Below are 70304 nucleotides of genomic sequence, written 5' to 3'. Positions count from 1 at the left end.
TCTCCGCGCCTCCACACAGAGACCTTTAGCCCTCCTTTGTATCGTGTCGCTTTTGTGGCTGCCGCCCATCAGTCTCCCGATGGATTCAGCGATTACCTCACCGGCGATCACCTCGTGGGTCTCCATAGCCGATGCGTAGTCCTTGGCGCCGATGCTGACTCCCACATTGAGCACCTCCACGACGAGCTTCTCGTTGTAGAACTGATCCGCGTAGCGTGGCCACGTGACCATCGGAACACCGGCGCTCACGGCCTCTAGAGTCGAGTTCCAACCGCAATGTGTGACAAACCCGCCGAGGGCCGGGTGGTTCAGGATGAGCATCTGCGGCGCCCAGCCTCGGATGATGAAGCCGCGGTCGCCACGCTCCATCAGCTCGGCGAAGCCTTTAGGCATCCACTCTGAAGAGTCTGGGCCTGAGTGGGCAATCACCCACACGAAATTCTTGCCTGAGAGGTCGAGGCCGCGAGCGAGCTGGTGCAGCTCCGATGGTGCGAAACTGGTCATTGTGCCGAACGAGACGTACACCACGGAGCCAGGCTGCTTGGTGTCCAGCCACCGGAGGCAGCTGTCTGCGTCTGGCGAGGGCGCGCTGGTGTTGCCTCTTACAGCCATGTCCTTGCCGGCGAGTGCGACCGGCCCGACGAGCCACGCGCGGCGACCGAGCGTCCTCTGGTAGTGCTCGACGTAGTCTGGCTCCAGATCGCGGAAGCTATTAATCACCTCGCCGAAGCTCCTCTGGTCCGCGGCGTCCAAGCTCTGGAACATTGCCCAGTGCTCCGGCCTCTTGGCCGGGTCCATCATTTGGCACCGCCTCAGCTCGACATGGTGCGGCAGCCCTGGGAGGGAAACGAGGGCGTCGGGGTCGTCGGGGGCAGTCTCCGCCGGGTTGTTGCGCAGCATGCTGTCGCTGCAGGACCGCGCGAAGACGCTGCTGCCGAGGAACGCTAGGCGTGGGACACCGTGCTCCGTGGTGGCGTCCGTGGACCAATCGAAGAAACTGTCCGACACGACCGCGTCGGGGCGGGAGTCGGCCAAGAACCGATCGAAGGGCTCCCGGAGCTGTTTCACCGCTTGATAGAACTTGCCGCGGTCGCTCTGCGATGTAACGGCCATGGCGTTCTCGGCACCTGGCGGCAACCCGACGTCAGGGAAAGGCACGATGAAGATGTCGATGGCCGGGCAGCCGGTGCCACGGAGGAGAGCGTCGTTGGCACGATCGATGGCCGAGCGGATGATGGCAGCGTTGACGGGCGTGGTGAGTATGGTGCTGCTGACGCCGCGGGAGGCGAAGAGCGCGGCCATGTCGGCCATCGGAATGAGGTGGCCGGGGGCTAGGAACGGGAAGAAGAGGATGTGCAGCGGTGACTGCTGCTCATCTTTGGCAGCCATGGCTAGCTGCGGAGGAGGAGCTGGAGCTGGAGAGTACAAACCGGATTCGCAACTTTCGAATTTATATATCAAGATAAAGAGAGCATATAAGTCCGAAAGTTTGGGGCTCACGCTATCCTATCGAACCTTCCAGGAACACAGCAAGTGAAGTTGTTTCTGACTTTCTGATCTACGACTTGCCGTTCAAGATTTTTTTGTTTTTTGAAATGGCCGTTCAAGATTTTGATACCTTCACATATGTGCTAGTGTGCTACCATTGGTAAAGTCCCTGTCGGTTCATGTGCCAACAAATCATCGCAAAGATGACTGAGTGAGAAAATGATACATTTAGACCGTGTGTATCCATACGTCATCTTCACTGGTGTTCACCTCTGATTGCGCGTGGCATAATCACAGCATGTCCTTTAAAGCTTTCTCTTTTGTATCAATTGACCATCATAAGCTTAACCACTGATTTTTTTTTTCAATAGCCAAGCCTTGACTAATAAGTAAAGCTTCAATTACATTCTTCGATGTTAAGTGATAAAGCGGTAGTGCTTATTACATTGCCTCCTCGATTTATCAACATAATGCAATCAAAGGGCTAAATGTGAAATGTTACTAGGCTCATCGGCTAAAATTGCATAGGGCTTATCAAAAGGGTAACGCTGACCGTCGGTCGGCTGAAAAAGGGGGAGAAATCGGTCGTCCTCCGCTCCGTCGGATCTTGATCCGACGTCCAGAATCAACCGTAATGTAACTTTTATGTTTTGCCCCCTAGTTTTTGGAAACTCAACCCGCAGTCCTTCTCTTCCCCAGTTTACAACAAAATCCTCACCCCGCTTACAAAAAATATATACTATTACAACAAAATATTCACAACAAAAATTCAAAATGTAAATGTTATAAAAAATAGATAATTAACAACTATTTTTCTACATGTTGGTTTACAACAAAAATTGACAACAATTACAATAAAAAATAAAAGCTATAACAACAAAAAACATGTGTTCGTGACTATGAAAAATTGGTTAGACAATAACACATTTTCTATATATTTAATTACAATAAAAATCACCAAGTATTTTACCAAAAATTATAGGCGATTACAACAAAAAAAATTATGGCAAACGCCCAGGTAAACATTACAACATCTCTTACATGCTTTCTTTATAAATTTTATACGCAATAGTTACAAAACTAACAAACGTATACAACATCTCTACCGAAAAAAGTGTCCATGACTAAAATAATTACACCAAAAATCACAAATAATTATAACAAAAAAGTCATTTGTTTACAACATATCAAGAAACACGCATTTTCGTAACATATCACTTAGAAAAAACTTACAAATTATGTCGTGTGAGTTTACAACAAATTTTTATCTAATTGTTACAAATCTGGAAACAACACTGCACATTTCTTTAAAAAAAAGCAACACTCCAGTTTTGGGCCGAAAAACCAGGCCTATATGGGCCGCGCGGGAGCGAGCGAGGACGACCGATCGCTGGCCAGCGATCGGTTGCCGGATCGGAAGCGTTTTCCTTATCAAAACTATTATGGGCAGCGTAACCCTAGTCAAGGGCCGCGATCTTCTTTATATAGCAACAGGACATACAACGTATGATACAAGGACTCTGTCTACCGACAGAGACATACACGGTATACACAGGAGATAATTACATCGTTTAACACTCCCCCTCAATCATAACTTATCTAAGTTAAGATTGCGACGAAACGATACTAATCGTCAGATCGAAAGTGACTTAGTGAAACCATCAGCCACTTGATCTCCTGAAGGAACAAACCGTATGTCCAAGAGCCTCCGAGCTACTCTCTCACGTACAAAGTGATAGTCCACTTCAATGTGTTTTGTCCGTGCATGAAACACTGGATTAGCAGAGAGATATGTAGCTCCAATATTATCACACCACAAACATGCCACTCGATCCTGTGACACACCTAACTCGGTGAGTAAACTTTGCACCCAAATCACCTCAGCCGTAGCATTTGCTAATGCCTTATACTCAGCTTCTGTACTGGATCTAGACACAGTGGCTTGCTTCCGTGCACTTCATGAGATCAGATTTGACCCAAAGAACACAGCAAATCCTCCAGTAGACCTTCTATCATCAGGGCAACCAGCCCAATCAGCATCAGAAAAAGCACTAACAGCAGTAGAGGAAGATCTACTCAAACGCAAGCCAAGAGCTACAGTGCCTTGGAGATATCTCAATATCCGTTTAACAGCTGTCCAATGAACTGTAGTTGGTGCATGCAAGAACTGACAAACCTTGTTCACAGAAAAAGCAATATCCGGTCTTGTTAGAGTAATGTACTGAAGCGCACCAACAATGCTTCGATAGCGAGTAGAATCCTCACTACTCAACACTTCCCCATCCATCACAGACAGCTTTTCAGACACTGACAGAGGAGTATCAACCGACTTGCACATCTTCATATTCACACGCCTAAGCAGATCATTAGCATATTTTTCCTGAGATAGAATAATACCATCATGTACCTTCTTCACCTCAATACCAAGAAAATAGTGCAAACCACCCAAATCCTTCAATGCAAAATCAAGTCCAAGATCATGCAGAAGAGCAGCAACAGCCTTCTCTGATGAGCTAGCAACAACAATATCATCAACATAGATGAGCATAAAGATAGACACTCCCCCTTTGTTGTAGAAAAACAGAGAAGTATCAGCCTTAGAAGCAGAAAAACCAAGAGACTGAAGTTTAGAACTGAGGCGATAGTACCAAGCTCGAGGTGCCTGTTTCAAACCATACAAAGCTTTATCAAGCTTGCACACAAGCCCTGGGCGCCCCTCATAGCCAGGAGGCTGCCGCATATAGACCTCCTCTTCCAGAACACCATGTAAAAACGCGTTCTTCACATCTAGCTGACGCAGGTGCCACCCACGAGAAACTGCAATAGAAAGTACCAATCGGATAGTGGCTGCCTTGACAACAGGACTGAAAGTATCCTCATAATCAATGCCATAGCGCTGCTTGAACCCTTTTGCAACCAAACGAGCTTTATACCGATCAACTGAGCCATCAGCACGACGCTTCACTTTGTAAACCCATTTGCAATCAATCACATTCTTGCCAACACCAGCAGGAACTAGATGCCAGGTATTATTGTGCTGCAATGCCTGGTACTCCTCATCCATAGCAGCCTTCCACTTAGGATCGGCAAGTGCTTCACCAATACTGGTAGGTTCACCAGAACTGCTAAAATTTGCAAAACGAACACGATCATACCGAACACGACCATCAGTAATTTGCTTGGGTTGAGATATACCACTTTGAAGCCGTGTATGAGGACGACCAGGCACACCAGAGGCTACAGGCACACTTTCCGCAGTAGATCCAGGAGCAGACACATGAGACGAACTGGCCGCACCAGATCCTGTGTGCTGCTGTGCATCAGAGGAAACAGCCACAGAAGATCCCGTGGCAGAAGAATCTGCGGAGGCAGACTGCCCGGCAGACTGCGACGGGCCACCACGCGGGCCCGGAGATGCCCCGGCGGGCGAACCCGCGTCCTCCACGCGCGCGGAGACAGCGTCGCCTGCCGACGACGCACGGCCCGAGGACGGCGTGCGATCCGAAGTGGATACACGTCCAGATCCCGAGGGAGGCAATGATTGGTTGGTTTGAGCGGGAGAATCGTCTCCGGGATTTGTTGCCTACCAAAACCCACCGGCGGGCAGCGGCCTGGCAACACTAGTAGAGCCGGGAAGAGCCTAGAGCTGCGGCTGGCTGAGACCCCTCCGAGCGACGGCCCGCAATGCTCTTCTGGTCACACGCGGCGATGCGAAGTGCAAGGGCGTGCCACCTGACCTATACCTGGTCAGGAAGGTGATGGGGATGCCTCGCTTAGTTCCTGCATGGCATACACGTAAACATTAAATACGAGCCTCGATCGGCTCTCAGGTTATCCTGTGAATCGGCTCAAAGAGCCGATCCACCCATGATTCGTACAGGGTGCACGAATACTTGGTGATCCTGCTTGATCAAGATATAGCTAATGAGATCTACGACGATTTAGGGTTTTCACCGCATAATCGGATCATCCTACTCCAGGTTGGGCCTCGCGGCCACGCACGGTGCTCGTAAGCCGATCCTAAACAAGGCCAAAAAACCAACAATGAAGTTGATCCTCGGAACATCCTGTTTAGGACTTGCGAACGCCACCCTACGTGCCGCTGGATCCTCCCCCCCTTCGTAAGGCCTAACTATTGCAGATATTAAACTAATCCTTGCATAACAAGGAGCAATCGTAACGGATCAGATCTACTAGATGATGAACAAGCAGGGTGCCGCCCCCACGCCTGAGATAGGCGTGAGGACGGCTAGACATGCAAGGGTTGCACTACGTAAGCATGTTTATACGAAGAGCTATGCTAACCCTAACACATCTATGATAACTACGTTGCGCGCCATCAAAGACGCTTCAGTACGCGCAACGCATGAACAACGTGTTTGTGCTGCCTAGATCGCAAGATGCGATCTAGGCAGCATGTCGCTTACCTGATTGAAACCCTCGAGACGAAGGAGTTGGCGATGCGCCGAGATTGGTTTGTTTTGGGGTGAACGTTGTGTTGTTGTTTATTCCATAAACCCTAGATACATATTTATAGTCCAGGGGACTTTCTAATTCAGACGTGCACCTAACCGTGCACGGGTAAAACTCTAACTTCTAACTTAAGATACGATCTAATAAACTACAGATAAATGGGCAACCTAGCCCAACTTTGCATATAAGGCCGATCTTCGTATTCTCTCCATATATAACCTTCAAGCTCATCTTGATCGTGGCCCACCTCCGACGTGGTCAAATTCTGGTGATAACACATGCCCCCCTGGTTTTGGAAATGACATTTCCAAAATCATTATGCTTTGTCCGTCGGGTCATGTCGTGGCAGAGCAGAACCATTGCAGTATTTTTCGTCATGATGCCCTGTCTTCTCGACTGCTTCGCATGATTTGACCGTTGTATTTGGGCACTGCCTCCTCGAAAACTGCTGTGGCATTGAACTTTTTCACCGTAGCCCCCTTTTATTTAACCGCTCTGAGCAGTTCGCCACTTCACCATCCTGCTCTGTTCTGGCCATCGGCACCAAAAAACCCCAATCTCCCACAGCCATGTCTTCCTCCTCTTCCTCTTCGTCGTCGGTCTTCCACGACTCCTCCTCCGAGCTTTCCTACGGGTCTTCCTCTTCCCGTGAGACGCCGCCGGACATCCGCGCCCCAGAAGCATGGGACCTGGAAGACCACGCCTCCTCGGTTTGGTCCGAAGACGACCAGTCCCTGACCAGTGGGGACGAAGATCTTCAGTTCCTTGCCGCCGGGGAACTGGAGTCGGAGAGCGAGGACGATCAGTTCCCCTGGGACGGCTGCCCCACCTCTGAAGAAGAGGAAGAGGAAGACGACGATGACGACGACGACTCCCTCGAGGGCTACCCGCCAGCGAAGCGCCTCCGCATGTGGTGGGACGACGACAGCAGCGACGATGAAGACGAAGATGAAGCTCCTGTAGAGGGCTATGGGAGCAGCGACGAGGAACCCACCGGCAGCAGTGCTGATGAGAGTTCCGAGGATGACGACGAAGGAAGCGACGGCCCATAGATTAGGATCTACTAGTGTAGGCCTAGCAGTAGTAGATTGGTCAATAGACCCTTCTTTTGTTCTTCCTTCCTAAGAAATCGGCTCTTTCTTTGTAAGAAATCCTCTTATCAATGAAGAAATTCCCTTAATTAACTTCGCTCCCTTGCCGATTGTAGAATGGAGTCGTCGTACAGGGAGCCGATAGCAGAACATCGGCTCATATCGCTGCCTGAGGCCAGGCTGTTGTATAAACTTATTTCGCTAAAGTCGATATCAGCGTATCGGCTTTGTTTTCTGAAGTCGATGCCCGCGCATCGGCTGTACTTGCATACTGTTAATCTCCATATGTCTTCTGAAGTCGATGTCTGTGCATCGGCTGTGATTTTTCTTATTATTATATTTTTTTTACTGGCCGATTCTGAAATCGGCCCCCACATCTTACTGTCCATCATCCCACATGCTTGGGAAATATTTCTTGAGGTGTTGACCATTTACAGCCACTGGGAATTTTTCGCCGCTCAACTCCTCCAGCATGTATGCATTACCCTTCAAGGCCTGGACAACTTTGTACGGACCGTGCCAATTAGGAGACCATTTGCCATATGCCTTATCCCTGGTTCCCAATGGCAACACAGCTTCCCACACAAGATCACCAACTTGGAACTCCTTTGGCCTAACCTTTTTGTTGTAAGCACGAGCCACCCTGGCTTTGTTCTCCTTAATCTTCTCCAACGACCAAAGCCTGAGTTCTGTTGCGTCCTCAATAGTGTCGCTCATCAAAGCTGCATATTCTTCAGCTGTCAGATCATTCTGAAACGTGACACGTCTTGATCCAGCCGTAATTTCCCAAGGCAATACAGCTTCCTGTCCATAGACAAGTTGGTACGGCGAAGTCTTTATGGCTCCATGGCACGACATGCGGTAGGCCCATAATGCTTCTGATAACTTCTCATGCCAATCCCGAGGGTTCTCGTCGATTTTTCTCTTGATCAACTTGATCAGACTCTGATTGGACGCCTCAGCCTGCCCGTTAGCCTGAGCATAGTACGGGGATGATCGGATCAATTTAATCCCTAAGTCATCACAGAACTTCCTGAATTCTTTAGAAGTAAAGACCGAACCTCCATCGGTCGTGATAGTTTGGGGAATCCCAAATCTATGAATGACGTGTTCTTTCACAAACTTGATCACATCTTCTGATTTCACCTTTTTCATAGGGACGGCTTCCACCCACTTAGTGAAGTAATCTGTGATAACCAAAATCCATTCATGTTTTTTCCCTGACGCCGGATGGATTTTGCCGATCATATCCATGCCCCACCCCCGAAACGGCCAAGGTTTGATGATTGGGTTCATCGCTGATGCTGGTACCATCTGAATCTTTCCAAACATCTGACACGCTTGGCACCCCTTGTAATAATTGAAGCAATCTTCAAGCATAGTGGGCCAATAAAACCCTGATCGCCTGATCAACCACTTCATCTTATGAGCCGACTGATGCGTTCCACAGGCGCCTTCATGCACCTCATGTAAAAGCCGATTAGATTCAGTCGGTCCTAGGCACTTGAGTAGCAACCCCTCCAATGTCCTGTAAAACATGTCGTCTCCTATAAGGACATACTTCATGGCTTTGTATCTAACCCGTTTAGGTGCCCCCCGAGCCGAATCTTTTAAATAATCGAAGATCTCGGCTCTCCAATCATTCTGTTCCAGGAATTGTATCTGAACTTCCGGTCCGTCGGCTATATCTATGTAGCCTGACGCCATTTGTGCGAGATTGTTGGCATCGGTATTCTGGGATCTTGGGATCCAATTAAAGTTGATGTACCGAAACTGTGTCATCAACTCACGGCATTCCATCCAATATGGAAAAAGCGATTCACTTTCGCAATTATATTCATCCGTGAGCTGGTTAATCACCAACTTTGAGTCTCCAAAGAGCTCCACAGCTTCCGCTCCAGCTTCCAATAGCAATTCCATTCCCTTGCGTATTGCCTCATATTCTGCTACGTTGTTGGTGCAAGGGGTAGATAATCTGATGGAGAAGGAGTATTCTGCCCCCCGAGGCGACACAAGCAGAATGCCGATGCCACAACCACCGTCACAAACCGATCCATCGAAGAACATAGCCCATGCTCGTATAGATAGTGCTGCTATATTGGTACTGATACGTTCAGCGATGAGATCGGCCAACGCTTGGCCCTTGATCGCCTTCGCCGGCCGGGTACCGGAGATCAAATTCGACAGCGCCAACATCCACTTACCGAGTCGGCCTTTCAAAACAGGAGCCGACAACATGTGCTTGACAACGTCCGACTTGCGATGACGATGATTTCTGCCGTCGAAGGATGTGATGAAGCTTGGTGCAGGTAAAGAACAGCAGAGGCAAAGTTTCTCGACCTCGGGATATCTTGTCTCCGCGTCCAAAGATCCTTCTGCTGAGGTAGAAAACGACTCTCTCAACGCCTCGTAGAGTTGCACCACTACCGAAGCAATGGACGTGTCAGCCATCGACGGGTAGATGTAGAATGGCCTGTCTTGCTGGGGCGGAACTAATACAGCGGTGTTGTCGATATCGCTTAATTTCATCAAACGCCTGTTGCTGTTCTGCCCCCCAGTGAAACTCGTCGTCAGATTTAGTCTTCACCAACGCCATGAACGGCTCGATTCGTCCTGACAAATTAGAGATGAACCGCCGGACGAAATTGATCTTGCCGATGAGGCGTTGGAGCTCCTTTTTCGTGGTGGGCGGCTGCATGGTACGCACCGCCTCCTGACTTTTCAGGCCGATCTCAATTCCCCGCTCATGAACCAGAAAACCTAGGAATTGACCAGCCGTCACGCCAAAGGCGCACTTCTTCGGATTCATTCTCAGCCCGAATTTCCGAGTTCGGTCTAGGACGCGCCGTAGATCGTCCAAATGCCCCTCCATGGAGACCGATTTGACCACCACGTCGTCGATATAGATCTCCACCAACTTGCCGATCAGATCATGAAATATATAATTCATGGCTCGTTGGTATGTCGCACCAGCATTCTTCAGTCCAAAGGTCATGACCACGTACTCAAACAAGCCTACTGCCCCTGGTACTCTGAATGCGGTCTTGTGTATATCTTCCGGAGCCATGAAAATCTGGTTATAACCGGCGTTGCCATCCATGAAACTCAACACCTTGTGGCCAGCAGCAGCGTTTATCAATGTTTCTGCCATGGGCATTGGATATTCGTCCTTTGGGGTGGCTCTGTTAAGATCTCGGAAATCGATGGCCACGCGCCATCGGCCGTCCTTCTTCTCCCCGGAACGATACTGGAGATCCACTCAGCATACCTGCATGGCCTGATGAATCCAGCGGCCAACATCTTCTCGATCTCCTTCTTGACTTCTTCCAGGATCTCGGCCTTCATCTGACGTGCTCGCTGTTGGAACGGCCGAAATCCTTTCTTAAGGGGGAGCCGATGCTCAATGATGCTCCTGTCCAACCCAGGCATCTCCGTGTAATCCCATGCAAAGCAATCTGGGTATTCCTTCAACAGGGCTATCATCTGCCCCCTGAGCTGTGGATCTAACTTCTTGCTGATAAAAGTAGGTCGAGGCTTATCCCCAGGACCGATGTCGACTTCTTCTAGCTCATCAGCTGATGTAAACCCGTACCCTAGCTTTCCGTCACCTGTGAGGTCGACGCCACATACCGGGAGAGCATGTGATACGGATACTACGGGCCGATCGCTAGCATCGGCTTCTACCTTGATCATCACCAAGATGTTTTGGCGGTGTTGGGGCCGATCGCATGGAGCAGCCTCTTCCTTATCTTTGCCACGAGAGCAGTTGCCCTCGCCTTTATCTCCATCAAGGGGGTGTCCCAGTTCTATCATGTTGACGTTGAACGAGTGTCTTGGTTGGCACCTCCCAGGGTAAGTACCGTTGGTCCTGTCAACGGTGCGCGACGGTGAATGAGGCACTCCTGGTGCCGCCGATGTGCACGACAACGGCAAACGGGGCTGGAGTGGCACTTTCCCTCGGTAGGTCCTGAGAGCTGGCTCTAATAGAGAGTGCTGATTCTTCATGACCTCCTTGACCATCCGAACGGCGACGTGCTCCAAAGTATTCACCAGGCTCTCAGAATGGAGACGCAACGAGTGAGCCACCATGCCACCAATCTCCTGGCGCACGGCCCTGGTACGTTCCTCTGACGGGACAGATAGATCCACTTCATCGAGTGCGCCTTCCGGTGAGAACCCCTTCCGCCTGACGCCATGTGAACGAGTTCTGTGATATGAGCCGATGAGGTCGGCTTCGAGGGTGGCCTTGATCTCATTGTATTGCTTCTTGAGGTCGTCAGGCAGCTCCTCGTAGGTGACTGGCGTGCCGTCCGCCATCTCAGATGTAGATGGCGATGTGGTTGATGTAGACGTTCGTCCCACCGGGCGTGCCAGAATGTGTTGCCTACCAAAACCCACCGGCGGGCAGCGGCCTGGCAACACTAGTAGAGCCGGGAAGAGCCTAGAGCTGCGGCTGGCTGAGACCCCTCCGAGCGACGGCCCGCAATGCTCTTCTGGTCACACGCGGCGATGCGAAGTGCAAGGGCGTGCCACCTGACCTATACCTGGTCAGGAAGGTGATGGGGATGCCTCGCTTAGTTCCTGCATGGCATACACGTAAACATTAAATACGAGCCTCGATCGGCTCTCAGGTTATCCTGTGAATCGGCTCAAAGAGCCGATCCACCCATGATTCGTACAGGGTGCACGAATACTTGGTGATCCTGCTTGATCAAGATATAGCTAATGAGATCTACGACGATTTAGGGTTTTCACCGCATAATCGGATCATCCTACTCCAGGTTGGGCCTCGCGGCCACGCACGGTGCTCGTAGTTTCCATCCTAAACAAGGCCAAAAAACCAACAATGAAGTTGATCCTCGGAACATCCTGTTTAGGACTTGCGAACGCCACCCTACGTGCCGCTGGATCCTCCCCCCCTTCGTAAGGCCTAACTATTGCAGATATTAAACTAATCCTTGCATAACAAGGAGCAATCGTAACGGATCAGATCTACTAGATGATGAACAAGCAGGGTGCCGCCCCCACGCCTGAGATAGGCGTGAGGACGGCTAGACATGCAAGGGTTGCACTACGTAAGCATGTTTATACGAAGAGCTATGCTAACCCTAACACATCTATGATAACTACTGTCGTTGCCTAATCGACGGTACCTCGGAGGAGGGATCCTCACGAGGGGGAGAAGAAGTAGGGGCCATAGGGCGGAGTGCACACGGGACGGTGGTACGCGAGTTACCCAGCTTCGGAACACCTGCACGATGACAGGGCCTACTGCTGCTTGTCTGGAATTATCTGGGCGCTTTCGCGTTGTTACAATGAGTTGTGGTTGTGAACGTGCCTCTAGGGCTCCCGGGATCCGGCTTATAAAGGCGCACGGATCTAGGGTTTACATGGAGAGTCCTAGCCGGATTACAGATAGCCTAGCTACGATACAATATCTTGCCGTGCACGTCACGGATCCGCCTTCCATACACGTCGTACTGGATCCGGGTTCCTCATGGGCCTCCCTGGATCCGGGTCACTCCTAGGTCGGTACGGATCCGGCTTACTGATCCTGGGCTGGACTTCTTCCTGCATGATCAACAAGAATCGGGCCGCCCGATGGGCCACATGCCTCATCACCGTCTCAGGCCACCCGGGCTTGCCGGATCTAGGCACTGTCGATGGTACACCCATGAAGTATACCCACAACAGTAGCCCCCAGAGTTCTCCGAGTTTCCCCTGCAGTCTCCGTCTTGCTGGTCCATCATGATCTCCGGCAAACGTTGGTAACGCGGAGAAACTTGAAGAGCTCCAACTTTGCATTTTCTTCTTTTTCCAACTTATAGCCGGAAAATGCTCCCATCCCGAGGGACTTCATCCATCGACGTTCCAAAGAACATTTCCGGGTTACTCCCTGCTTGAACGAAAGCCAATCTTATCTTCACAGAATCACCCGGAATCTTAAAAAACTCTAACGGTTTCGGAAATCCTTCATCTTCAGATCATGCTTAACAACGGAAGTTCCGTATTTCCCGCGCACAACTTCCTCATTTCCCGCGCTAAAGTTTCGCAGATGCAAATCTTCAACCGGAATTTTCGGGAGTGCATGGTTAAGTTACCTCCACGTCGTTTTACCGCATTTGACCTAAACACGTGTCATCCATCCAACGGCGCGACCGTTCAGTTTCCACCGTTGGATCCGGATCCCGAATCTCCGAGCGCGGCCTATAAATACCCCGCGGCCCGGTAAAAATTCATTCTTTCACCCCCTCTCACCACATCGTCTTCCTCCTCGCGCCGCGCCGCCCGCCAGATCTTGATTCCGGCGAACTTCGCCCCGGTGAACTTCGAGTGCCGCCGAACCAAGGCTTCCCTCGCTCCAAGATTCTCACGTTTGAACGGGAAACTTGCTCCGCCGCCGATTCGTGGTCACGCGGGCCGATTTCCTTCAAGTTCGGCGACCTCATCTTCCGCCGGAGCTCCGTCGCACCACCGCGCCATTAGCGGTAAGTACGCCGGACTTGTAGAAGACAACCTAGTGTAGAAGATAGGCTTAGTGATCCGGGTACTCAGACACTTTGTATGGGTGCAGCCGGAAGCATGCCACTCGAATCGTCACTTTGCACTGGTAGCTCTTCGAGTAGCCCGGATCCCAACCAAATAGAACCCATATGCCCGGATCCTATATCATTCCTGCCACCGTATGTTTCCGACATCAGACTAGCTCAACCTTTTTCCGCATCTTCCAGCACCGCTCCAAGCCGGATCCCTACCCTCCAAGAGCTCCAAGAAGAACTCGAGGGACAAGCTCGGATGGCAGCAAAGGTGCAGGAGGCGGAAAACAAGAGGGCGTCCAAGGCCCGGATCCGTGAAGGAGAACGAGGTCAATGGTGGCCTTGCGCAACCACCGACGTGGAGCTTAGAGAGCTCCAGAACGAGGGAATGATCTCCACACACTGGAGTTTCGTTCGTGACTCCGACGCCCCCAAGCCAGAAGCCGGAGAAGTTGTCATGACCAAGGCTTGGGTGGAACGCGGTCTTTCACTCCCTTGTTCGGAATTTTTCCTCTCCATCCTCAACACCTACGGGCTCCAGCCCCACAACATTTGCCCCAATTCATACCTTCTCTTGTCCAACTTCGTGACTCTCTGCGAAGGACATCTTGGGATCCGGCCAGATGTCAAGTTGTGGCAATTCTTTTTCCGAGTGAAGAAAGAAACTAAGGACAAAGCAATGGTGAACTGCGGAAGCATGACGTTTATGCTCCGCCCCTAATCGTATGTATCCTCCCCATGATTCACACGAGTCCGTCCGGTACCGGAACGCCGGATGGTTCTACGAGAAGAATGCTCCTGTTCCGGATGTCCACGAAGGCCTTCCCCTTTCGTCAACGAACCTCCGGAAGAACTTGCAAGCTGGAGCTTCGTCCCTCCACTCGCCCTGACTCCAACCTTGGAGAAAGCTGCGCGGAGAATCTCCTGGCTAGTCCATGACGGACTTACCGGAGCCCAGCTTACACTTAGCTGGTTTACCCGGAGAATCCAGCCCCTTCGCTACAACGCGCGGTTGATGTGCGCTTACACCGGGGCGGATGATCTTCTCCGGGTTACCCGCCATGATCTTCCGGCTGACTCTCTGAAAAGAAGATTCAAGACGCTGGTGAAGATTCCGAGGGGCCAACAGATCCCGGAACTGTTCAAGGATATCTACACGAACGATCAGTGTCCTCCGGTAAGCTTCTGCTTCTTTCCGTTGCTTCAAACTTCACAAGGATAACTCTAACTTCTGTTCATTTTCCTTCCAGCTCAATACTTTGGCGGAGGACAACTTCCGCACCATCATTCGCGTCCCCGTTACCAGCGACACGGCGGAGGAGGCTCCGGAAGACGACGAGGAGGAAGAGGACCAGGCACTTCCCGCAAGGCGGCTCCTCGACCTACAAAGCGTCCCCGCGCCAAGGCTCCCGGCTCTGAAGCCGGAGCTAGCGGCGAGGCCTCCGCCAAGAAGCCAAAGACGACGAAACCACCTCCGCTTGACTCAAGGAAGGCGGAGCGTGCGCGTCTACGGATGCTCTCGACGGCTGGCCAGGGCACACGCCCCATCATTCCCGGTGCCCCGTGAGTTTCCGAGCATGATGCGATTTTTACTTAGCGAAATTATTTCTTGTCTAAACCCTTTCACTTGTTTGCAGGAATCCGAAAACCGCTGCCACGCGGACCACCAGCCAGGAGCCCATCACGAAGTACATGAAGAAATCTCCGGCTGTTGGTCCCTCTACTCCTGTCCACCCAGCCGCTTCCCACCCAACTCCTCAACCGTCGCCTCCTCAGGCTGACCCATCTCCCCCGCCTGCCGCAAACACTCCACCGGAGATAATTCCGGTTAGCAGCGGGCACCTGGAGGAAGAAGATCCCAAGGCCAAAAGCCCTGCCCAAGAAGAGGCGGAAACACAAGGCCAAGGAGATGCGGAAGTCACTTCCGAGAAGGCTGGAGAGGGTGCTGGCGACATAGTCGTTTTTCCGAAGAACTTCGGAGATCCGGCGGACACCACTTCCACCCCCAAGGCGTATGCCACCAAGTTTTTTAACAAGCTGACTGAGGCGGAGAAGTGGGAACTTGAACAAGACCTGCTCAACGCCATGCTGAACAACGCCTGGGGGAAGCCGGATTCCAGGACATCGGAGATCCAGGACTTCAAGAAAAACATTGGCCAGTTCTGCGATCAACTTATCTGCAAGCAAAAGGTACTCCCCAGTAGACCCCAAGCATGTAGGCGGAAACTCAAAAAGTAGTTAGCGCTTAAATGCTTAGAGAAAAATTACTTCCGGGAAAGTTTTTTAGAATGGACCAGTAGCCCCCAAGCATTATGGCGGAAAAGTTCCGGCAATGATGCTTTAAAAGAAACCACTGCTACAGGCGGAATTTTTACTCCTGCACTGTTTAAATTTTACAGGAACAAAGAAAGGCGCCGCACTACGAGCTGCACAAGAACATTGCCCTGCAGCGCCGCTGTTACTCGAGTCAGGCGGAAAATATCCGGACTCCCGAAGGATGAGAATGCGGAACTGCTAAACAACTGCGTACGCCCAAGGTTGGTTTCCACCTTCTTCGTTATTAACCAAATTCCGACTTCAAATTTGTCGTTAACGTATATTATTATAGGCGCATCCTCCTCCCTTGCAACAGCTTCGATCGAACTTGAGAACCTGCGCTCCTCGTACCAAGAATAGGAGACGAAGCTAAAGGAGGCGGAACTTAAGAGGGAGCAGGCCGAAAAGCAGCTGGCGGAGAAAAACTCCGAGCATATCAGGGAGAAGGGCGAGCTGGAGCTGAAAAAGAATGCTGACGGCGAGACCATCAGGAGGCAGCAAAAAGAGCTCAACGGACTCCGGAAATTTATGGAGACAGCGGAGCAGCACTGGGACTTGCTCAATGAAAACATCTTGGGTATGATATCGGAACCTTGTCAAGATATTTGCTCCGATTCTTTTTTTACTTTGCGCTCAAATTGCGTGCTTATATCCTGATTATCTTTTTATGTAGAGCCGCTTGGGTACCCGGAACAGCGCCGGAATTTGTTCCCACGAGACGATCTTCTGCAACTCGCGGGTGATGACTGCAAGGATCTCATCTCCGCCTCCCGCAAAATATGCCATAATTTGAACATCAAAAGGAGCCGCACTTGTGACGTGCGCAAGCTTATTGGTAAGATGGACGTTCGCCGGAGCTGGTGATTGATCTACAAGCATCTTCAGCCCGAGGCGCAGCTGCAATGGCCTTGACCATGTGCCTAGCACATACTCCGGGTCTTGATCTTGATGAAGTGACCACGGGCGTTCCTCCGGATGCGGACGTCGGCGAGCTGCTGGATGCAGTGAGCGGCTACGACACCCGCATCGCGCGCAGGATCCGGCACGAGGAATTCTACGACAAGGTCGTCCTCGCTGCTGACGAGGCCTTAGAAGCGGAACTTTTGAAGGATCTCGACGCCCAGGCGCGACCTGCGGAATCCGGAGCCGAGTTTACCTGGACCAGCTCCAAGGATGCGCCCCAAGAAGAACCCAAGACCAGCACTGCTGCTTCCGAAGAAAAGGAAAGTGAAGAAGACGTATCTTCTCCGGCCGAAGGCGCCAAGGAACAAGATCCAGAGGGCAAAACTTCTCCGGCTAAGGGGGAGTGAGAACTTTATTCCTCATGGGAAAAGCAATGCATCATTTTGGCCCCCGGCGAGGGTTTGTAATAAGACTTTAAATTCTTAAGTAGCTAGGAACGAAACAATTATGCATGGGGCGGAAACACTTATCCTGCTATCCGTTAAATATTGTGTGCATGTTTCGTTTTATGTCGGAAAGCAAGTGCTGACTTCGTTATTTTCCGGCTTGCTCGCTTGACCTTCCACGAGCCGGAAAACCTTAGCCGGAAACGCTCGCCAGCGGCGACGAAGCCCAATGGCAGTCCGTCCATAACCGTGGAAACAAGCCCCCAGGCATAGGTGCCGGAAATCGCTACTAGGATTCCACGAGTTCGCAATGTATAACAACTTTATCGAAAACTTAAGCTTACGTCCTAAAGGACGATTTTGAAAATCACAACTTTCATACACGCCTAGGCGGAAAAAATCCAGCTCTCGCGGTTTTAGTTGGAAAACATACACGATCTAAAATGAACAAGTAACGGAGGTAAAAGACTCAAAAGAGTGAACCATAAGCTTTATTTCATTGATCATGTATAACTATTACAGAGTTTAGAACTCGGAAAATATATGCTAAGTGTAGAAAGGACGTAGCTGTGCGATATTCCAAGGGCGATCTGTTTCATCGTAGATGTCATCCGGATCCTCACGCTTGCGTTTCCGGTGCCAATTAGCAGGTCTATCCCTTAACTCGCGGAAATCGACAAGGTAGTACGACCCGTTATGAAGCACTTTGCTAACGACGAAGGGTCCTTCCCATGGAGATTGCAGCTTATGGTCTTTCACCTGTCGAAGGCGGAGGACCAGGACTCATGCCAAGAAGGAGCGTATCCGAACTCGACGACTGTGATAACGTCGGAGCTTTTGTCGATAGATGGCGGATCTCCGATCTGCTAAGTTCCGAGCTTCCTCGATCAGGTCCACAGATAGCTGTCTTGCCTCGTCACCAAGCTTCTTCATTGTAGGCGGAGACTCGCGGTGAATCGTGGATGATGTCGGAGGAAGTACGGCTTCGGATCCGTATACCAGGAAAAAAGGGGTAAACCCCGTTGATCTGTTAGGTAGTTCGTAAACTCCACGTAACAGCCTCCAACTCATCAGCCCAAGCTCCGGCTGCTCGTCGCAGCGGTCCTTCAAGGCGTGGTTTAATTCCTGATAATATTAGGCCGTTAGCCCTTTCAACCCTGACCATTGGACTGTGGATGAGCCACAGATGCGAGGTCCAGCCGTATCCCCATTGTCTCACAATAATCCCTCAATTCTCCTTGAGCAAAGTTCGTGCCATTATCTGTGATTATGCTGTGCGGGATGCCGAATCTCATCACGAGGCTGCAGACGAATTTTAGTGCCGTAGCACCGTCGGCTTTTCTCACTGGCTTAGCCTCGATCCATTTGCTGAACTTGTCAACAGCGACCAGGAGGTACTCAAAACCGCCAGAGATGATTTTTTTAACTTACCAACCATATCAAGCCCCCGCACCGCAAATGGCCAGGTGATAGGTATGGTCTTCAGCTCTTGGGCTGGAGCGTTTGGTTGAGTAGCGTAGTACCGACAACCTCGGCAGGTCTTGACTATTTTATCAGCGTCTTCTTTAGTCAGAAGCCAATAGAAACCTAACCGAAAAGCTTTTGCAACGAGTGATCCGGGGAGCGGCGTGATGCCCGCAGTCCCCTGCGTGGATCTCTCTCGAGGATTTCAATGCCATCTTGATTGGAGACGCATTTAAGAAATACCCCTGCTGCACTTCGTTTGTAGAGCTGTCCATCAACTATTGTGTAGGTTCGTGCTCGCTCGACGATCCGTCGTGCGAGGACCTCGTCCTCGGCAACTTCTGATCGATGAGGTAGTCCAGAAAGGCTGGGTCCAGGCCGGAATGATAGCCATCACTTCCCTAGCCGGAGACACTGCCACCTCTGGGTTTTCCGGGTTAGCGCCCTTAATCGAGGGTATCCGGAGATGCTCCAGAAAATGCCAGCGGAATTGGTTTCCTGCCGGATCCGAGCTTGGATAGCATGTCTGCCGCTGTGTTATCGTCTCTCCTGACGTACTTGACTTCGTATCCGAGGAAGCTCTTGGCAATCTCGTCAACTTCGTCTCTGTAGGCCGCCATGACGGAATTTCTGCGTTCCAGGTTCCGGCTACTTGTTGTGCCACCAGGTCGGAATCTCCACAGATATGATGTGCTTGATCCCTATTTCCTTAGCGATGCGCAGACCGTGTAGTAGAGCCTCATATTCCGCCATGTTGTTGGTAGCTTCAAGTGGATCTGCAGAACATACCGCAATTCTTCTCCGGTAGGGGACTTCGTGGTGACTCCGGCTCCCGAGCCTTGATGCTGCTTGGATCCGTCGAAGTGCATGACCCATGTTTCTCGGTTCCGGCTCCGTACTTGCATCCGGAGCTTCGTCCAATCTGCAACGAAATCTGCCAGAACCTGAGATTTTACCGCAGTCCTTGGCTTGTAAGCGATGTCGAAGGCGGATAATTCGATGCCCCATTTAGCCGTACGTCCTGTTGCGTCAGCGTTGTTGAGAATTGTTGACAGCGGAGCCTTGCTCACGATCACATCGGATGCTCTTGGAAATAATGCCTCAACTTCCGGCTGCCTAGGAACACGCCATAAGCTAGCTTCGAAAGTGAGGATATCTCTGTTTTGATTCCGTCAGCACCTCGCTGATGTAGTAGACAGGTCTCTCGGACGTCATATTCATGACCTTCTGCCTTTAGCTCCACCACGATGAGGAGTCTGACGAATTTGTTGGTATATGACAGTTAAAGTAGCATTGGCTATGACTCTGCTGGAGCTGCCAAGATAGGAGGGGAGGTGAGTTTCTCCTTCAACCCTCGAAGAGCTGCATCAGCTGCGTCGTCCCGCATAAATTTGTCTGTTTTCTTCAGCAGCTTGTACAGAGGTAGTGCCTTCTCGCCAAGACGGCTGACAAACCTACTGATTGCTGCAACACAACCAGTTAGTCGTTGCACATCTTTGAGACAAGTTGGCCTTTTGATGCACAGGATTGCCTTGATCTTTTCCGGGTTAACCTCAATGCCTCCGTGAGAGACTATGAAGCCAAGGAGTTTTCCGGTGGCACGCCAAAGACGCACTTCAGCGGATTCAACATCATCTTGTACCTGCGGAGGTTGTCGAAGGTTTTCGTGAGATCGCTGATCAAGTCGGATCCTTTCCGGGTCATGACCGCGATGTCGTCGACGTAAGCGTGCACGTTCCGGCCAATTTGGTCCTTCAGTGCACCGCCGCATCGTACGTTGGTAAGTAGCACCTGCATTTTTCAAACCAAAAGGCATAGTAACATAGCAAGTAAGTACCAAAGGGGGTAATGAATGAAGTCGCCTTTTGGTCGGATTCCTTCATCCGGATCTGATGATACCCGGAATACGCATCAAGAAAACACAGAGTTCCGCCCCCGCCGTCGAATCAATGACTTGGTCAATGCGCGGCAAGGGGAACGGATCCTTCGGGCAATGTTTGTTCAAGCCGTAGTAATCGATGCACATTCTTAGTATTTCAGTGTTCTTTTTGGGTACAAGGACGGGATTCGCGACCCAATCGGTATGGATAACTTCTATTACAAAACCTGCTTCTAGTAACTTTGCTAGTTCCATTCCTATGGCGCGGCGCTTCTTATCTCCAAAGCGTCGCATAGCTTGCTACACCGGTTTGGCCCCGGATTTATGTTGAGGTAATGCTCGCGAGTTCCCTAGGTACTCCTGGACATGTCAGAAGGTTGCCATGCGAAGATATCCATGTTAGCGCGGAGGAACTCGACGAGCGCGCTTTCCTATTTGGGGTCCATGTTGGCTCCGACTGAAACCTGCTTGGAAGAGTCACCTGGGATGAGGTCGTGCTTCTTGGTTTCTATCGCGGGCTTGAAGGAGGTTTTCTGCTCGGAGATTTGCTTCTTGGTGGTCTCGCATCTCGCCGGATCCACCGCGGCTCAGAGCCTTTCAGCTCTTCTCCGGATATCACGTACTCGCGAAGGCGGCTTCGCCTAACTCGCACTCATGAGCTTTTTGTAGTCTCCTGATACGGTAATCATACCTTTAGGACCCGGAATCTTGAGCTTGTTGTAGATGTAGCACGCTCTTGCGTGGAACTTGTGGTAGGTGGGCCTGCCGAAGATGACGTGGTAGGAGCTCTTGAAGGGCACAACTTCAAACGTGATCTTCTCTTCGCGGAAATTATGAACATCGCCAAAAGCCACGGGAAGTGTGATGCTGCCGAGGAGTTCGCCTTCTTACCCGGAACCACGCCATGAAACTCAGTGGTGCTGTGTTTGAGCTGTTCCTTGGTGAGGTTCATCCGCTCTAGAGTCTCCAGGTACATGATGTTCGTGCTAGCTCCGCCATCCATGAGGCACTTGGAGAAGTCATACCCGTCTATGCGGGGACTTACAACCAAGGCGTAGCACTCCTTTGGCACAATTGCGGGATGATCCTTCCGATCAAATGTGCACGGGATTTCCGACCACCTGACGTATCGCGCACAGCCGGAACTATGGCGTTCAGATCCGGTAGCTGACTTGGAGGCGCGCATCGTTGGGGTTCCGAGGAAAGTGTGGTAAGCCCCCACGCTCTTTTGTCGAATGGGTTGGATTTTCCTCGCGGATCCTGCCTTGGGATCCGGCGAGTTATCATCCTCATCCATCGCCTCGGAACTATCGTCCTCCTTGTCCTTGTTCTTGCCCTTGCCACCTTTTCCGCGAGGGCGGTGCTTCCGGCGCGCTTGTATCCGGCCTCCGGGTCGTTCTTTAGATCATTGACCCACTTGCGCTGCGGTTGGTATGAGTGGACTTCCCTGTAACCGGATCCGCATGGGCCGACAGGCATGTCTCTGTACTCTTCATAGGTTTGCGGTGCGCGGGATCCGGCAAGCGATGACCTCGGAGGTATGCTGCTGACCCCTGCCGGCTCCGCCTCCGCGTCCGCGTCCTCTTCCGCCTCCCCGGACCTCCGCGTTGAAACGCCATGGCGACCATCTCGGATCCGCCACTCTTCTCGGTCATCGTGGTTCTTGCGCTTATGGCTGCTGCTGCCGCCGTTGTCACGGTTCTTCTTTTGTTGGTGCAGTGGGGATTGCTGTGGCTGCGAGATCACCGCCTGCGCTGCCGGCGGCGGCGGCAGTGTGATCGCTAGCGATGGTGATCATGTCATCCAACGTCGCTGATTTGCATTGACCATGCATGTTTGCTTGTGTCGCAGCATTCCTCCTCGCTGCAAGCCCCCAATGAAGGCGTGCATTGCTGTGCGGTTGTCAACGTTCTCGCACTCGTTTCTGCATGCCAACCATCGGGTGAGGAAATTCCTTGATGTTTCGCCCTTCTTCTGGATGCAAGCCTGTAGGTCGCTTGTTGTGGCAGGTCGCTTGTAGGTGCCCCTGAAGTGTTTCTCAAAAGCGTTCTTCGTGTCGAACCAAGAAAAGATGGAGTTCTTCTCGAGGTCGCCGAGCCAGATCCGGCTGGACCTACAAGGTACAACTGGAGCATGCGGCAGCGATGTTAGGGGTTCCTCCGGCGAAGGTTACAGCATTGTAGTAATCCTCAATCCAGGTATCCGGCCTTCGGTGCCATCATAATGCTTCAGATTTCCGGGTAGCTTGAGGTTCATCCTTGGCTTTGGTTCCTCTCGAATCATCCTCGCCAAAGCACTTCGGACCAATGTAGTCGGTTGTACTCAGTTAAGGCGGTCCCGCGCGTCGCGCGAGCCGTGGCGAGGAGACTTGGAGCGAGAGCGAGATCTCCGGCCATTGCCTCCGCCTCCACCTCCGCCGCCACCGCTAGGTGGTGGTGAGGGAGACCTGCGAGGTGGGCGGTCTGACTTCTTGCTTCCGCCATCTGAATCTCCTCGGCCTTCCTGGTGCTGACTCCGGCTCCTGTGGCTGCCTTCGCCTTGGCGTTGGCTGCCCTGGTCGTTCCGGCGAGGCTCCGGGTCACGGCTCCGACGAGGCTCTGGGTCCCGGCTCCTGCGAGGTTCTGGATCGCGGCTCCGACGAGGTTCTGGATCGCGGCTCCGACGAGGTTCTGGATCGCGGTTCCGGCGAGGCTCTGGACCGCGATCTTCATTCCGACTCCTTCTGGGCTCAGGCTCATGAACATTGTTCTGATTCCGGCGAGGTTCCGGCGAGCGCTCCCTGTTTCGTTTCTTGGCGCACGTTGTCGCGGATAACAAGCGCACCATGCCCTACGGGCCTGGTGTTTCCGGCTGGACTACGGCGGCGAGGGGGTCGCGGGTAACCGTTGGGTGGAGGTGAGGGGTTGCGGTATTTGTCTCTTCCGGAGTACATCGCGTCCTTTCCCTTCCTTGGATCCGACGGAGGCGTCTGTGACGGAACGGGGATCGGATTTGGGTGCTCCCTGGCCCTTCTTCTGCGCTCCGACGATCCGGTGTGCGATTCATCGTCCTTCTGCGCGGTAGATACACAGTTATCCGGATTGGATTCCAACCTGCGCGAAGTATCTGCCTTGTTCTGTCGTCGCATTGCTGAAGCGACAAGTGTGCGGAGATAGTTGAGATCAACTTCTTCGTCCTTCTTCTTCAGCAATTCCGCAGCTTTCTGCATGTTGTCCTTTGGAGTTTCCAGCGGCTGGTGATCTGCGGGCGTGTTGAAGGGTATTCTGCGAGGCGGAATTGCTTCTCTAACAATTCGATCGGCCTCCGCCTGCGCATAGGTCATCTTTACCTCCCACTCAGCCCTCATGCTCTTGACCTGCTCGAGTGTGGCAGCAATCTCGCGGTCCTGTCTCTCGAAGTTTTCCGTCCAGGCTGCATGATCTGCCCTTCCTATCCTTAACGCAGCTTCGGTATCGGCGAGCCTCTTGGCTGTGGCCAGCATTTCCTTTCGGCGGTCTCTAGGGCCTCCAGATCTGCGGCGTCGCCCGGGGTTATAGGTGTGTTAAGAACTGCTCGCGCGGCCACCTCCTCTCGCCGACAAGATTTCCTCCGAGGGAGAATCCCTTTGGGGTCGCACTCGAGACATTGGAGATCCTTGATGGGATGGTTGGGGGTCGATTGGCTGACTTGGTCTCCGGATCCAGCTTGTCCCAGCGCTGCTACCGTTGCGAGAACCTGCTTGGGCTGGGCGGAGTCGACTTCAGGCTGATCGCCGTATCCGTACTCCCTTATCTTGCGAACGAAGTCATCAGATTCCGTGGACGGGGTGTCGCCGTAAATTGGGCTCAGATTGCCCAAAATCGACTCTTCAACCGGAGCTTCGCTTTCTCCGACAAGCTGAGCCTGATCCGGATCTGCGCCGCTTTCCGGTGCCTCTACCGCTCAGACCAACTCCGTCTTCTTGAGGGGCGGTTCCGCGGTATGGGCCAAGAAGTGTACGAAGTGGCACCTCTGCTTTTCTAACACCGGGAAACCCGGGCGGATCTCGCATTGGTCTTCCACCTTTGTTTCCTGCTCGGGGCGGATTGGGTGGGCTATGAAATTTCCATATCAGAGGAGGAATCTTCCTTGGGCAGCTCCGCATCTCGTATCGGATCTTCGCGACGGCGTCCAGCTCTGCGGCGGTCGCGTCTGCGTTACTTACCGCTGGGTTTCCGTCGGAATCGACGGTTTCCGATGAAGATGTGAATGCCGCCAATTGGGACGATGGAGAGCTTGACGGGGTTTGTCCTAGCCGGAATCCAGCACTCATCCGGAGGGACGATCGGCAGATTTCCGGCGTAAAGGACGCGCCCCACGGCGATGGTGTCGTCGTAGCTTCCCATGGCGGAACCCTCCCGGTTCCGGCCTCCAGACGCCACAGCCCCACGGTGGGCGCCAACTGTCGTTGCCTAATCGACGGTACCTCGGAGGAGGGATCCTCACGAGGGGGAGAAGAAGTAGGGGCCATAGGGCGGAGTGCACACGGGACGGTGGTACGCGAGTTACCCAGCTTCGGAACACCTGCACGATGACAGGGCCTACTGCTGCTTGTCTGGAATTATCTGGGCGCTTTCGCGTTGTTACAATGAGTTGTGGTTGTGAACGTGCCTCTAGGGCTCCCGGGATCCGGCTTATAAAGGCGCACGGATCTAGGGTTTACATGGAGAGTCCTAGCCGGATTACAGATAGCCTAGCTACGATACAATATCTTGCCGTGCACGTCACGGATCCGCCTTCCATACACGTCGTACTGGATCCGGGTTCCTCATGGGCCTCCCTGGATCCGGGTCACTCCTAGGTCGGTACGGATCCGGCTTACTGATCCTGGGCTGGACTTCTTCCTGCATGATCAACAGCAACTGGGCCGCCCGATGGGCCACATGCCTCATCACCGTCTGTGGGCCACCCGGGCTTGCCGGATCTAGGCACTGTCGATGGTACACCCATGAAGTATACCCACAACAACTACGTTGCGCGCCATCAAAGACGCTTCAGTACGCGCAACGCATGAACAACGTGGGGCTTGTGCTGCCTAGATCGCAAGATGCGATCTAGGCAGCATGTCGCTTACCTGATTGAAACCCTCGAGACGAAGGAGTTGGCGATGCGCCGAGATTGGTTTGTTTTGGGGTGAACGTTGTGTTGTTGTTTATTCCATAAACCCTAGATACATATTTATAGTCCAGGGGACTTTCTAATTCAGACGTGCACCTAACCGTGCACGGGTAAAACTCTAACTTCTAACTTAAGATACGATCTAATAAACTACAGATAAATGGGCAACCTAGCCCAACTTTGCATATAAGGCCGATCTTCGTATTCTCTCCATATATAACCTTCAAGCTCATCTTGATCGTGGCCCACCTCCGACGTGGTCAAATTCTGGTGATAACAGGATTCGCACCAGAACCCGGAAAATCACTAGAAACACCATCTGGAGCAGAATTTTGACCTGATTCCTGCGCAAATGACTCAGCAGAAGCACTGTTAGCAGGATTAGCATCAACATCATCAAACTGTAAAACACGCCCCTCATGATCATGCATGTGGATAGGTTGTAGATTGGAAGGCAAAAGAAGAATTTCTGCTTTCAATTGGGCACCGGCATTAGAATGAAGTGAAGCAAATGGAAAGACAGATTCATCAAACACAATGTCACGTGAAATATACACACGACCAGTTGAAATATCTAGACACTTGTAGCCCTTGTGTTGATTGCTATAGCCAAGGAAGGCACACTGTTTGGAACGGAATTCTAGTTTGCGCTTATTATATGGTCTAAGATTTGGCCAACACGCACACCCAAAGATGCGCAGAAAGCTATAGTCCCCTTTATGTCCAAAGAGACGCTCAATGGGTGTTTGAGAATTGATTACTTTGCTAGGAAGACGATTAATAAGGTACACCGCCGTAAGAAACGCCTCATCCCAAAACTTAAGAGGCATGGATGCATAAGCAAGGAGAGACAGGCCAACCTCAACAATATGCCTATGCTTGCGCTCAACATTCTCATTGATGTGCATGAGGACAAGACACAAGATGAGATATGCCCACCTTCTGGAAAAAGGAGTTAAGTTTTTGATACTCACCACCCCAATCAGTTTGCATGGCAATAATTTTCTTGTCAAAGAGTCGCTCAACAAGATGCTGAAAGTCATGAAATCTCTGAAGCACATCAGACTTATTTTTAAGAAGATATATCCAGGTAAACTTGCTATAATCATCAATGAAACTAACATAGTATTTATATCTTCCAACAGAGCCTGGAGCAGGGCCCCAAACATCAGAAAATACAAGTTCAAGAGGAAAAGTAGACACACTTGATGATGTAGGATAAGGTAACTGATGGCTCTTAGCCTTCTGACAAGCATCACAAACTGACTCTTTTTCTGACTCACTAAACTGAATATTATTATCACGAAGAACTTGTCGAACTACAACTGAAGATGGATGACCTAGACGTCTATGCCAAAGCGAGGATGATGACTTGGCTACACCATGGGCTTGCCGACCGGAAGATGGAGATGATGGCGCCGGCATGGGATATAGGCCTCCCACACATTTACCTTGGAGGAGGATTTCCCTCGTGTCCTGATCCTTGACAAAGAAAGAGTTAGGCCAATACTCAACAAAAGCATGATTATCAGTGGCTAGGCGACTAGTAGATAAGAGACTCTTGGTGGCTTTGGGAACATGCAGAATATTTTTGAGATGCAAATCATGATTAGGGGTATGCATTATAGAATGACCAATGTGATGTATATCCATACCTGCTCCACTGGCTGTGTGAATTTGCTCGTTCCCATTATAGCGATCACGAACATGAAGCTTTTCTAGCTCGCCCGTGACATGATCCGTAGCACCAGAGTCACTATACCAGTTTGTATCGACCCCATAGGATCCATAGGCCGCACCCGCTGACTTGTCAGGTCCATGGTAGCTTTTCTGAAATCGTCTAACAGTTTAGGGTCAGATGGCTGGCCTTGCCACAAATCTGGCAAGTTTCATCACTTCTCCCAGGTGCATATGAGCGGCCACCATTGCCACGGCCACCTCTGTATCCTCCACCATCATTACCTCGGCCACCTCTGTAGCCTCCACGGTAGTTGTTGCTTCGCTGGTCATAATTGTTCCGCTGATCACGATACTGGAACTGACCACCTTGATCACGATACTGATCAGGAAACGGTCCTCGACCACGGCCACCATTGCGACCACCACGGTGTGCAACATTCACCGATGCTCCGCCACCACTGTTTCTAGCCTCCATCCGAGACTCATATGACATGAACTGAGAATAAACATCACTCAGACTCACATTCTTTTCCGCCTTCATCAAGGCAGTGATCGCCGCAACAAAGCCATCATAATCATCATCGAGCCCAGCTAGGATGTAAGAGATCACATCCACAGTGTCCATGGGCTTGCCCGCCGCAGCCATCTCATCTGAGAGACTCTTGATCTCATCCAGGTAAGCCTGACCTGACTTGTCATCCTTGCGACATTGGTTCAGCTTGGTGCGAAGGTGCACCACACGCGACTGAGATTGGGCAGAGAACATCTCCACCACGGCTTTCCAAACTGCTGCGGACATCGAGAGACCCACCATCTGCGTGAGAACCTCCTTTGCCATGTTTCTGACCAAGAACCCTAGTACGGTCTGGTCCTGCGCGATCCACCGCGCATGCTCGGGGTTGGGAACAGTCACCTCAGCCCCATCCTTGTCCGTAGTCTTCACGGTCTTCACCGGTTCCTGCACAGATCCATCGAGGAAGCCAAACAGTTGAGCTCCACGAATTTCTGGAAGAACTTGAGTCTGCCAGAGCAGGAAATTGTCTCGGGTAAGCTTTTCCGAGATTGTGATGTTGAGGGCTGCTGCACCACTCGCCGAAGTTGAGGACGACGCTGAGAACGACATGATGCGATCGGCGGCGGTGGCGGCAGACTTGCGATCGGCGGCGGCGGCGGCGGACTTTCGACTAGATGTGTTTAGGAAGAGTTAGCTCTGATACCATATCAAAACTATTATGGGCAGCGTAACCCTAGACAAGGGCCGCGATCTTCTTTATATAGCAACAAGACATACAACGTATGATACAAGGACTCTGTCTACCGACAGAGACATACACGGTATACACAGGAGATAATTACATCGTTTAACAGGGCTCACCACCAAGTTCTTCAAATATTTTATTTCTATTTTCTATGGCATGACATCGAATAATTTGCATTTGTATATTTGGCCTAGTTAAGGTGCAACTACCTGGATCATTGGTAAACTCTTCATTTTCATCATGTACAGATAATGCATGCAAATATACCTGATACATGTGAGTGAATAAGTCAACCTTATCTTGTAATTAAGAAGATCATCATTATTTCGTTTCTCGGTTTTATTCTTAAAACCAATGTTATCTCTCTCGGGTTGCATTATGTGCCTTTATCTCAAATGTCTCAAAGTGCTTTCTCTCCTATATTCCATTTTTCCAGCCATCATCGGTAAAAGTGTATCTGAGTCCAACTCTATTCTTGTACAAGTAGCATACAAAGCAAAATATAGAATACTTGTTCATACTATATTCAAGCTAGTCATTTTTTATGAAACCACACCAAATTGAAATGATGGTCTCTTGTTCCATTTTTTTCATTTGTAAAATATGTTCAAAAGGGTAGAGTGGGCCTTCAAAATATATTATATTCAAATTACATCTTCATCATTAACTACGTTGGATAATTAGGCACAATTTTCATAATTAATTCCAGAATATTAAGCATAATAACAACAACATGTGAAACTTAAACATACTAGATGCATTAATCGATATGAATAATAGCAAAACAAACGGTACAATATCCATCGTTGAACAGATCGAGATGTATTGTATGTACCACTCTGGTGGAGGTTATGATGAAGGTGTAGCAGTCATCGATGCAGCACTAACGAAGAAGAGGATGTGCAGCGGTGAGTGCTGCTCATCTTTGGCAGCCATGGCTAGCTGCGTGCCGACTGCCGACACCGGTCAACTACGCCGCGGAGGAGGATCTGGAGCTGGAGAGTACAAACCAGATTCGCAACTTTCGGATTTATCAAGATAAAGAGAGCGCATATAATAAGTCCGAAAGTTTGCCTCAAGCTATCCTATCGAACCTTCAGGACGACAGCACGTGAAGTTGTTTCTGGCTTTGATCTCCCACTTGCCGTTCAAGATTTTGATACCTTCACAGCTTCACATACTTAGAGAATCTTTAGCCGCGTTTTCCAAAGCATCTTCAAATAGCATCGGATCGAGCGTTTGTGAAACGTGTTTTGTTTCTCAGTCGTGTTTCCTAAACGTCGCTTCAATTTTTTTGAACATTAAAATACTCTTTTTTTGTTTTTTTTGCATTTTTATTTCAATAGAGAGAAGAAACATTTCACGAACTAATACATAATTCGGAACATGGTTTACACAAACTAAGATATAGTTTGGAACATGGTTTTCACAAACTAATACATAGTTTGAACCATGGTTAGAAATTACAAATTAAAACATTGGAAAATGAGGAAACCTAACTAGTATTGGCATCGCAGATTTCGTGTTCGCTGTCAAGAAAGAACACTCCCAGGCACTCCAAGTCATCCAAACTGGAAATCCAGCTGGTGATGATAGCCTTGTTGGTCTTTTTAAGGAAGAACATCCAAAAACATGCGTGCCTATTTTCGCTGCGAATAAATAACACTCAGTCGTCGTCCTCCTCGGCGTTGTAGCTGTGGTAGTGCCAGCGGCAGCGCGTCTCGTCGAACACCTTAACGCTCATGTCAGCCTCGCCAAGGTAGGAGAACGTGAGCACGAAGCCAGCATCAAGGTGGTGGTAGCGCGCGAACTTCTCCCAGCCGGTGTGGAGGTACATCTTGCCGCGCGCGTCGAAGATCACCTCCACAATCCACCGGCAGCAGCTGCAGGCAGCCTCCCGCAGATGCAGCGAGGCCGGCTCGTTGCCGGCGATGAAGTCGGCGAACTTGTTCGGCAGCCTCTGGATGCCGAGTGGGTCGCCCTTGAGGACGACGACGAACACAAAAAGAACTTCCCGCTCCTCCTCCTACAGGTCCAACGATGAAGACGACGTCGAGCGTGCAGCTCTGCCGTGGCCACGACCACGACCACGGCCGCGACCTCCGCCTCCGCCTCTACCAGCTATAGCGTCAACTCTTGAAATCGTGGCGGCTAGAGTTGGGGAGAGAGCCGCTAGGATTTGTGTGTGAGCTACGATGAGAGAGCGACCCTTTTTATATGCCGGAGGGAGGCGGGGGAGCGGTGGCGCTCATTAACGCCGACACGTAGAGCTAGGTGCGACGAGACGCTTCGATGCGCCTCTGCGGGAACTACACCTTCGCTGTGCGCCAATAACTTCTGTTGCGAGGTAGGCGACGGTTAGGTTAAACTTCAATGTGCCACTGACGCGTCGGTCCCGCCACTACTCGCCTCGCTTTTCGTTGTGTTCAGCGTGCCCGGAGCGTCCCCTATGTAGCGGGGACGGGCTCGGGCCGCCGGACACCGTATTAGGCCGCGCCGGACAAAAAGAGGTTTTGGGGTATGCGGCTGAAACGTTTTTTTGCCCGACACGCTCCAAATCCTTTTGAAGGACGTTTTAGAGGACGCGACTGGAGATGGAGATGCTCTTAGTCAAATAAATAAACATTTAGCCTCAAACTTTTTTCATAAATGACTGTACTTATATATTCTCAATGCATTCTAACGTAGTAAAATTATTTCTCTTTTATTGCATAGAAATTAAATCCAATAACATTTAGCATATATTATATTTATTTTCTGCATGTGCTTAGCTCATTAAAGGTGAAAGAATTTGATTTCCGCATACAGTTATTATGTCAAAACATATCGAAACCATTAAGGATCTATAACTGAAATTGGACTAGGCAAATTGACAAACACCATACAGAATTCATAACCATCATTTAAAAAAATTAACAAAGAGAAGGAGCGAATCGCATGTGATTTCCTCCCGCGGGTTGGCCTTCCACACAACGTGTCCTGTACAGGGCAGGCTTGCCTACATACAGATCGTATACGTACGCGACGGCGCCGGAGAGAGCTAAAAGGTGTCAATCTGGATGTATAACAGATGTAGCGGTGACACTTTAGCTCAACCAAGCCCTCTGAGTTGACAGCAACAAGGTCTTCGAAGAACGAAGGAACGGTGTGCAAGGGAGAAAAAGAAAATAGAGGTGCAGTGAGATTGTGAGGTATGAGCGGCGAGAGATACAAGTGATAGCTTTGCAAGTTTGCAACTGGACAAGGGCGTTGTGTGCGGAGCACAGGCCGCCGGCAACAACTCCTGTTTTGAAATTAAAAACATTAGAAGCGCTACAGGTTGTGGAGTTGTCGGGAACGATCGAGAAGCTACCAAAATACATCCACGGGAGAGTGCTGCAGGGGCGAATCCATCTGCTGACAACCGTCCGATGATGTGAAGTGGCCTTGCCTGGCGGGAGTATGGAATGGAAATGAAAATCAAATTCAAAACTGATGCACTATAGTAGTAATATAATATATATAAAATCCAAGAGTTTACTTGCTTCTACAATAAAGAGTTTTATGGCCAACGCTAAGCGTCTTCTGGCTGATCTTGGGGAAGGACCGGCCTCTTTAGTGGTCTAATTAGTGTGAAATATTGAGCATTTGATTAATGTAATACATGCGTGAAGCATTTTTAAAGTACAACATCATTTTCAATATATTTTTTGGAATCTGTAAAAACTTGTGAAAATATTATTACATTTTGAACACATCAATGTAGCCAACAACAACAACGTATTGCAACAAAATCTTATTTGTTTGCAGCAAAACAATGTTTGCAACAAAACAAATCAACACATTCCACATACCTGCCCATCGAATACAACATTAAATAAACATATCTACAATATTGGAACTGTTTGTAGCATACATCAAGAATTAGAAGGAAATGGCGCTCTTTGCTGCGCAGCATAACAATCTAGCTTTTATACATCAAAAGATCCAAAGTAAACATCATACGATCTAAGAATAACTAGAATTCTTGTTAAAAGATGAAATGTGCACAAGAAAGCGATCTCATTTTATATCTCACCAAGAAGTTCACCCTCATCAAACTTCTTTTCTGAAATCGTTGACAGTGGAACCATGCAAATCGCGTGAGCAAGTTGCAAGTAATATGGAGCAAGTTGCAAGTAATGTTGTTTACCAACCAACAGGTACATTCGTTCGTTTAATCAGAAGCGTGCTTGACTGTTCGGTTACGAGACAACAAGACCCAAAACGTTTCGAACAGCTAGTACTCCACTTGTCCGGGGCATGAAGACTCCTGAGCCGGGTACCTTCACCCTTTCTTCCAGGTTGTCAAACATGTGGCCTCCACGGAAGATAAGTGCAACATCTGTACTGTACCTAAAACCTTTCTTATTCTATATACTTCAGCAAAATTGCAAGTATGATGTATGTAGCTATGTACATATCAGAGGGTTCACAGGCAGATATGCACTACAAATACATAAGGATCTTCTTTACATTCCCAGACATTAGAACCATTCACACTCAATCGCAGGGAGGAAGTTGCAGCTTGCAAGTTTAATCTTTGCAATCATGCCTGGACTGCCCAGTGCATATAACCCCCATCTGCAAGGTCGGATCCTACACGTAGCTTCTCTCCTTGCAGGTTTCTGTGCACTCTTGCGATTCTGTGATGGCTCGGTCATCACAAACATTTGCCCACTGCTATGTAGCTATCAGATCGTACCTATGCTATCCATCGTTCTAAATCCTTGGTGGTGGTGGTGCATCAGGAATGGTATACAAAATTCCTGTTACCTGATTGAAAATTAGATTAAGCTGGGAATCTATTTTCCTGGCAAAAGGAACAGTTGACAGTGTATTTGAAAATAGTTGAACCCCACACTGTCAGTGCATCCTCACCGTTCAGCTATTTGTACTGCCATCATCGTCATTTTCATCTCCAGAAGCTTCATACCGTGGCTGGTCATACTTCTCACGGAGTTGCTTAACAGGAATAAAGTCCCGAGCTGTGTCCTCACCAAAAAATAGGAATTCGGTGTAGGGGTGTTCAAATCTTCCCTGTATTAGAAGACACAAAACATCAACAATTCAATTTGACAAAAAGAAGAAGAAGAGAGGAAACAACCGAGAAAAAGAGGAACTCAAACCCACTTTCTCTGATTCTTCAGCTTCTGACAGATTTTCTTCCGCAACTGAAATTACAAATCTATAAGCATATCTCAAAATGGCAATGCTAAACCAAAAACGAATACATTTGATTATGAAATAGCCCGCTATCTTCTTTTATGGCACCATTTAATTATTTAACACATAAAAAGGAATGCTTATTGAAGTTTCAGACAGTAGACATTTTTTTATCTGTTTCCACCAAAAACACTTATTGACGACGACTCTTTAATCTATGGTATCCCAGAACAGCGGAATCAGCACGCAGTTGATCCACCTTTGCTGAGCAAAGGTCGTTCATAGCAAACAGACTGGAGAAGCTTCTGAATTATAGTCCGTATGTACAACCGTACAAGGCCAAACTAAGTCGACTTCTTCTCAGTTTCGGTTGTTTCAAAAACTGCAGCTAGACTGTATACTGGTTCCAAATAATGGAACTTGCCAGGGTTTCCCCCGTCTTTCTCAACAAAAGCAAAGGTGCAAGGTAACATAGTGAAACTCTGAATTCTATTCTTAAACATATTTTGACAAGTTTCATGAATAAGAGCAATAGCAAAAACTAAAAAATACAATAAAGCTGATTCAGCATATGGCATCTGAAGACAACAGAAAGGGCATGTATTCTTTTCACTGAAAAGAAAATTTAAAGGACCCACATAGTAATAATAGCAATATCAAATGAGGAAAACAAGAGAACAATACCATATGCCACAAGGAGTTCTGGATCAGCGTATACATCAACTAGCACCTGGAATAATACCAAAACATCATAATGTGTTTGAAAAGACTAGGGACACTGTCAATTAAATTGCAGACATATAGCATGCAGAGCAATGATGTAGCTAAAGCAAAGTCCAATGAAGATGCCAATAGACAGAGAAAGAGTAAATTTAACACTAACAAGTTTTCCTCCTGAAGGACATGAAAAAACAAGGACTAGTAAATATCATCCGTGAGTGGAGGAGTGGATGTACAATCTCATGACCTGGTTTATGTCCCTCATGGACACGAATTCTGTTCCTAGTTAGTGCATATTCGGGCTTCCCCTAGAGTTTTGTTTGAGAACAAAAAAAGCCTCACCTCAGATCCATAATTCAAAGCCTTTCTGTGTTATACTGCGAGGAGCAAAGTAAGAACAATGCTAGACATATATTGCTATGGTGAGCTTTCTTCGATGGTAACTAAGTCATAGGAAAGAATAGTTCACATCACGGTCAGTGAAAGGATTCTAAGAAATTTCAGGACTTGTGTGCAAGGTGTACAATCAAGGATTTCAGATCAGTAATTTGAGTTACTGGCCGCAGGAGGAAAAACAAGTGCACTAAAAGATGTCAATAATTATCAAGTCAGCAAATAACTAAGTTCAGCCTTTGCCAGGAATTGTATACTGATGTCGTTATGCTAATCTAACACCCATGTAGATTGATGTAAAGCTGATAAAATCAGCGTTAACTATACCATGCAGATCCTACAAGGAAAAAAAGCTGAGATTTTCTCAGATCTGTGGATACTGAGGAGCAACTTAAACTGGAAGCAGCATTTACTTGGTAAAAAGGCTGATTTGGTCCTTTGGACAACTTCTCCACATTTGCTGTCTCCATCCATGACTTGGATTCACAGCACACGGGATCCATGCCACATATCACAGCTCTATATCCTTCAGCAGAAGAAATCAAAGAAAAAAAACAAACTAGTGTCATATGAGTGATTGTTGAATATTGAGTGTTGAACTAAAAAAGTATCAAGCGCAATGAAAAATAAAAGAACAAAGCTAAAATCAAGGAAAAACTGAACTAATCCAAACCATATAATGCTGTAGTATAGTTAGTTGCATAGCTGCTAGAAATGCATATTTGTTACTTTCAGTGGTTCAGTCCTAACTGTAGGAACGGAAACTGATCTGTTTACTCAGATAATTGACAGACTATTGCTGACAAATGATAGTGACCAACACCAATCTGTTTACTCCCTCTAGGGAAGCATTGGTTTCACCATATGAACTTACAAATCTCACCTTCAAGGATAGTGAGAAAGTATTCACATATCACATATATGTCCCCACCAGTGAGAACTTTTACAACATGAAGAATAGCTAGAGCTTTGAACAAATAGCAGATGTTAAAAACTTACTCACCATGTACCTTGTGGCGTACTTTCTGCCCAAGTCGAAACTCATATTTCACACCTTGGTATGCAAGGGCTTTAGCAGATAGTGCCAGAGAATCACCCTACATGGCATTTGAAGTCAAACAATTTCACAAAACCATCAGATGACTGGCACACCTCAGTTTTGGTATACCTCAAGTTTAGTGACTGCATCACGCAGCTCAGCTGCCAAAGCATAGTTTTCGCTTTCAATAGCTTTCTGCAAGTCTGCACTGAAAAAAAAAGAGGATAAAGCTAAGCTACCTGCCAAAAGAACCAACTTTGGAGTGCCAAACAACTATGTCTCCTTTACGAGATTCAGTAAGCTATAGCCTGCAGGGTAATTAACAAAATGGAGAACTAGAGGATGTTCATTCTATGGTTCCCTAAAAAAAGTTCATTCTATGGGAACAATATAGATGTGGAAGCATTTTAAATCTTCCCCTTAAGGGTAGAAAGAAATATTAGCATACCGTGCACGTAGAAGATCTAGAGATTTATCCTGAGCTTCATTCTTGGATGAACCTCTTTTAGCTTCACGCTGCCTGGTTATCTCTGTTTCAATCTACAAAACAAGACTCTTTAGAAAGATCCCATCCTATGAATTCAGTTACCTTGGAAGTTAAGTCATTATGTACCTCAGCGAGCTTCTCCCTCAACTGCTTTGCCGCATCAAATTGCTCTATATTCAATGCATACTGGAAAGAACCAAGTAATTAAATGTGAGGTTGGACTTGCACAGCATTTGGATGTACCAGTATCGAAAAAAGTGAAATGACGCCAGATTCGATTAGTAAACTGTACTCTAGATATTTGACTGGCAAAACCAAGAGTACGTTAAATATTATTAGTTGGGTGAGGTGATGGCACAGAAGCAAACGCTCACCTGTATCCGGGTTTGTAGATCCAGCTGGAAGTAGAAGATCAAGATGTCTTCATTTGCAGACTCACTGCGCTCGAGCCTTGCCTTAGCATTCTTGTTACTGTTACTGTTACCGCCATCTCCTCCAAACAGCCATCTAGCATTTGTCCTTACTGTAGTATTCATCTTTCTACTGTTGGTCCTCATGTGCAATTTTTCTGTACACCAACGCCATGCGTACGCTCCAGGACTCACTAAGTTTATTTTGTTAAATAACCTCAGATCACTCCTAGCAACACAGGCTAGTCTGCAGTTTGTTCCATGGAGCGAGGCAACCGAATCACATACAGAAATGCCTTGCATTGTACCTGTGATAGGCCTGAAAAGCGCAGAGTTGAACAGTTGGATCAGTTCAATCACCACACATACAGTCCTAAGTAGCTAGTCAATGGTATCTACAGCTGCACCAGAGCACACAAACAACGACATCCCTAAAGTAACAATGCCTGGTACTCAGTTATACTTTTTTTCACAAGTTGCTTGAAATCACAAAAATGCACTTGAATTATTTAGAATAACTGTCCGTGGTTAGAGCATCTCCAGCCGCGTCCCCCAAAGCGTCCCCAAATGGCGCCGGATCGAGCGTTTGGGGGACGTCGCTCCCTAGCCGCGTCCCCCAAAAACGCACCCCAAATAAATAAAAATGCACAAAAATAAAGGTTTTCATTCAAATTTGATTATATATTACAAGTTCGAATGAAAACGGCTAGATTTTATCTAACCCTAACCTACTGGCCGCCCGGCGGTGCGTTCGACGGCCCCGCCCCGTCGTCACCTCCCCTCCGCCACAGCTCCTGCTGCGCGCGCCGCCTCTCCATGTGTAGGGTGGAGGCCAGACGCTGCTGCTCCAGCAGCGCGTCGTCGCCTGCCCTCCCCTGCTGCGCCGCCTGGAGGGAGAGCTCGATGGCGCGGCGAATCTGCGCGTCTTCGCGGGCACGGGCGTCGTCCCGAAGCTTCTTCTCGACACGAAGGACTCGACGAGCGCTCGTTGCTGATCCGCCGCCTCGTCCAGGTGCAGCCCGTCGTCGTCGGACCACTCGAAGTCGTCGTCGTCCTCCTCCTCCTCCTCCGCCTCGTCCTCCTCCTCCTCCTCCATTTGTGCCGCCAACGCATCCACCCGCGCCTCCAGGCCGCCTCTGTTGCCGCCAGCGCCGACTCCCGCTGCTGACGCTCCTCCACCACCTGCTGCTGACGCTCCACAGCCTCCTGCCGCCGCTGCTCAATCGCCTCCCGCCGTTCACGGTACTGGAGCTCCCGCTCCATGTGCAGGCGCTGCCGCTCTGCACGCCACGGCTCGGCCATCTCGTCCGTCCGCCGCCGCTGCGCCTCTTCCGCTGTGGCAGCGTCGAACACCGCTATGGTGTCCGCCCGCACCGCCTCCTCCCACGCCTCGTTCTCCGCACCTTCCGGGTCGATGTTGAACTGCGGTGCTTCAGGTCGTGGAGGGGACTGGCCGGCACCGGGGCGGTTCATCATTGCGCAGTGATGTTTATGCAATGAGGTTTGTGCTTGCGGCGGAGAAAGGGGTGCCGGCGGCTGTGGTGACTGCCATTGAGGCGGGGGGGGGGGGGGGGGGGGGGTTTTATAGATGCCGTCGTCGCCAGAAGAGCGGGAAGATAGCGCGGGAAGAGGCCAGAAGCGGCTGGAAGAAAGTCGGGAACTCGCGGTGGCGTGCGAATGCCGACAACGTGTAGAGGCTACGCAGCACCGACGAGACATCTCGCCTGCCCCTCCGTCGCTATTAAGGCAAAGTTGCGGCGCTTTGTTCGTGTGTCACTGCGCGCTAATAACTTCCGTCGCGAGGCCCGCGTCTCCTCGCCTCACTTCTCGTTGTGTCCGGCTTGCCCGGAGCATCCCCTGTGTAGCAGGGATGGGCTCGGGGCGTCAGATACTGTATTGGGCCGCGCCGGACGGAAAGGGTCTTTAGGGCGCGTGGTTAGGAACGATTTTTTGTCCGCCCGTCGACTGGGTATAGAAACAGTGCATAAATCCCTAAATGTTGGTCGATATGTTCAGAGTTACTGGTAATTCCATGGATGGGAATCCAACAGGCCAGCATACAAGAGCAATTCTTCCCAACTGCACCTGCGGAGACCGAACTTTTCTCGTTTCGGCATCAACTGTCTCACAGGAAACAATATTTACACCTTATGGAAACGATAGCAGAAGGAATCTAAATATGAAGACGGGAGGAGAGGACGATAATACAAGAGCGGAGAGTGGAAGAATCAAAGGCGGGCGAGGGGATAGGAAGAGAGCTCGGTTACCGGGGGCGGCGGCCTTGCGGGAGAGGGATGAGGACGAAGCACGGCGCGGTTCGCCCAGCAAGACGGCGGCTGAGCGCGTGGGTACGGAACGAGTTGCGCTGGTGTTCGCTGCTGTGGATAGACCGGGAGCTACGGACGGGAAACCCGCCTCACCTGTGCCAGTCGTTGGTTCGAACGCGACGGCCTCTCAAATCTTTTCAGGCCATATACTTGGGTCGTAGTACGATTTCCGGATTTGAATGTAGATTTTTGTAGGACGAGCTACATGGTCTTTGGATGTAAAATTCATATTGACACGAAAATTTTCTGCTGAATCGGCATATTGACACGAAAAATCACTGCTTGTACTGTGTTGTTTGTTGTGCTCAGTGCAGCTGCGGAACAATCTTACCTCGAGAATACCAGCGTGGCCAGCCAACCTGACACTGAAATCGGTGGATCCCGGCCTCTCCGGAACAAAACAGAACGAGTTTGCACATGGCTAGCCTAATCTGAAAATGTACTATTACTTGATGATCCTTTTAAACCCACCATTATTTCATCCAGCACGAGAAGTTACAAAAATAATAAAACCCCATTGGGGATTCCAAAAAGCCCTCTCACGTCACACCAGAGCAAATGGTGAGCAATAAATCAACTGTGATTTTCTCGTAAGGAAACCGAACAGCCAAATGGTGAGCGAAACCTCTACATTTTCGCAACATTGGGTCCATTAAAATCAACCGTCGGAAACAACAGTTTGATGCTCTGCAGTAGGAAGTGACCTAAAAATCGTTCTCTGACGAACTTAAAGCTCACCAGCAGTTCCTATAACCGAAAAGGTGCTGCGAATCAAACGCGTAGAATACATTTGTGGCGAGAAATCTACTTGGCAGAGCGTATAACAGTTCCAAACCAATCGTCCGAGCTGGTGTCCACATCCCCCTTTAAGGCTCTGAGGGAGTCGTCCGTACCAACCTGCATCACAGATACGAGACTTCAACAAAACTCTACTATAATATCACATAATGAATAAGAGTCCATAGAGTTTTTGAAGTTTAACGATGATTAGAGGAAACATTAATACCTTCGTAATGTACACATCCACTCCGAGCCGAGCTATTGCAGCAGCTTCCAATATTTTGGTCTCCATTCCTCCGGTGGTGTCGTGTGCAGCTACCGATGTTTTCACTGCAGTCAATAGCAGGATATCTTAGGCTTCCACTAGTGATAGTACGGAGTAGTTTACAAGCAGTAAATCTGGATAATGAGTTTAGTCTCTTCTAAGTCCAATAAACCATGATTGTCATACCAGCCACTAGTATCCCAAATTATTGCCAACTCTCTTAGAGCATCTCATTCAAAATGTTGAAAAGACTGATACACTTTTTTTTCCTTCAAATGATACATAACAATAGACCATGCATTTGGTGATTATAAGGTTTTCAGTTGGGAATCATCACTAACTACTTTGATCAGGTGTGACTTTTTTGGTTTGATACAATTATTATCTTCGATTTGCTATGTTCAACCCCTGTAGCAGCATGCCTTCCTCAGTATATACTATATAAGTAGGAAGAAGTGCCATGAAACCATTATGGTATATACGGAAGGGAGACAAGATGGTACCTCCTCTTTTGTTGCCTTGTAATACAGGTTTTACAACAGACCAGCCTCCATTGTCATCTACCTCTGTTAAGCAAGCAGGTCAGTTAAGTTTTTTCCATCCATATGTTTCCCTTTTCTCCCAAAGAGATCTAAAAATCTGAAATTACAAAAATGATCTACAACAGGTGAATGCTAACCTATCTCTCTGAGAAGTACTGCATCTGGGTCAGTTGGAGGACGGTCATATACTCCCTGAACATCTGTCTAAATCTCAATTGTCAGAGAGCTACATAGAAGTCTAAGCATAAATAAAACAATGAAACACCTGATGCAAACAAATTAAGTAAAATGAAGGCTGTCTCATAAAACAAAATCAACTTATAAGAAAGAAAGTATAGCCAACACAACAAGTTGCTGCACTGTTAGAATAAATGATCAAGTCATGGTAAAGGAGACAAGGTAACAGTACCAGAAATACGACATATTTTGGACACAGAAGCTGTGCAAGGTGGCGTATAATGACATCTCCACTCAATATGGTGCAGGCCTGGTCATTTAATTCTAATATCAGTCTTAGGACAAGTGAACAACAAGATTGCCATAGTACAGGACAACCTGTATGTGAATCTAAACGAGAATGTGGGCATAATCCAATTTTAAACTCACCAGTAGCTCATCAAGAACACCATCTCCATGCAAGACCTATGAAACAATGGACCATTATTCTACACCAAAAACTGAAGCTGCAACATTGTGTTCTTTTTATGCGTAGATGGAAACAAGTGGCAGTTAGGTGGTACCTCCCTTATTCTTACAACATTGCAGTGTCCGAGTTAAATTCAAATTTCAGAACTAATTCATTACTTAAAAATACACATCAGAGCAATGTTAGCAACCGATAAGTATTGTGAATCCTCTCAGCTTATCAAAAATATTGGTGAAGGTTGCTCATTAAACACATGCCTACAGAATATGCTACGAATAACCAGAAACAACATTTTTGCCATACATGATTCACATGATAATTATATTACTTAAACTGACAACTTAGGTCAAAGAAAATTTCTACAGACATAGTTATTCAAAATCTTAGATGCAACAGCTTACAGGGACAAAGCCAGCATGGAGCGACTGAATGATTTGAGAAGCATTGGCTGAGACAAGCTGCAAATGCAAATATGTGAAATAATAAGCAAAATACATCTTTGTTAACAGGATTCGACATAGACCCACAAGAACTGTGTATGTCAGTAGTCTACCAAAGACGCGGCAATTCTCTAGTTTGCTTACCTTCCTTTGCTGAGTAGACCATCCACAAGCAAATGGTGACAATCCAATGGACGGTATTCCTTCTGCAGAAGCATATTCAGTTCAACAAGTCAATAACTTACAACTGATCCACACTAACAAATTAATAGTTGTTATAGACCACAAATTGGACACATTAACTGGTCAGTTTAATTGAAAATCCATCAATATGACAGATACTAGATTACTAGTGTTATTGATATATGGACATGCATCCTTGCAACTGTAAGTAACAACTCCATACCATGAAAGAATTCATTACAGATCAACACAAAGGAACAGACACAGATCTAGTGGAGAAACAAGAATAAACATAATCATGAATTTCAAATACCCATGCAACAGAACACTAGTGACAACACACTAGCCGGCCATAATGACAGGTTACCATAGTAAGCATGTATCTGAATTATTAGCATAAAGTGCAGCAGTCTTCATTTCCATGTAGTGTACCTCTTGCCAATGCTCTAACGACTTCTTGGTTGAGAGAAGTCACCTAAACAACAATGTAACATCATTAGAACATTGTTCAAGTATTGCATCAGAGAAGAATGGCATGCCTTTCAATTATTAGAAGTAGAATTTAGAAATGGTACATACTGAAATTCTGGTAGCCACAAAGCCAGCCTTCACCAGGGGTGTATGCAACCCTCCCTTATGGACTCCAGATCTACTTGCTTGGAAGTGACCAAAAGAACCTGAAGCATTAAATTCAGGTAGCAGATTATTACAATCTCAACATCACTGAACAACACAATTACAAACTCAAACTCTAGCGGTCCAATTATAGGTACATGTATTACAGGCAACATATAATTTACCAATCTCCCTTGTTGTTTAGCACTGTCCCTCCGGAAGGACCGAGAGACTATCAATCAGACGACCCAACTTAAATTGAACCACAGCACAGAGGTAGAACAGATTCCGAGCTATACATACCGGCACCGTGGACGACGATGAAGTTGGTGTCGATCCCCAGCCCAGCCATATCCCTGAACCCGTCCGTGTCCACGACCGGGTCGGCCGGATCGCCGGGCCTCCTGCTCCAGTCCATCCCCATGGCCTTCCCCGGGGCGGCGTCGCTGGACATGGCCTGCCGCAGCTGCGCGCACGCCGACCGCAGGCTCCCCTCGTCGATGCTCTCCAGCTCCCCCTTGTTCGTGATGGCCGCTCCGCCTGCGTGCGTCAGCAGATTTCGTCCTCTGAATCAATCAACACCGGCGGCAGAGGAAATAAATACACAGCTATAGAAGTGCACAAGAAAAGGGGTTAGCACCTAGCTTCACGATGCATCGGACTGGGCGAGGGGTTGCGGGGCTCCGCTGCTCTGTCGCTGCCTCCGCCATGGGCAGTGGCGGACGCAGGAAAAAATTTGAGGGTGGGCACACCTAAAAAAAATTTGAGCGCACCAAAATTGTGAAAAAGTTTGCCAAATGAATAATATGCAAGACAAATTGATTGTCCATATTAAAGTTCAATACATATATCAAATATGCACCATTGCAATACAAATAGTTGAAAACGTAAAAAAGAGTCTTAAAAAGAACCAAAATACCACTACAATCTAGTTTTTCATCCCAAAATACAACTATGCACTAACTGAGAGTAACACTAACCCAAAAAGACCTATATTCCCTTACCTATTTACAAACTAACACTATATCATTTCCACTCATTTCAACATCTTTTAAGCAAGATTTCAGCAACATGGGCATGGAGTCTAAAGCGAAATTTGGTTTTAGATCAGAGTTGGCTAGGAAGGGACAAAAGCGAGCCCATGCTGGCACACAGATACAACATCCAAGACTGATAAACTAACAAAGAATGTCCGTGTCTGACCCAGGCTTTGGTCCGTGTCGATTTTGCATTTTCTACAGACCAAACAACAGATTCTACATTCAAAGCATAGGCCTAGTCGTATGGCTCAGCAAAGGAGGGGAGCTGCGCTGGAGCAGACCTGTGCAAGGCCACAGCCAACGAGCACGGCAGACCGTGATGCGGCGCTGAATCAGAGCAACCTAGCACCTGGCAACGGCGGCGAGCAGTGGCCGGCCGAGATCCGGCGAGACCTGGAGCTAGCGTCCGGAGCAGAGGAAGAGAAGCCTGAGGGGGGTGAGCCAGGGGAGGGCCGAGACGGGCCAGCCGGCTAGTTGGCAGCGGAGGGTGCAATCGCGCAAGGGGCAGCCGCCGTCGGACGGCCGGAGAGCGGAGGGCGGAGGCCGCGGAGCTAGGTTTCGCTCTCGCTGCCTCGCTCGGCCTCACTGCTCGATGAGTCGACGTTTCGCTCGGGATTAGGCGCTCGGTTGTTCGTCGTTGGGCCGGATAGATTAGGGGCAGTGGCGGACCTTGGGCCAAATTCCTGGGGGGGCAAATGGGCTGGGGGGGCGAAAAAAAGAGGCCCAAACTGATTTTAGTGAACAAAAAGACCAAATACATGTAAAAAATAGTCTGTTTCTTCATGGGCTGGGGGGGCGATGGCCCATTTCGCCCCCACTAAGGTCCGCCAGTGATTAGGGGTATCCAGATTTTTTGTCAGATATCTGGGTGGGCCATGGCCCCCCCGGCCCACCCGCTGCGTACGCCCATGGCCATGGGAATAGCTTCTCTGCTCGTCGTCGCGCAGTCTCCGACCACCGATGGCGGAAGAGGAGGACCGGAGGACGGCCCGGGGAATCTGTCTGTCAATCTGAGCTGAGCACCAGTTGAGTGTGGTCTCCAGTGCTTGAACTCTTCTGCTGTTCCGGCCCATTCCAAACAAGTGTATTGTTGGCCCAGCCCACCCCAACACATTGGCCTGCTTTCAGCTCCAAATTTTCTTCCCAAGAGCTGGAGCAAACCCCCGGCCGCCGCACCCTGCGAGCTCCGGCGCGGCGCGCATTCTCCACCCGCGACGAGAAGACACGGCGGCGTCTCCTCCAGGTTGGGTCGCTCCAGGTTAACGCGGACCTCTGCTCTGCCGGTCGCCGTCAGGCCTCAGCTCCGCCGGCCGCCACCAATCTCTGCCCCGACTGGTTGTTCTCCGCTGCCGCCGAGCGGATCGGGTGAGCACACGCGCCCCAACTCCGTTTTCCCTGGAACCCAGTCCAGTGCGACGCCCAACATTGCCGATCGAGCCTAGCTCGCCGGCGCTGCGCAGTTCGTACCTGCCTCCTTGGGCCGACGGAGGCGAGATGCAGCGGTAATTTCAGAATATGATTAGACTACTAGTACACTGGATTAGTAGCGTAATGAAAAGATAACAGTGCCAAAGGGGGAAATTAGTAACAAGCAGGCCGAACTGGGGGGGTTTAGAAGTAATGTAGACGAAGAAAGGGGCTCAAGATCCAAAGCTATGGAAAAGGGGGGAATGCATTGCGAAGTCGATTTTTCTATGTCTGCAAATGTACCGTATGTGTTATTCCGTTCTTGCAAGTCCATATACCTTCTAGTACTATGCTATAGTACCAACTTTCCATAATCTTCGTTGACGCTGAACTCGAGTTCGATTTGACAGAAGTTTCATATGCGATGTCTTCTGAGTTCTGACCATGTTCAGTTTTTGGTTTAGACACTGCATAGAAGGATTAATCTGGATCACTTTTCCCCCTAAGCCATCCTCTGTGCACTCGGTGGGGGTGCTTGACTGTTAACACTGTGATGTGAATCCATTCCATTCCATTTGATGGTTTAATGGACTACGCTATTTACAATCTGTTCCGTCGTTGCTTGTTTAACCTTTTGCTGTAAAACATACAAATCACCACACTGTTGGGACTTGGGGTTGCAATTTCCAGTCTCAGACAAAGCACTACCGAAGGACTGGAGCAACATGTTGAAGTTGCCATAATTCCACTTTATAGGAAATGTATGTAGACCTTCATCATTTTACAAAAGTCTAGTGTTGTGATTTACAAAATGCTGCGGCACACAATCCTATTCAAGTAGCCTGTTTTGATCCTGCATCTTCTTTGCCTTCAATATTCCCTGCACCTTCTTTGAATAGTATTCATGATTCAGGAGTTTAGAGTTTTTGGTCTGGTCCACCCAGACCAAGAGTAACTTCTTTTATACTCAGTCGGGTTGGACTAGGGAAGTCAAATTTTCTTTTCATTAGCTCTCTGAGCGCTTGAGCAGCGGAGTTCAAACTTCGTGCAGTGTTCATGCACTCATTGCGTCTATTGTTAGTATAAATAATGCAGTCAAGTCTGTTGAGGCATTAAATAACTATTATCTGAGACCATTATGAAACTAGTGTTTTGTAGAGAGGTAGGGGAGGTGCTCTTGCTCTGGGAGGCAATGTGGAGAGTTATCCTTCTATTTTATTGCTTCATTATCTGACGGTACATGTTAGTTTTATATAATATGGTGCACTTTATCCACAAGCCGGAACTAGACTTGAACCAGAATCCTACTATTTCTTGATTCTTCCTAATTTAAAGATGAACTACTCAGAGATCATCAGGATCCACTCCCTAAATTGGTCTTTCTGGGCCATGTGCTGTTCACATAACACCTGACTATGATTCTCCGTTTCTTGGATACGGATTGTCATCTTAAATTTAAAATAACCTTCTTCCTCTATTGTAGTCAATACTTTTATCTTGAGAAAAAAAATGTTATGATAGTTTTGTAGTTTATATTTTTTATGATCTGGTGATGAGATAGGTGATGTGATTGCATTGCCTGAATAAAGTAAACTTGCATATTGGAACTGATATGCACATTGATTGTATCTTGCAGTGTCTTGGGTAGAACAAAGACAAACATCAACTTGATGGCAGACGATTTCAAAACACTGGTATGTTAATATTCCATCATGCGGTCTAATGGTTTAATGGACTACATTATTTACAATCTGTTCCGTCGTTGCTTGCTTAACCTTTTGCTGTAAAACATACAAATCACCACCCTGTTGGGACTTGGGGTTGCAATTTCCAGTCTCAGACAAAGCACTACCGAAAGACTGGAGCAACATGTTGAAGTTGCCATAATTCCACTTTATAGGAAATGTCTGTAGACCTTCAACATTTTACAAAAAATCTAGTGTTGTGATTTACAAAATGCTGTGACGCAAAATCCTATTCAAGTAACCTGTTTTGATCCTGCATCTTCTTTGCCTTCAATATTCCCTGCACCTTCTTTGAATAGTATTCATGATTCAGGAGTTTAGAGTTTTTGGTCTGTTCCACCCAGACCAAGAGTAATTTCTTTTATACTCAGTCGGGTTGGACTACGGAAGTCAAATTTTCTTTTCATTAGCTCTGCTAAGCTACTGGTCTTTCTAACTATCTTAGCACTTGAGCAGCGGAGTTCAAACTTCCTGCAGTGTTCATGCACTCAGTGCGTCTATTGTTAGTATAAATAATGCAGTCAAGTCTGTTGAGGCATTAAATAGCTATTATGTGAGACCGTTATGAAACTAGGGTTTTGTAGAGAGGTAGTGGAGGTGCTCTTGCTCTGGGAGGCAATGTGGAGACTTATTCTTCTGTTTTATTGCTTCATTATCTGAGGGTACATGATAGTTTTATATAATATGGTGCACTTCATCCACAAGCCGGAACTAGACTTGAACCAGAATCCTACTATTTCTCGATTCTTCCTAATTTAAAGATGACCTAACTTGGTCTTTGTGGGCCATGTGCTGTTAACATAATACCTGACCATGATTCTCAGTTTCTTGGATATTGTTTGTCATCTTAAATTTGAAATAACCTGCTTCCTCTATTGTAGTCAATACTTTTATCTTGAGAAAAAAAATATTATGATAGTTTTGTAGTTTCTATTTTTTATGATCTGGTGATGAGATAGATGATATGATTGCATTGCCTTAATAAAGTAAACTTGAATATTGGAACTAATATGCACAGTGATTGTATATTGCAGTGTCTTGAGCAGGACAAAGACAAACATCAGCTTGATGGCAGACGATTTCAAAACACTGGTATGTTAATGTACCTGTTCACATCTAAAACTTACTCATCAACATGAAGTCAAGTATTCAACATGTAATGTCACTTTATTCTATATCGAACGCTTTGGACCCCGCGAACATTTATAAAATTTCATTGATTGAGGTTGATTTTGCATTCTGAAATGCACACTTTGCTTCTAATCAGTGGTAAAAAAGGGAAAATTTGTTCTTATTTGCATTTAGTCAGGGTTTCATGTCTTTTCTGCATTGGCTTCTTTCCTATCTCATTTACCTTCCCAAGATATTTAAGGGCAGCATGGATGATTGACTTTGGACAAATCAAAAAGATTTAGCAATATAAACGTCACCATTTTTGGAAGTTGGAATTTTCTTTCCATACGCAGTTGTGCAGAACAAGATAACCTCTGAGTATTGGTATACTGTATTGGCGCAATCATGGGCCGCACTTCGTAAAATTTAACCAATGCTGGTACTAACTTGAATTTTCATAGCCTCCTGGATGGGTATTCACAACCCTAACTTGAGATTTGTGTGTAGATTACTAGAATGGAGCATGAATCAGACTTGGTTGAAGCTATTTTACAGATATGCGTCGGGAGCCAGACATAGTCTAAACAGGACTAGTAGAATCTTGTAGCAAAAAAAAATGAACATAGATTTTAACATTTATTTCGGATGTTAAAGATAAAGCCATCACGTGGGCATAGCATGGGCAAATAATATCAAGTTAAATTAGCAAATAGCTCTAGTTTTCTTTTCGTTACTTTTTTCCCTTCGTATCTCATTTGGTTTTACTATTCTATAATGATTAATGAGTGACCAGTTGTGTTCTTTGGAAAACACTGAATACCATAATTTATTTTGTGAACCGGCAGCATATTATGCATATTTTACTCATGTTAGGCTCTGTTTGGCAGGCGGATGGCATTTTAAGTTAGTTTTGCTATTTTTATATATTAACTAATCACCAACCACTATTTTAAAACCATAATAAAACTATCTTACTAGATGCAGTAAAGATTCCTATACCTAACTAGATTTGAATCACAATGTGACAGAACACATGAAAGAGAAACTAGCTCTTGGCTGAACTGAGGTAGTAGTTTTTTTTGAGGAGTTACAAACTTAGTAATTTCTCAATCATTACTCTTGTTCAGCTGTTCAATATGTTGTGGTTTTCTTGATTTCCGACCACTTTTCAACTGTCGGTTGTGCACATTGAAGATGCAATGCCATTTTCTTTTATGTGAATAGGTTAAGAAGTACTCCCTCGAAGGGCTTATTGTGGGTTATCCATTCAACTTACAGGGGCAATCTTCTTCAGATGTAAAATGTCCTTCTGCTAGTATAGTTCACTGCCTGTTTGACCTTTATTTATGTTCTTGTTGGAGAACTTTCTAAAACTGGGAAACTTGATGATTCGGAGTACACATATTGGGATGAAAATTTTATCTCAAAGGTGACAAGTCCCTTTTCCTCTGTGCACATTTTTATTGAACTTGGAGAAGGGGTGGATTGCAGTACTGCTTTACCCACTGGTTACGTTGTAGTAGTGTTATAAGACTGCTATAGGTTGTTTTGTGGGAAAATAATAGCATGTCTGTTTCCAAAGGGTTGGGTGGTGACGTTTTCTGACCGATCTTGTTGTTTTTGCAGTGTGTGGAAGCCCTTTTGAATCCTCTGAAACTGACAGATAAGTTTGCATACTCCAGGTACCAGGCTGACACCATGTTCGGTTCATGCTTTCAGTTGAGATAATCATCATAGTTGATCTGTAAGTCATTCAGCTGAAGATCTGCTTTAGTGACATTGAGAATTAATGTTCTTTGTGGACAGGGCTATCTAGACAACATGAACAGAACTATGAGATCCACAGACGATGGCACCTGAGCTCCATCTACACTAAACCAAGAAATATCATTGGGTCAGCTTCTGGTATGCATTCATGTCTGATTTTGGTAGAACCTTTTTGTTGTTGTTATCATATCTGTAGTTTACATAGTTTGATGAGCTTTTTTTACTTCTGAAATGTTCTCCAGCCTAGCGGTCAGGTCTCCCTTCAAAGCATGGATGTGAAACCAGTTCAAATCATGTCGGTACATTGATATGCAGTTCTTTGGGTCATGAAGGAAACTCTGAGCCGGTGCGTTGTTAGGCCTGCACAGCTGACATATTTCTACTGACAGTTCATTGTCTGTCAAAATAAGCTTTCCTGCTTAGCCGCTGAAGGCAAATTTGTTAGTAGATGACACTAAACTATTTGAGACTGTTTTTCTTTTCTTTCTTTCAACCTCTGTTCGTGTATGATATTTTTGGCATTAGCATCGCCTGCATGCCATACAGCTACATGAGGTGCGAGATGCATTGCCTAATCTCGTCATCTCCATAAACTAAGGATGCAAATGCATTGTTAGCAGCCTGGGTAATTAACCCCCTTCCTGCAGTTTTCAGTTTGCTTGTCGAACCAAGAATGATCAGGTGAGCTGTTGGGCGATGATGTTTCCCTTTGTCCAAAAGGGCCAAACCAGTTTTCATGCCTCAAAACATGTATTCATCACGATGCTGGCAATTCAATTTTGTCTCTTGTGTGTGGTCACTGAGATTTTCCTGCATGCATGCATTTTTTTTTTGACAATCAATACTGCATATATTCATAGTAATAAATAGTACATGGTAGATATACATGAACTGACTCCAACGAATACAAAATAAAGTCTAAAAGATAGTAATAAATCTTCGAGGTCTTCAAATTCTTTCTTCTGGAACACAATCTTGTACTCTTCTGAAGGGTAGCTAAAGATAGATAATGAACTATAGACATGTAAATACCGATGAAAGTTTTCCCATAATTTTTTGAGCCGCAACACCAAGAGTACCAACACCAGTATGTCAGGAAATAACAACCAACTAGCTTTGTCGTCATCGATGGAGAGCCGAGAGTACGAATTACCATTATCAGGGATGTAGCAACTGGGACAAAAACTATGAGAATAATCCTCCTCGCGGCACCAAAGACAAAAGATCCAAAATCGATCTGGTGGAGCAAGATCTAAAGGCCCATACCTAGAAAATTGTAATCGTTCAACACCACCATTGATGTCGGGATGTAGATTTCGTCGCTGAACGAAAGACCGAAAATTACTTATTGCAGACGATGCTGGAAAACCAACAAGAAAACGACTACCAAAATCCTAACATAATCTAATGAAAATAATACTTTTATTGAAAACTTCACGCATAGATCGGATTCCTTACTCCTCCCGGCACCGACGAAGCCAAGAAGGGAGAACCGATCAATGGGAGGCGGCTAGGAGGAGGAAGTGTGGAGGAGGAAGTGTTTCTGAACCAACCTCGTTTCGCCTACGGTTCCTGCTTGCATGCATTGATGCATATATATTCGTGTCTTGTTCCGCTCCTTTTTGGATTGTGTGCGCAAGGGATTGATCTCTGGATTACGTACGCAATCTTTTGATAAAATCATCGTTGCCTGCACATAACAGATCCCAAATCCGATCCTAACAAGTTAGGCTCACGGAGAATTTTGAGACAGTAGGTAACCTCGTATATCCAAGTCACTGCTCTACAGAATATAAGAAAAGGGAGAAAAATAGAGCCACTTGTTGAGTCACGGACTCCCTCAATCCAAACAGAAGTGCTAAAATTCTACTCCTGCACTACAAGTCTACAAGTAGTAGTAGTATTATAATAATAGCATCTCCAGTCGCGTCCTCAAAACGTTTCAAATGGCGCCGGATTAAACGTTTGAGGGACAAGTTCGCCAAGTTTGTCACCATTGAGGACGACGATGATCTCGAACTCCCACTCCCCCTTCGGAAGACTGTAGGCATTGCTACTCCAGCACGGCCACGGCCTCGGCCTCGGCCCCTACCAGCCGTGCAATTGCCCTCAATTCTTTAGATGGTGGCGGCTAGGGTTGAGGAGAGGGGCGCTAGGGTTTGTGTGTGAGAGACGATGCGAGAGCACCACTCTTTATAGGCTACAGGGAGGCGAGGGAGCGATGACGCTCATTAACGTTGGCACGGAGAGCTAGGCGCAATCCGTGCCAGCCGCAACGAGGTGTTTCGTTGCGCCTCTGGGAAAACTGCACCATTGCTGCGTGCCAATAACTTCCATTGCGAGATAGGCGATGGTTGGGCGTCATTCGTGTGTCAATGACACATCGGGCCAGCCACTCCCCGCCTCGCTTCTCACCCTCTCTAGCGTGCTCGGAACGTCCCCTGTGGAGTGGAAACGGGCTCAAGGCGCCGAACACCATATTGGGTTGTGCCGGGCGGAAAGGAACTTTGAGATGCACGACTAGAGACGAAAATATGTCCGGCGCACCTCAAAATCCTTTGGGAAACGTTGGGTGCATCTACACCTATGAGACCAAATGCACTTCCGGAAGGAACAGGTGCAAAGCAAGCAACTATCTATACAGGGACAAGTAGGAGCGCATCAACATGCGCATTCAAATTCCTCTGAAAGGGTCAGACTTGCTGATTACAGGATCGAAGATCTTGGAAAACAAAGAAGGAACCATGCATGGCTTCGGCAAGGGCTACTGGAATTAGAGTATAAATAATTGCCAAATACAGGGAAACACTTTTGCTGCCACGGTCATGATACATGCCTCGATTCCAACTTCTTCGGCATTTTAAACCTAAGAAAACATGATCTCAGGGGGATACTTGGCATGTTCCGCCGGGCGCCCAGGTCCATCGGAAGGAAAGCGAAAACCCAGATTTGCTTTATCGGGTATCAAACGGGACTGCGAGCAAATTTTTCGCTCATATGACTGCATCAGAACTTAATCTGCAGCAACATACATTTCTGACGGACAGCAATGTCTTGCAACTGCTGCTGTATCTGAGTCAGGAACGCGAGCAGGTCGCTCTGTTACAATATTGGTTGGCAAAAGTCATTGCGCAGGATGGTTACGAAATCAACTCAAACACACTTGATACATTAAGCCCTAACCTAACTAGCCCATGCGCTACCTGGTTTTCTATGAGGTTTACTTTGGAGACGGCAGGATCTGGTAATCTGATTTTGAAGCTTCACAATTTCCATTCGCCGCTCCTGCATCAATGGGCAGCACTCCTACCGGCAGAAGAGCATTTTGCACATACCAATCATCTGATGGATGTGAAATGAGGTTATATGTTCAAAACCAGATTGCCATGATATTCATGATAAAAGCTGCAAAGACAGCCACAGCAACCTGCAAACATATCAGACAACGCCTTCTGGAAAGTACCAGTACCAGAATTTCAGAGATGGACTCCACGCCCAGCCTAGCAACTCTGGACAGCAATTCCGTTAGTATCAAGACCTAATGCATGATAAGAATCGATGTTCTTGCAAATCAATCTCCCAACAACGCAAGAACTTCCTATCACCAGACCATTGCCCTCGTACACTTGGTCTGCTGTTGAAACCTAATCCTAATCAGCTGCCATGAGAAAATTTTCATCTAAAGCTTATTTTCAGGCTCTTTATTTCTTACTAGTGACTCCAACAAAATTACCAAAAGAAAACGGGTTATAAATAAATACATTTTTAGACTCGACAGCAGCAACCTTCATGCTTCCATGGAAGTGTCCAGGTCTGCATTGCTATGTTGTTTACGCCATTGTAGTGCAAGGGTATCGCTTTAGGCAACATAATTCAGGATAAAATGTAGCCTACTAAAATCGAATCGAATAAAGGCAAACTGTGTATACCTGTCAAAGAAGGGCGGACATGGTAGAGTATCTCCACTTGTGTCCGGGAGGTCCTGGGTTCGAATCAGCCTCCTTGCATAATAATAATAAAGCAAGGGAATGACTGCCTAGAAATACCCTTCCCCAGACCGCACAATGCGTGGGAGCTTTCCGCACTGGGTACACCCTTTTTGTTTATACTAGTAAAATTTACCGATAATTCAGTTTCAATAGCTTTTAGTTCCCTATATAGTGTACAAATGTGCAACATCAGTTACTAACCGCAGCAATGGATGGCAAGACTGTCCAGGTGAGCAGAGAAAACTTCCTTACCAGCTACCGCTGACCTTTTGACAAAGAAGCATCAGCACGCTCCTTGTTGATAGTGCAGAATACACTTGAAGGTAGGTATGTATTACAGTCCAAGCACCTAGCTGGATAGATTACACCTAACAAGGTACAGAGAACAGACTCAGCTACCAAGAACAACCGAAACTTGCATAGAGAAACAACAGAATACTATATTTACCTTTAATGAGACATGACAAATATAACTATGAAACTTAAGCTTGACAACATGCATGATCGAATATCAAGTCAAAAAGGGAATAGAATCACAGGTTGACCTCAATGTTAAAGTTTCATCACCCATTATGTGTAAAATGTTTCACCTTCACCATTTTTAGCTCATAGTTGCAGCCTGTAGAACAATTCAGAACCATAAAAGTTTCGCAAGCAAAAACAATTATCATTAAAAAATGTTCTAGCTGACCTGAGGACCTGCAGTACCTACTATTAACTCATCATAACTTTAGCCGATCGAAATATCAAATGCCTTCAGCATGGTACTAAATAATGGTTGTTGTTGTTCTTGTTGTATCTACAAATAAAGCACAACTATAGCCATTGAGCTGACATAAAATAGCTACCCACTCAAGCTAAACCGACAATCTTTTCACTAACCGCAAATGTAGAACAGAAAACCATGTATCATCAAGTCAAAAACATATCAACCTAAGAGAACCCTAGGGGGCTCACGAGCCACTCCACATAGCTCCGGAAGCCAGCAGCCACCCCAGACATCCACCACCACCGTTCAACTCCCTCACCCCCTCCGGAGGAGGCCGCTGGATGGCAAACGGTGGCAAAGCTTCGTCACTGCCCTTTTCCCTGACCAACCCCCTCATTTGTGAACCTTTCGGCTCCGGATCCAGCGCCCTTTTCCCCTTACCAACCCCCTCAGGCCTTGTTTGGCAGGCCGGATATGCCAGGGTTTGTCCAAAACACTCTGAAAACGCGACCCACCCCTCGCAGAACAAGAACGAAAAGGCTTCACCTTCCGAACCGAGTAACCCTAGAACGACATCATCCCCATGTCATCAGTCGGATCTAACCAGCACCATCCCTTACCGATGACCCTCGGCCCACATCGGCTGAATCTGGGCTTGGGCAGGCTTCTGCGGCAGAAGAGCAGCGGCCCACGGGAGAGAAGGAAACAACCGCAGCCCCTTGGCCATGACCACTACCCTTAAGGTCTACAAACATCCAACAACTCAACGGGCGCATCCATGGGCCAAGGCCGCGCATCTCAAGCACGGGTTTGGGCTTCAAGTCCACTCAAGGACGTGACAAGAGCACCTTTGTCTTGCCACTCTAGACGAAAATACGGTTCCGTGACCGTCTGCCCGTCTGGCACCTTGCCTAGCGGCGTGGACCAGCCAGGGGAGGACATGATACTAGCGGCGAAGAGGAATCGCCACCCAAATTGTTGTAATCTTTGGAGAGAACCTCTTGAGCAATATATTCACCTTCTGCCGGAGCAAGAATGAAAAGGCTTCACCCTCCGAACCGAGTGACCCTAGAACGACATCAAGCCCCATGTCATCCGTCGGATTTAGCCAGGACCATCCCTCGCCGACGATCCTCACCCTGCATCGCTGAATCTAGGCTTGGATGGGCTTCTGTGGTAGAAGAGCTGCGGCCCACGGGAGGGAAAGAGACAACCAAAGCGCCTTGGCCACGACCACTACCCCCAAGGTCGACAAACATCCAACAGCCCGATGGGTGCATCCACAGGCCACACATATCGAGCACGGGTTAGGACTTCTGGTCCATTTAAGGACGTGACCTTACTCGTGGGATCCATCAAGGAGACCCCATATCACCTTACTTGTTTTTGTTGGCAGCGGGTCTTTCGTGCCTCCTAAACCATTGAAGTCACTCATCAGTGCTTAGCGCCATTAAAGTGGCTCCATCGGCTACAAGTGAGGGTATTATAAAAGTTGCGAGTTCTTTGGAGGCTTATTGTCAAGCATCAGGTCAGCGTATCAATGGTGACAAGTCATCAATATATTTTAGTAAAAAGTGCTCTCAGAATAGTAGAGATGAGATAAAAACAAAGTTGCAAGTCACAAATGAAACACTTTCAGATAAATATCTTGGTATGCCATCCGATGTGGGGAATTCAGAAAATGGAGCTTTTAAATATCTGAAGGACCGTGTTTGGTCTAAAATTAAGGGTTGGATGGAAAAGGTACTGTAGGTGGCAAAGAGGTACTCATAAAATATATTGGTATTTTCCATGGCTTGTTTTAAGCTTCCCCGGCGTCTTTGTCTTCATATTAATTCGCTGATCAGACAATTTTGGTGGGGAAGTAAGCAAGGAGAAAGGAAACCTAGTATCCTGGGAAGAAATGACTAAACCAAAGTGCTGTTTAATTTGGCTTTGTTAGCTCGTTAGTGATGGCGCATATTGCAGGAACCCTCCACATTGAGTGGTCGAGTTTTAAAAGCTGTATATTTCCCTACATCCTCGTTTCTGTCAGCCCAACTAGGTCCCCGTCTATCGTAGATTTGGAGAGCGTTGATGGAAGGGAAGGATGTTCTAGTGCAGGGACTAGTAAGAAGGATGTTCTAGGCCACTACAAACATCTGGACTGATAATTGGTTGCCTAGAGACCATATGCTTCGGCCTCTGACTTGTTTGTCTAATGAACCTCCACAGCTTGTGGCGGAGCTTATTAATGCACCTATGAAGAGATGGAATTCAGAGAAGATCGCCAGTGTTTCTTGCCTTTTGATGCTGCGGTTATCAAAGGAATACCACTATGCAATGGGGCTCTACCAGATTTTTGGTCTTGGTATTATGAGAAGAGAGGACAATTCTCAGTCAGGCTGGTTTATAGGATGCTAGTTGATAATGAACAGCAGCGGGAGGCTTGGTTGAGTGGGTCGTCAGGTGGCTCCAATTCAGAAGTCGAGTGTAAGTGTTGGACGAAGATGAGGAAGGTGCAGGTTCCCTCTAAACTGAAAGTTTTCTTATGGTGTTTGGCAAAACAATCTCTACCGACAGCTGATCTTCTCCGTCATCGTAGTATGGCTACAACATCGAGGTACACCTTGTGTGGAGCTGTTGATTCTTGGAAGCACTCTTTGTTGGAATGTGTTATGGCAAGAAGCGTTTGGGCATTATGTGATGAGGAACTAGTGGAGCACTTATTTCATTCCATGGAACCTTCGGCGAAACAGTGGATTTTTTCTCCAATGGAAGCGCTATCTCATTCAGATTTTACCAAGGTACTGGTCACAATTTGGCCAATTGGGACAGCCCGATGCAAAGCTATTCATGAGCAAAACTTTCAGAGTCCGATATCTACTCTTTTTTTGAAAGCGAGTCCGCTATCTACTCATTTATTTATAGGAGATAAATCTCTGATCTCCAACAACTTGTGAAGCCTGTAGTTTGAAACCCGCTCAACCGGTGGCAAGAGGGTCGGGGAGCTGGCTGGCTCCACCTTCTGGCTTCTCCAAGATCACCATTGATGGAGCTATGTCTCCTACAAGCAATCAAGGCGCGGTTGGTGCTATCAGTCAAAACCAAGAAGCCATATTCATGGGTGCAACAGGGACAGTTTTTCCTGAACATTTCAGACCCAAATGTTCTTGAAACTTTGGCTTGTAGGGAGGCTCTAGCTCTGGCCGAGGACTTTGATTTGTGTCAGGTCGGTATTACCTCGGACTGTCAAGGATTTATTAGAGATCTAGCAGATGCTTCTGGAGGTTCTAACACATCTGTTATTCGAGAGATCAATGAGTATTCACTCAGGTTAGCTGCTGTTCGTTTCATGCATGAACGAAGGCAATATACAGTAGAAGCTCACAATCTAGCCCGTGCAGCTACATCTCTCGATCTGGGGCGTCACCTGTGGCTGTGAAATCCCCCAGAAATTGTGCCGATTCTTAGTTCAGTTTCGAACATTATTGCTTAATAAAGTGGGGCAGTTCATCTAAAAAAATATTAAGGACGTGACGAGAGCACCTTTGTCTGTGTCACCCGAGAAGAAGATACTTTATGTGACTGTCTGCCGCATTGGCCAGCGGCGTCGACCGGCTAAGGAAGGGGAGGAGGGTGCTGGCGGCGGAGAGGGAATCACCACCCGAATCTCTATAATATTCGGAAAGAGCCTTTTGAGCAATATATTCGGGTGCGGAGGGCTCACTGTAACAGTTCATCTTTTTGTTCACCCTAGGAGGGCTCACTGTAATAGTTCTCGCAAACTCTGGGCTAGACAAGAGGGAGGGCACATCTCGAGAACAGTTTAGGGCTTCCACCCACTCATGGACGTACCGAGAGCACACGGAGATACGGTTCCCGTGACCGCCGTCCGCCACTTTGTGTAGCGGCGTCGCCCGGGGATGCCGAGGGAAGCTAGGAAGGAGAAGAATATGGTGGCAGCGGGGAGGGAATAGCCACCCGAATCGCCGTAATAGGCAGCACGGAGCTGGTTAGCACTGAAATATTTGGAGAGAGCCTTTTGAACAAAATTTCTAAGAGAAGCTAAAGCTTGTACGTCTTCGTTTTGGGTACCACCCAATGATAGGTCGCAAGAAAACCACACGCAAGGTCATAGCATAAACTATCTGACTTTATTCAAAGAAGAAAACACATGTCAGCTTTATAGCACCTAGAAAAGAAGGCACTGAGCCTGATAGGCACAACAGCTGCATCTGAACCGGAAGAGGTGCACCACTACAATCATAAATTGCATTTCTGGGTGGCTGCATGGACAGAATTCCGCTTCTCCAGCTCCTTCACAGCCACCCAAAATGCGAGCACCCTTATCGTCTCACTTCCCTCCGTCAGAGAGCACACAGTAGGAGATGGAGCCCCTTCATCTGGGTCGTTTCTCAATTTCGGGTTTGGTGCAACATATACTGAGTTGCTCACAGACTAGGCAAGAAGGGGCAGGGGCGCCCTGGGAAGGTTGGTTTGCAGCGGCGAAGATTCGGCGACTTGGCTGGGATATGTATAGGACACACCACTGGTTTGTTAGGATCGTCTCCGTAGAGATCAGTTTTAAATCTCAGAAAAATTATTCCTGCTAAGCAAGCAATCAATCTGCATGTTAAGTTGATACTGCTTTTCAGGCTAATACGCTTGGCCTGTTTGTTGGCAGGTCAATTGAGAACATACTACGCGTGCAAGACGTTTAGTGGGTCAATGGCAATCACGAGTTCGTGATCCTACAAAAGCGCCCAGATTCTAACTCACAAATCCCTCTTAGCCAAGTTCACCTCTCCAACATACATCAAGTAGGTTAGACCTCCAGGTGAGGTGTCCTTGCTGCAAGTTCACTGGGCTTTCGACCCAGATGTACCCTCGCCGCCGTCCATCGGGGCTTTGCCCTTGCGCCGAGCTATGTCATCGGACTGCAGGGTAATAGGGTGATGGGGCGCCTTGAATTGTACGATGACAAGCAGAATGTTCTCACTTGGCCTTGAAGATGGTACACTCAGCCCATGCAGGGTCTCACACAGGTCGCGGAGATCAATCCCCTGTTTTGGTCACATGACAGCAAATAAGGAGACAAATGAACCAAGAGCCAACCAACAAGAAATACTGTGAACTATTTTTCTCAGTCAACTTGGCAACAAAAGCATGCTGGATACATACCGGCCTCACTCCCTGGTAGGCAAACTCGACGAGGCTCAAGTTTTGTAATACATCGCTGCAAAAATTAAGAATGGAGGCATAAATTTATAGTACAATACTCAGTATGCAAATGAAAAACTTGTGTATTATATGCATATTTGGCCAAGCATGTTAAACACATTTTCAGGTCGAAAAGATCATACGAGATCTATCATATATGAAAAGGCCAAAATACATTGTGAGGCCCAATTTAGGGTGACTGTAGATATTTTAGTTACTGTACCATGACAAAGATAACATCATAACAGGGTAAATGCATTCATAAATGCCATATTTCTATATTAAAATTTAAAAGAATCAAGTAAGTTAAGCCCAGAAAAATATAGAGTAGATTATGGAAAGCTAAGGAACAAGTATATGGGAAGGGAGCAGCAGCACCAATTACTCCTGCATATCTGTGTCATCAATGTATGAGAGATGATTTTCACTTTGAACTTTTAAGTCATTATGTTGCAGTTCTGAAACTACTTGGGGAAGGATTTTCAGAGCATGAAATTAGGAGAGGAAGACATGGTCCCTTTTCGAAGAAGGGACATTAGAAAGGAATTCTCCAGGTTCAGTTAAGTTGCTGTCTCTTTTTCCCAACCCATCAATGACCCAGCAATTGAAAAAAAAAAGATACCAAACTATAGTGTATTGTGGTACTATATAACTTACATGACGGTAGAACCAGCCAGGATAATGTACTCTGGCCCCTCTTGAATATTTTCCTAAATGGAAAAATGTGAGACAATATTTGTCGGTAGGCAAACTTAAACTAGAATATACTAGTTATACTTACAAATACAATGTCTGAAGTACACATAGATTGCAAAGCAGGAGGCAATCTTCTAGTAGCCATGTAACTCATATCCCCTTAGACAAAATTAAGGTAAGTGTCAACATAGGATTAAGTAATATTATTGAGAAAAGAACTATCAAACAGAATTAGAGAATTATACTGAAAGGTCTTCTGATTTCGATAGCATTGTGGACAGTCCCAGAGCAGCAATACCATTGCTTGAAAATCCCGAGGTTTCCAGTGATTATAAGAGCTACAGTCTTTTTAATAGTGTGGGAACAAATTTAGGAATCACGAATTAAGAAATCACAAATAAAGTTGCAGCAAAACCATAAAGCGAGATTGTACCTTTCCATTCTTAGACTGTACACACAATGAATAAGAATCCGAATTGACCGGTTCCAATGACTCGTTGTGTGACAGCACTCTTCTAACACTGCAATGCATATTCACTATGATAAATGTGTGCCAGAAGCATGTGCTAAGAATAGCTTCAGTTCAAAAAACTACCGTTCAGAAGCAACTTCCAGTAAATTGGCCAGGTCACTTTCAGGATCAACATGGTTTCGTACTTGAAGGTACAAGTGTTGGACACAAAAGAGTGCGCCAGCTTGAGCTAAACGAAAATTCAAATAAGTGGGTTTGCTTGTATTAATATGTTCAATCAATATAACAATGTAAAATCCCCCAAACCTTCAAATGGGTGCTTCTGAAAAAATGCATTTGCTTCACATATGTCCAGATCCTGAAACCTTCCACTCTGAAAAGCAAGCAAAATAACTGTTACGAAGTAAGAAAGTCAAGTCTGTAAACAAACATGATTTAAATCATCACCAAGCATAACCTGTAGTATCTCCTGCAGGTAAGCAGACAGAATAGCTGATCCATCTAAAATATAAGCTTCTGTTGCTGCAGATGGGTGAACAGCTGGACACATTGCAAACAATTAGGTAAAATGCTAGACACGAGTTAAAGTACAAAAGAAATCAACTGTACAGTAAGCAGGTTACTATAAGTTACCATGTGGATTAACAGTAATCTGCTCGCGGTCGCTGCGACGGCGCCGGAGATAGTTTGTGACACTGGGTCCCAGCAGACAGACACCCAAACCAATACCAATCCACCACCTATAAGACCAAACAAAGCTGCCAGCCTTGTGAAGTATGGCACCACCGCCTAGTCCTACGACAATCGGAAGTCCAGGACGAGATGGAGCGGGCGGCACACGGGGTGGGGTCTGTGGGATGCGTGGAGTCCTGAAAGGAACCCTGATACGTCCTAGGTAGTTCAAGACTTGGGAACTGAACGCAAGATTCAGCACATGTCCTTCCGCATCCTCCCGGCCGAGTGTGTACTCCAGATATTTCATTGCCATGTGAAGTACAAAACTCCCCATTTTTCTGAAACAGAATAATGAGCAATCACAGAATAAGACTCGACAAATTTTTTTTTGCCAATCCCATAATGAAACTTCTGCTTCTAGGACCATAATCAAGTTTGATTGCATCACAAAGGAGAACTGCACATCAAGGAAAAAATAAATGCAGATAAATTACACTTAGTCACATGAACTACTGCTGAGAGCAATGTTGTGGCTGGGCAAGGAGGGTCAGAACACCACTTTTCCATCACAAAGCAACAAGGGATGCAAAGAAGGAGAATATAAAGAAACTTAAAATGGCTACATGTATAGTAGTAACAGATAGACCGCCAAATATCTATGATGTAATCAGATGGTACATAGTAACAGAACGACATTGCAAAAATTGATTACATTAAGCCTGCAAGACATTGAACATTTTTTTGCATTGTCGTGGCTTACAGGAAATGCCTCAAGGAAACTGTCAAATAGTAGTAAATAATCAGTATCCTGATGAGCACTACTTACTTCATTCTAGATAAACAAACTGCAACCGATTGCAGATAAGATAGATCCAAAACAGGAAAAGGCCGAGGCAGCAGTAAGCCAGCAACCGATAACCCTTAGCAATTCGTTGAGGTGAAGCACGTCGTACCGGAGGCGAGGACCGTCTCGCCCTCCCCGCCCCTGCTCATGGTGATTCCGATCTAGAGACAAAACTCCACCCGCGGCTAGATAGCGGAGGAGCAGCGTGGTCGCGCCTCCTTCCCGCTTCGCTCAACGACCACACCCACACCCACACGGCGGCGTCCCTAAGAGTACACAATCCCAGTACGTCGCTGCAATGCCGCGCCTACCCGCCGCCGCGCCTAGGGCCGCATTCGGCACCTCTTCGCGCACCAATACACCTCGTACTCCGCCCCCAATGCTACGTCCTATCCGCCATTGCGCACTACCAGCCGCCGAGCCTATCCGCCGGGCCGCCGCCGCGACCGACAAGTCGCGCCTCAACGCCGGGCCCGACCTGTCCACGCCTCAACGGCATAAGGCGGAGGAGAGCAGAGATTACCTAGGTCTGCGCTGCGGAAGCAGCGGCCACTTCGCAGGCCGCGCCCCTCCGCCTCTCGCTCCGGGATCCTCCGCTTCTCGCTTCTCGCTCCTCGCTCCCGGCACCTCCGCCTCTCGCTCCTGGCTTCCTTCCGGCCCGCCGCGCCGAGAATTTCAGAAGCGAATGGAAGAAGGAAGAGACAGACGTCTTCGGGAACAGTCAACGTTATGCTTTATATTTTCTCCTCAAAGAAAAATAAAAAAGCATGCGAAGCGAAAATAGATACCGCCGTGGAAAAGATCGATCGGCCACTCCACCGTGAAAAATAGGCAGTTTTCTAGTACGGAGTACCTTGGATTCATATTACTTGCGATAAAAATAGATGTATGTATAATTAAAATATGTCTAGATACATCTATAATAGTGTTAAGTAATATAAATCAGATGACCAAAAATATATTCAGTCACACGGCACAACATGGCAGGATTAGGAATTTATGCAACGGACACATAGGTAACATTTCACTTGAGAATTACACGGTCTATTTTTCTTCTTTTTGATAGTAGATCTATATAATGCTTCGAAGAATTTTCTAGGAAAACCTTAAAAGGGAATTCTCTGCCAACTAAAACTTTATAGAGACAAAACACTTGGGCAAATGGGATCCCGCCAAAATCCCACTTCTAATTCAATTTATAATTTAACTACAGATTTAAACTAAAAATTATAAAATAAACTCGAAGTGAGATTTTCACGGGATCCCGCTTGACAATTAAAAATGCTCCAAGTTCAAACTACAAATGCTGATACTAGAGGAGTGGTGTTCCAAAGTCTTTAATGCGTCTGCACATCTCGAATAACAGGGGTCATAGATCTTTAACACCCTTTCTCCTCCCATCTTAATTCGAAGGTAGAATAAGAGCTTCCGGTCACCACGTAGCACCCTCAGAGGCGTCATCCGATAATACATGGCCGAGTCCAGTGGAATCGTGTATTTTTTGACCCATATGCTCTTGTCGAGATCTCTTAGGATCCATATGTTTGTGCATCCACTGTAGGTGTTGTTGGTCTCTCCTTGAGCCATGCATAGGGCACCATTAAGCTCGCCTAAGCTGATTTTACTATCCTGGAGTTTCACATTTGGTGGGCCTTTGATCCCCTTCTTCCAATCCTCGCTCTCGAGGTCGAAGCATAATATGATGTCTCCATCGGGTTGTGGTGCCACCAATAGATGTAGCACACCATTGACCACCACAGGGCGGTTTCTATACGAGGCATTTGTAGGGTGTGGTTCCTTATGTCTCCACCCGACACCATCTCCTACCGTGAGGACCTCGCATATATGATCACCAAGGCACACGACCTTGTAAGCTCCTGACGGAGCGGCGCGGCCAAAGCCCTGAGTACGGCCCTTTAAGCAGGTCACGAGCACCTTCTTAGTAGCAAGGTCGATTATCCTCGCGACTTGTTCGTTGCCATGGTCACCGATAACACATACATGGTCATCGGTGGCAATGCAGATAGACGTCAAGAACCAACCGACATCATTGATTACTCTCACAACGTTGCCATCCATGTCCATCAACCGCAAGGATGGCACCTTGCTGTGGTCGACGGCGAGGAGCGGCTCGACTCGTGACTTAAGCACGGCAACAAAAGCCGGGTCGGAGATAAGGGTTTGCCACTCTCTGGAGACGCATCGGAAGCGGCACAAGGACTTTACGGGTAACCATGACAGGATGTCGAAGATCACGTCGTGTGGCAACGTGACAGAAGCAACGGAGCTAGAACAACAGCGCAAGGAAGATAGCATAATCCCCATGGTACTTGACTGCTTTGCTCCTCCCGATCGTTCTCCCAGCCGAAATCGGCGGCGTGTGTCTACCGTGCTCCGTGGAGATCTTCCCGGCTCGTTACGAGACCGCTCGTTGACGGAGACTTCGGGATTGCTTTGATTAGACACGATGAGATCAGGGGATAATAACTGATTATTCACAATCAAAACGGTTTAGGACCGAGATCATGCTGGATTCGGCGGGGACCACAGCTGGGGCCGAGATCAGAGCGGATTCGGTGGGGACGACAGTTGGACCGAGATCAGGGTGGATTTGGATGGGGACCGGTTCCACGGCCGAGTTACTTCGCGGAGCCAATCGGAGGACGCCAAGATGTCCCTGTGCAACTTTTGGCCCTCGCTTTCCGTCGGGTTTCCGTGTTTGTTCATGTCAAAGGAAAGTTTCCATATTTGTCTCTCTGTCCTTTTTTTAAAACAGAAAAAATGAGGATTCCATTAGGCCATCTCCAATGTGGCGACCCAAACGGACGCGTCACGTCACGTCACGATCAGCTCAAACCAAAAATGCAGATGTATCCTGTTCCAGCGGCACCACGCATAGTATTCGGGCCGTCCGCGAAAATGCAAACGCTGCCCAAATATGCGGCACGTTGCGTCTGCGCGGGCAGCTAGGTCGTCCGCACGCTTCTCGCACGGGCCCGCCTGGCGGCGGCACAGATGCTTCGTCTTTAGCGCGGCATGATTTACGGGCGGCACACTGCAGCTTTTCAGGGCCGCAAATGGCGCGCCTCGGCTTCCACGCGCGTGCGCTGGTCGGCGTCGTCGCAGTGGCAAGCCATTGAAGGCGAGATGGCGTCCGAGCCTTTTAAATGTCCGCTGGCGGAGCCCAATTTCTCGACTACACCATTGCCACAGTCCGTCGTACCCACCTGACTGACGCCATGGGGAAGAAATCTTGGCCGTTCCGTAAAACCAAGAACGACCACGAGGCTAGCCGCTCACGGTCCGGTAAGAAGCCGCGGGTAGGGCGGTACGTCCGCATCGAGTTCGCGCGCCGCCTCTGGGAGGAAAAACCGGCAGGTGCCATGGTCAGACGCTAACCTGTCTGGAGGAGGCTGGTACCTCAACTCCAGGCGCGTGCCCCCCTCCCCCCATGCCACGCGAGGGCCGAGAGCGCCGCGACGAGGTGTGCCGCTGCCGAGCCATCTTGTCGGCCGATCTCCGAGAAGATCCGGCGTACGCGCTCAACTCCTACAACTGGATCTCGTTCGGGACGTGGAAGTTTGACGCGCACCACCGAGCGGGATACCTCGGCGACCTCGACTACTTCGACCGCGAGATCGCCACGGAAGAAGACGACAACGATGACGATGAGGAGGAGGACGAGGACGATGACGATGCAGCCGAGGACGAGTGACATACCTCGTCGGACGACCATGTCCAAGGCGGAGACAATGACCACGACGGCGGGTACCCGCGTGGGATCCGGAGACCCAACCGCCGAACATTAGCAAGGAGGAAGCCCTTGCCATGGCACTAGCCAATAGCGAGCTCGACAAGCTCAACGAGATCGCTATGTGGGACGGGCTGGCCATCCAACTTCGCGAGTCGGCGCTCGCGCAGGGGAGACCGGCGATTCCTCCGGCCACGCGACGCGTTCCAATGCCCGCGCTTCGACTCATGCTCCTTAAACGGCCTGGGATCCATGGCCACCTTCACCACAGCCTCCTGCGCCACTGACAGTCTAGCCGCAGTTGTCGCAGGCTACCCTTCCTCCTCCACCGTCAGCGTACCAGCTTTCATGACCGACGCCGGAATTTATCGAACTCGTCAGCGACGACGAGCAGTAGCCCATAGCTAGGTTTAGCAGGCCTTGCTGGCCATTTTTAAGTCTTTTTATGTATCACTATTAATTTAAATTATGGGTTTATCAATGGGGAAAAAATTATGCGTCGACCCGCCGGGGAAACCCCTAGACGCAAACGGACGCACGGTCGATTTCGACCATTCGACCCAACACAAACGGACGATATGCGTCCGTTTTGGCATCCGAAATGCATCGTCCCGCTCGAGATGCCCTTAAACAAGAGCTTAGCTAAGTCTCTGGCTAATGGCTAAAGTCTGACATATCCAACAGGCGCGCTATCCTGCACCCGTGCTATAATAACCGCCGGTATGCAGCGTGCGGATACGAATATTATCCTCCAGTGGGTGCGCTATCCGCGACGGTGTTGTAAAAGATTTGGTGTGCGCTGCGTTTTGCCCTATCGGGGGCGCCATATGTGACGCGTCGGCTGCAGCGCGCGGCATCTTTTCGCACGCGCGCGAAGCTCCAACTGCAGGAAAAATTTCCCCACACGCGCCGTCGCCGCACGATTTCTCCGGCGCCGGTTGATTTCGCCGCCGCCCCCGCTCGAGTTCGCCGCCGTGCCGTAGATCTACCTCCTCCCGACAGTTTTGACCCCTGCGTCGCGCTGTACCGAACAGCCGCCGCCACCGGCGGGCACAAAGCCAGCGCTTCCGACGGCACCTCGCCTTCCTCCTCTTGCTAGCGGCGCGCTCGAGCGTCTTTAATGTCTTCGTCGTGCCTACTTTCAACATGGTGCAGCCAAGATGCTCGTCGGTTTGCTCTCAAGGTATGCACCTAAAAGTGCATGGATCCCCCATGTGTGGTTTTGGTAATTAATGACAATCCCTATGGACTAATGTTTGCATTGAGTTATATTTGTAGGAGTTGTCCATAGGCAATTCTTGAACCATATGTTGGCTTCAAGGTTGCAATAAGAAGAAATTGATTAAGAATATTAAGTGTCAAGTATGTCTTGAAGATGAAGATGAAGTGAGCCCTCAAGTTTAGCTTCAAGACATCAACATGACGAAGAATGAAGAAATGAAGTGCAAGTTTTAGTGCTTGTGTTTATTCTCATGCTTGAAGCTTGTCATTCATATGGTGATCATGGATATGTGAAGATGCTCCGAAGAAGAAGCTCTCCCGTGGTGGATTATGGGGAGCAATCCACAAGACTTCGTCAAGCAAACACAATCAAGAAAGGCGTTCCATCTTGTTGCGGTCAAGATCGCCATCATCGAGCTCAAGAGGAATGCACAAGGTTAAGGTTTGCTCTTGATAGGGTTTCTTTCTTACCAGTCTTGTGGCTTAGTTGAGAGACCGGTTTCTAGTTTAGTTGTCGTACTATCAAGAGGGCTCTCGAGTGAGTAACTCGGTCGTATCCTTCGGAGAGCTCAAACCTTTGCATCCTTGCATCATCGTTCTTGGTTGTTATTTGGATATTATCCATGTGATGTTTTAGTGCTTGTGTTTATTCTCATGACAATCTCTAGTTCATCGAGAATGGTTTTTGCATGGGAAACTTGTTGCATTTTCTAGGTTGGAGGTTTTACTGGTATGTCGTTTTTAGATAGGTCAAACATTTCATCATTTATTTCGATCCTAACTTACTGGAATATGAGGGTTCCCTATATGATCTTGTAGACCTTGTTACTAGCTTCGAAACAAGCCCAAGATAATCAAAATTGGAGTCTAGATGCTCAAGCTATGGTCATTCTAGTTTTGTTGTTGCTGCCAGTTTTCTCCAGGCCGGAATTTCCGGGCCGGAACGAATTTCTGGCCCCCGAAAAAGGGCTAAGGACCTAAGAAAATGGTCTACTGGATCCCCCCGCCGGAAATTTGGTCAGAAATTTCATTTTCCAGGCCAGAATTTCCGGCGGGGGCGGAATTTCCGGCCCTCACTTAGGCCAGATATTCCGGCCTGGTATTCCCCAACGGCTCGATTTTCTAGGGGGTATAAATACCCTTCTTCCTCCTTGGGTTGTTGCTTCTCCCACTCTCTCTCTATCCTCCATTGTTGACTTTGAGAATCTTGCTCTATCTCTCAATCCCTCCATGATTCTTTGCCCCCATTTGAGGGAAAAGAGAGAGGAGATCTTGATCTACATTTTCACCAATCAATATCCTCTCTAAGTGAGGGGAACACACTAGATCTAGATCTTGGAGTTCTTTGTGTTCTTCTATTTGTTCTTCCTCTCTTATTCCTCCAATAGCTTTTGTAGCTTTGTTGGAATTCTAAAGAGAAGGATTTGATCATCTTTGTGGTGTTCTTGCCATTGCATTTGGTGCATCGGTTTGAGCTTTCCATGAAGATTCGTGGTGGTGAAAGCAATAATGTTGTTACTCTTGGGTTCTTGGAACCCTAGACGAATTCTAGGCCTTTGTGGTGATTTGTTGGGAGCCTCCAATTAAGTTGTGGATGTGTGCCCCAACCTTTGTGTAAGGCCCGGTTTCCGCCTCGAAGGAAATTCCTTAGTGGAACCGTGACCTAGGCCTTTGTGGCAAGGGTCACCGGAGAATAAGGTGAGGCCTTCGTGGCACTCGGTATGTTGTGTGACTACCATATATTGGGGTGAGGCCTTTGTGGCGTTGGTGCGCATCGAACAACCACACCTCAAGGTGAGACCTCTTGTGGTGTTCGGGAGCACTAAGCCACCGCACCTCTCCAATGGATATTAGCACTCGCAAGAGTGTGAACTTCGGGATAAATCATCTTCTCCCGCGTGCCTCGGTTATCTCTATACTCGAGCTCTTTACTTATGTACTTACTTTGTGATAGCCATCGTGCTTGAAGTTATATATCTTGCTATCACATAGTTGCTTAGCATAAGTTGTGGGTGCACATAGGTGAACCATAGTATATATGCTTTGGGCTTGACAAAGTAATCGCTAGTTTTATTCCGCATTTGTTAAGCCCATCTCGTGAAAGTTTTAAACCGCCTATTCACCCCCCCTAGGCGACATCCGTTTCCTTTCAATTGGTATCAGAGTCCGATCTCTCATTTTAGGCTTCACCGCCTTGAGAGTAAAGATGTCGGCTAGAAGATTCATGCTTGATAACACTTTTATATTCGATGGCACAAATTATGATGTTTGGAAATTTCGCATGCTTAGTCATTTTCGGGACATTGACCCTCATATGGAGCAAATTGTAGATATAGGTTTTTCTTCCTCCTATGGATTCCCAAAATCTATCTTTAGAGGATGAGAAAAAATTATATCTCAATGTGCATGCTTCTAATGATCTTATGACTTCTATGAGATATGTAGGTCTTGTCTCATTCTTGCCTTTTTGGAGCGCTCATGAGTTATGGACAAAGATTCAAGATAAATATGATGTGTCCAATATTATTAAGGATGATTGCATTGCTTCCACTTCCAGCCATGATGAGTTCTCATCTTCATCCACTTAACCAATGTGTGGCAAGACACGAGGTAATGATATGGTGAGTGGTGATGAAATCTGCATTGTTGATACTGAGCTTACTATTGATGATTCTTCATCTCTATCTTATTGCAATGATTCATCTATGGACATAAGCACATCTAGCACTATAAATCATCTACATGCTTGTGTTGATAGTCCTTGCATATCATGTGTAAGTTGCTTGAATAAATCTCATGATGATATGCTTGCTTGTCTTGTCGCCATGATAAAAAAATGCTTCTATTTCCTCTAGTTGTTATGTGACTAACAATGTAGAGGAAACAAAAAATTATATTGGTCAAGACAAGATCTTGAATGGAGCCTCAAGTAACTCCTCATCTTTATCTCATGGTTCGCATATATGCCTTA

General features: G+C 47.7%; 5 protein-coding genes across 32 annotated transcripts in view; all 5 read right to left on the bottom strand.

Moving 5' to 3' along the window:
* Positions 1–1407, bottom strand: part of LOC127343704 (scopoletin glucosyltransferase-like) — a 1552-nt gene extending 145 nt beyond the window's left edge. Inside the window, exon 1 of the mRNA XM_051369895.2 lies at positions 1–1407. This exon is cut by the window's left edge and continues 145 nt beyond it. Within this exon, the coding sequence (XP_051225855.1) occupies positions 1–1389 (1389 nt within the window). The 5' untranslated portion in view covers positions 1390–1407.
* Positions 1408–33040: 31633 nt separating this feature from the next.
* On the bottom strand, positions 33041–39352 carry LOC127343702 (clp protease adapter protein ClpF, chloroplastic). Of its 2 annotated transcripts, none has more exons than XM_051369890.2 (11): positions 39172–39352; positions 36869–37223; positions 36621–36680; positions 36456–36547; positions 36137–36215; positions 35972–36065; positions 35382–35494; positions 34540–34585; positions 33823–33863; positions 33571–33729; positions 33041–33465 (listed from the first exon to the last, which is right to left on the bottom strand). In XM_051369890.2, exons 2-10 carry the CDS (start codon positions 37205–37207, stop codon positions 33574–33576), a joined length of 1020 nt encoding a protein of 339 aa, XP_051225850.1. In that variant the 5' UTR covers positions 37208–37223; positions 39172–39352; the 3' UTR covers positions 33041–33465; positions 33571–33573. The 2 variants fall into 2 exon arrangements, with proteins under 2 accessions (XP_051225850.1, XP_051225851.1); XM_051369891.1 differs by having other exon boundaries at positions 33041–33458.
* A 438-nt stretch (positions 39353–39790) lies between these two features.
* Positions 39791–44384, bottom strand: LOC127343703 (isopentenyl phosphate kinase). Of its 2 annotated transcripts, none has more exons than XM_051369894.1 (13): positions 44092–44384; positions 43343–43454; positions 43006–43242; positions 42667–42764; positions 42520–42562; positions 42049–42110; positions 41866–41922; positions 41425–41460; positions 41228–41305; positions 40956–41022; positions 40780–40842; positions 40238–40341; positions 39791–40128 (listed from the first exon to the last, which is right to left on the bottom strand). In XM_051369894.1, exons 2-13 carry the CDS (start codon positions 43410–43412, stop codon positions 40036–40038), a joined length of 1008 nt encoding a protein of 335 aa, XP_051225854.1. In that variant the 5' UTR covers positions 43413–43454; positions 44092–44384; the 3' UTR covers positions 39791–40035. The 2 variants fall into 2 exon arrangements, with proteins under 2 accessions (XP_051225854.1, XP_051225853.1); XM_051369893.2 differs by having other exon boundaries at positions 44024–44383.
* Positions 44385–50799: 6415 nt separating this feature from the next.
* On the bottom strand, positions 50800–63079 carry LOC127343701 (uncharacterized). 26 transcript variants are annotated; one of them, XR_011755803.1, is made up of 14 exons: positions 62885–63079; positions 61476–61855; positions 61300–61382; positions 61149–61215; positions 60966–61071; positions 60804–60891; positions 60616–60715; positions 60456–60529; positions 60332–60384; positions 59636–59690; positions 54016–59517; positions 53704–53775; positions 51328–51464; positions 50800–51096 (listed from the first exon to the last, which is right to left on the bottom strand). XR_011755803.1 is itself a non-coding variant. In XM_051369889.2 (11 exons), exons 2-11 carry the CDS (start codon positions 61849–61851, stop codon positions 59314–59316), a joined length of 1206 nt encoding a protein of 401 aa, XP_051225849.1. In that variant the 5' UTR covers positions 61852–61855; positions 62885–63079; the 3' UTR covers positions 52825–59313. The 26 variants fall into 26 exon arrangements, 1 of the variants encoding a protein (XP_051225849.1); XR_011755805.1 differs by lacking the exon at positions 53704–53775 and having other exon boundaries at positions 54016–54131; positions 54212–59517; XR_011755806.1 differs by lacking the exon at positions 53704–53775 and having other exon boundaries at positions 54016–54131; positions 54309–59517.
* A 557-nt stretch (positions 63080–63636) lies between these two features.
* Positions 63637–64686, bottom strand: LOC127339872 (F-box protein At5g10340-like). Its single transcript, XM_051365674.1, has one exon. It carries the CDS (start codon positions 64684–64686, stop codon positions 63637–63639), a length of 1050 nt encoding a protein of 349 aa, XP_051221634.1.
* Between the last annotated feature and the right edge of the window lie 5618 nt (positions 64687–70304).

This window comes from Lolium perenne, chromosome 3 (assembly GCF_019359855.2).
Source record: "Lolium perenne isolate Kyuss_39 chromosome 3, Kyuss_2.0, whole genome shotgun sequence".
Lineage (NCBI taxonomy): Eukaryota > Viridiplantae > Streptophyta > Magnoliopsida > Poales > Poaceae > Lolium > Lolium perenne.
Note: the sequence above shows the minus strand (reverse complement) of the source record. Positions and strands in the feature narration are given on the sequence as shown.

Coding starts and splice junctions, on each gene's coding strand:
- LOC127343702 (XM_051369890.2), bottom strand. CDS start 37,207: ATGCAAGGCATTTCTGTATGTGATTCGGTTGCCTCGCTCCATGGAACA. Junction 36,216..36,455: donor CTAGATCTTCTACGTGCACG/GTATGCTAATAT, acceptor TTTTTTTTTCAG/TGCAGACTTGCAGAAAGCTA. Junction 34,586..35,381: donor CAAATCAGCCTTTTTACCAA/GTAAATGCTGCT, acceptor GTATTATTCCAG/GTGCTAGTTGATGTATACGC.
- LOC127343703 (XM_051369894.1), bottom strand. CDS start 43,412: ATGGCGGAGGCAGCGACAGAGCAGCGGAGCCCCGCAACCCCTCGCCCA. Junction 41,306..41,424: donor GTGTTCTTGATGAGCTACTG/GTGAGTTTAAAA, acceptor TTAAATGACCAG/GCCTGCACCATATTGAGTGG. Junction 40,342..40,779: donor ACAAGGCAACAAAAGAGGAG/GTACCATCTTGT, acceptor TATTGACTGCAG/TGAAAACATCGGTAGCTGCA.
- LOC127343701 (XM_051369889.2), bottom strand. CDS start 61,851: ATGGGGAGTTTTGTACTTCACATGGCAATGAAATATCTGGAGTACACA. Junction 61,383..61,475: donor GATTACTGTTAATCCACATG/GTAACTTATAGT, acceptor CAATGTGTCCAG/CTGTTCACCCATCTGCAGCA. Junction 61,072..61,148: donor TCAGAAGCACCCATTTGAAG/GTTTGGGGGATT, acceptor ATTTTCGTTTAG/CTCAAGCTGGCGCACTCTTT.
- LOC127339872 (XM_051365674.1), bottom strand. CDS start 64,686: ATGGGGATTATGCTATCTTCCTTGCGCTGTTGTTCTAGCTCCGTTGCT.